Source organism: Ictalurus furcatus, chromosome 15, assembly GCF_023375685.1.
Source record: "Ictalurus furcatus strain D&B chromosome 15, Billie_1.0, whole genome shotgun sequence".
In the NCBI taxonomy this organism is placed as follows: domain Eukaryota; kingdom Metazoa; phylum Chordata; class Actinopteri; order Siluriformes; family Ictaluridae; genus Ictalurus; species Ictalurus furcatus.
Window position 1 is genome coordinate 24,909,488 of NC_071269.1, and position 62,170 is coordinate 24,971,657.

At 40.4% G+C, this 62,170-nt stretch overlaps 3 protein-coding genes and 1 long non-coding RNA gene across 13 annotated transcripts in view; 2 read left to right on the forward strand and 2 right to left on the reverse strand.

Moving 5' to 3' along the window:
• The window catches only part of LOC128618988 (zinc finger protein 135-like), a 14,859-nt gene extending 13,056 nt beyond the window's left edge, over positions 1–1,803 (reverse strand). For 2 of the 7 annotated variants that reach the window (XM_053642755.1, XM_053642754.1), the window contains exons 1-3: positions 1,539–1,803; positions 194–482; positions 7–106 (exon numbers count right to left, since the gene is read on the reverse strand). In XM_053642755.1, the coding sequence (XP_053498730.1) occupies positions 7–106; positions 194–460 (367 nt within the window). In that variant the 5' untranslated portion in view covers positions 461–482; positions 1,539–1,803. Of the gene's footprint in view, positions 1–6; positions 107–193; positions 483–1,538 lie in introns of those variants that run through there. The other 5 variants (XM_053642757.1, XM_053642756.1, XM_053642758.1 and 2 more) reach the window with 4 other exon arrangements.
• Positions 1,804–5,027: 3,224 nt separating this feature from the next.
• Positions 5,028–10,847, forward strand: LOC128619765 (uncharacterized). The gene is made up of 3 exons (XR_008388000.1): positions 5,028–5,113; positions 10,355–10,541; positions 10,626–10,847. It is a non-coding gene; the product is annotated as an uncharacterized LOC128619765 (long non-coding RNA).
• A 14,165-nt stretch (positions 10,848–25,012) lies between these two features.
• On the forward strand, positions 25,013–49,743 carry hmga1a (high mobility group AT-hook 1a). Of its 4 annotated transcripts, none has more exons than XM_053643219.1 (5): positions 25,013–25,125; positions 28,149–28,253; positions 37,982–38,074; positions 40,042–40,101; positions 45,475–49,743. In XM_053643219.1, the coding sequence occupies exons 2-5, from the start codon at positions 28,158–28,160 to the stop codon at positions 45,553–45,555; spliced, it is 330 nt and encodes a 109-aa protein (XP_053499194.1). In that variant the 5' UTR covers positions 25,013–25,125; positions 28,149–28,157; the 3' UTR covers positions 45,556–49,743. The 4 variants fall into 4 exon arrangements, with proteins under 4 accessions (XP_053499194.1, XP_053499193.1, XP_053499191.1 ...); XM_053643216.1 differs by lacking the exon at positions 25,013–25,125 and adding an exon at positions 25,142–26,647; XM_053643217.1 differs by lacking the exon at positions 25,013–25,125 and adding an exon at positions 26,546–28,058.
• A 648-nt stretch (positions 49,744–50,391) lies between these two features.
• Positions 50,392–59,530, reverse strand: smim29 (small integral membrane protein 29). The gene is made up of 5 exons (XM_053643220.1): positions 59,441–59,530; positions 53,573–53,842; positions 52,866–52,891; positions 52,123–52,225; positions 50,392–50,968 (listed from the first exon to the last, which is right to left on the reverse strand). Exons 2-5 carry the CDS (start codon positions 53,792–53,794, stop codon positions 50,909–50,911), a joined length of 411 nt encoding a protein of 136 aa, XP_053499195.1. The 5' UTR covers positions 53,795–53,842; positions 59,441–59,530; the 3' UTR covers positions 50,392–50,908.
• Between the last annotated feature and the right edge of the window lie 2,640 nt (positions 59,531–62,170).

Here is a 62,170-nt window from a genome sequence, read left to right on the forward strand (position 1 = left end):
ATTTACCTTTACTTCGTCTGTAGATCTTCGGCGGATTGACCTGCACGCTTACGTTGGCGGTGTCGCGCACCTTTTCGTACTGGCATCCGATACTCCTGATCGTCGGCTAAAACGCAACGTGGATAAATTAAATCTATAGCAGACCAAATTTAAAATGTGAGTGTATTTTTCTGAATCGATTAAAATGACTTACCGTTGCTGATGTCGGAGCGCCGACGGTGTATAACGAGGGAACTGCGTTCTCGATCAGCCTGAGGTAACAAGTCATCCCGGCGTTAAACAGCCCCAAGTTATTGAAGCAGTCATCCGAAAAGTGTCTGTCACATATCCGGAAACTCGAACGAATACCGCTGTCTTCCAGATGAGCAAACTCCAACCATCTTTTTCGCAACCAAGGGTCGGTCGGGAAAGCAAACAACGTGCGGGGAGAAGAGCAGCCGAAAACACAGCGCCGGACCATGACTGCTGCAAACTAGCCGTTTCTGCAAAACATACACAGCAGTGCTGACGTTTACTGAGGCGGGAAACGTGCATCATTTATTACACACCTCCAATTTATCGTTCTCCCCGAAATGACAAACTGTAAAAGTGAACCTCACTTATCACTACCAACACCCATCAAATACATTAAAGGTGTTTCGAACTTTACGTTTTCACACCTAACCCGAACTCCTCTATCAGCAGAGGACACAGCTACAGCTACGACACAGTGAAACGTTATTTAAAACTGAAATAAAACAGCGTACTCCAAGTTAAATTTAAGAAAAACTACAACTAAGCATGAACTGCAAAATATCTCCCCAGAATGAACTGCAATGAAATTCACATATTAATTCACACTGATGTTTTACAAAATAATAATAATAATAATAATAATAATAATAATAATAATAATAATAATAATAAGGAGAAGAAGAAAATTTTATTTGTAAAGCAGTTAACAATGGGCATTGTCACAAGGCAGATTTACAGGAAGATATTCATAATAATAATAATAATAATAATAATAATAATAATAACAACAACAACAACAGCAATAATACATAAGTCTTAATAGTAATAATACTTGTAAAAGTATTATTAATAAGTAACTTTGTAAAAGAAACACACAAAATACAAAATGATGCTTTTGTTTACATTTAATGAGTATGTTCAATTTCTGTAGTAGTAGTAGTAGTAATAATAATAATAATAATAATAATAATAACAACAACAACAACAATAAATCTAACAGAAATTAACATCCAAGTTCATCCATGGGCAATATTTCTAATTTTTGTTTATAGCTGTAGTTTTATTTTATTTTATTTGAGGCAATCATTTTATTATAATAATAATAATAATAATAATAATAATAATAATAATAATAATTTGTACTGTCTTACTTGTTACCCGTGTATTATTACTGGCCCCGATTAAATGTATTTCCGTTTGAACCCGGAAGTCGGTATTAAAATTACCTACATTTCATTTTTGTAAAGTGGCAACGACTTAAATCTTGCGCTAACATTTAACACTAAAGAGAAATGAATTATTACCGCGCGGTGCCTCACGCCACTGAACAGCGCCTCCACAGCAACAACCGACAAATCATTAAAAAAAAAAAAAAAAACAAATAACCAAAATATTCGAGTTTAGCGAGCAGTATCCGGGACGGAGCGGCGGTGTCGCACAAACCTACACGACAGAGCCATGCTGTGACCACGCCCCTTTGCTTGCGTCATCAGGCTGCGACCTCAGCGTGAGAAAAGCGTCGAGGACAACATTAGCGCCACTGCATAAGTTCGGCAAACCGTGTGTGTGCGTGCGTGCGTGTGCGCGCGCGCGATAGGTGCATCTCATACAATTTTACTATGGTGGAAAAGTTTGTTTTTCCCCGTAATTTAATTCAAAAAGTTGAACTTTAATATATTCTAGATTGATTACACATAAAGTGAAATATTTCAAGCCTTTTTTTGTTTTAATCTCGATGATTACGGCTTACAGCTCATGGAAATGAAAAATCCAGTACCTCGATATTAGAATGAAGAATTTATGATACAAGATAATATATAGTGGGGGCGCACGGTGGCTTAGTGATTAGCACGCTCGCCTCACACCTGGGGTTCGATTCCCGCTGGGCCGTGTGTGTGGAGTTTGCATGTTCTCCCCGTGCTGTGGGGGTTTCCTCCGGGTACTCCGGTTTACTCCCCCAGTCCAAAGACATGCATGGTAGGCTGATTGGCGTGTCTAAAGTGTCCGTAGTGTATGAATGGGTGTGTGAGTGTGTATGTGATTGTGCCCTGCGATGGACTGGCACCCTGTCCAGGGTGTACCCCGCCTTGTGCCCGATGCTCCCTGGGATAGGCTCCAGGCTCCCCCGCGACCCTGAAGAAGGAGTAAGCGGTAGAAGATGGATGGATAATATATAGTGTCCAAAATAATATAAGAAAAGCTTTTAGTAGTCCCTCATGGGGAAATTAATGTCTTACAGCAACACAATAATAATAGGAAAAAATAAGTAAATGTAAACGACAGTAGAGAGGTCTTACTGTAATAAATATGCAGATAGAAAGGTAACAGCCTGATATGTACATACATGATGAATGTAGATGAATGTTCTATAGCAGTGTATAAGTGGATGTATAAGACTTGCAGCCAAAAGTACGTAGACACCTGATCATCAAGTTCCCTTCACTGGAACTAACAGGTCCAAATCTGTTCCAGCATTACAATGCCCCTGTGCACAAAGCGAGCTCCATGAAGACATGGTGTGTTTAGGTTGGAAGAACCCGAGTGTCCTGCACAGAGCCCTGACCTCAACCCCACTGAACATCTTTGGGATGAACTGGAACTGGAGCCTCCTCACGTCAACATCAGCACCTGACCTCAACCTCACTAACACTCTTGTAGCTGAATGAACACAAATCCACACAGCCACGCCCCAAAATCTAGTGGAACGCCTTCAATAAGAGTGGAGCTTATTATAACAGCAAATAATGAGATGTTCATCAAGCACACACAAGTGTGATGGTCTGGTGTCCGCATACTTTTGGCCTTACCGTCAAAACCAGGAGCAATAAACCTGTCCATATGTGGAAAAGTACAACTCAGAGCTGTAATATATATGTATAGGATATCTTCACGTTGTTGATTTTTGCATTAGTGAAAGCGTCCAACCTTACACGCGTCACTTTTCGGTGGTTTCGATACATAATAATACTATACGGAATGTATGTGAGGTTCACCAGAGATTTCCATAACAGCCAAAAGCGTTCAAGCACACATACTGTGCATACACAAGGTTTAATCATCATCCGCTTGTCAGTTTTAGTTAAAACATAGAAAAGTTTACATGCACACACTCGTATTAATCACTATATGGAACATCGTTTTCCCTAGAATACATTTTTCTAGTTATTTTACACTTATATTTATTCATTTAGCAGATGCTTTTATCCAAAGCGACTTACAAATGAGGAAATATGAGCAAAGTGATATATCAAGCGGAGAACAATACAAGTAGTGCTACCATACAAGATCTTTAATCGAGTTCTAGAGAAGCAAAGTGCACAGAGTAGAGGTGTAAGAGCCAGAGTAAGTTTTTGTTTGTTTTTTTAGGATAATGTGGGGTTGGCATTTTAGGGATTAGTTATATGCTCACTGAAGTGGTGGGTCTTTAGCTGTTTTTTGAAAATAGTGACAGATTCTGTGGTCCGGATTGAGGTTGGAAGTTCATTCCACCACTGAGGGACACATAGTGTGAAGGTTCTGGAAAGGGATCTTGAGCCACACTGAGTAGGCACTACTAAGCGTCGGTCGTTAACCGATCGCAGATTGCATAAGGGAACGTAAGCCTCATGGAGAGTGTTGAGGTAGGAGGGTGCTGTTCCAGACAAGGTCTTGTACATGAGCAACAAGGCCTTGAATTTGATACGGGCGTCTACAGGAAGCCAGCGGAGGGAGACGAAGAGGCGTGTGACATGGGTTCTCTTGGGCCGGTTGAAGACGAGGAGTGCTGCTGCATTCTGAGCCGAAATATTTTATCTAGATACAGTAAAATATAGAATTATAGAGGTGCTCATTATATTGTCAATTGCAGTACTGTGTTATTAGTGCAAATTTTATTCTAGATTTTTATTTTGTGATTTCTGCATGGTTATATGTCCTAACAATCCTTTTTTTTAACACTATATATATATATATATATATATATATATATATATATATATATATATATATATGATACCATAATGAAGTCTGCTGGGTTTTGCTGCAAAAAAAAAGCCAAAGTCTCCAGAAAAGCTGTGTCAGATTCTCCAAGACGCTCAGTAATTTCCTAATTACCAGCTAATTTCCTTTTTTAAAGGATTGTCACATCAAATATGCACTTTGTTTACTCTCTTTACAGTATTTTTGACTGATTTCTTTCTGAAGGCTTTCTGATTGCTTTACAGCATTTCTTTGCATGTGCCTAAGACTTTTGCCCAGTATTTGTATATTTAGATCAGTATCGAAAGGGATGATTATATTCTTGGGAAAAGAATTCTAGGTGCACAGTGCATTAATGATGCTGCTTTCTCTGCGTGCATCACCTGGTGATGTGCTTGGAGCCGGAACAGCACAATAATCATGATCTTTGAAAGAGAGAACCTCCACCTGACTTTTTCTCCTGTCACATACTCCTTTTCGTGCTGGAATAACGTAACATTTCCATTCAAAAAGTAATGGCACTGCAAGTCTGCTCTGACTTCTGTCGGTGGTTTGGGTTCTGTCAGCTGTTTAAACAGCTGTTGAACTTTCCAGACGCAGCAGTGCTCGTCACATTTATTCTCTTGTTTCTGAAAGTAGACTGTCTTACATATGTTACAGCGGACAATTCATTGTGTAGGTCAGGGCGTGAAGTAAACTCAGTCCTAAACCTTTACTCGGAGTGCTTTAAAACTAGCGCGGTGCAGAATTTCTGCTGCACACGAGGGATTGTAGAGCACAACTGTGTCGCACAGAATGACGTCACCATCACCAGCCAATCAGAAGCGCGCTCTGACATAAACAGGAAAACCTTCATCCATGTTCGAGTCGCAGGAAAAGCGGTTAATGTTTGTTTTGAAACACTGTTATATATTAAGTAGAGGTATTTCACATTTCTGTTGTTGTTTTAACACTGTTATACATTAAGTAGAGGTATTTCACTTTCTGTTGTTGTTGTTTTAACAGTTATATATTAAGTAGAGGTATTTAAATTTCTTTTGTTGTTGTTTTAACAGTTATATATTAAGTAGAGGTATTTAAATTTCTTTTGTTGTTGTTTTAACAGTTATATATTAAGTAGAGGTATTTAAATTTCTGTTGTTGTTGTTGTTTTAACAGTTATATTTTAAGTAGAGGTATTTAAATTTCTGTTGTTGTTGTTTTAACAGTTATACATGAAGTAGAGGTATTTCACATTTCTGATGTTGTTGTTGTTGTTGTTTTTGTGCATGGTTGTTATTGTGCATTAATTATGCAAATTCGTCTTTGGTATAAAATTTCCCAGCTGGAAAATGATTTCAGGAGTTGAATTGCACGGTTTAGGGACACACGTTTCATGTGTAATATATCTCATATATAATGTGTGGAGATTTAGTAGAAGGTTAAACTGGTGTGAAGAGCTAAATATTTATCTAATGAAAGTCATTTTTTAAAGATTAAACCTTTTGATGCATGAATTATTTATAGTCTACGTATATCCAGATTTTTTTTTAGCTGTTGTCTTGTTTTTAAACTAAAAATCGCATTATGTATCGATTTATTCTGTCTGAATATCAAAAATTAAAAAGTAATTGGATGAGGCTAAAATAGTATGTTTAAAATGATGATGATAATAATAATAATAATAATAATAGATTTATTATGTCTGAAATTAATATTGAAGGTTCATATATATTCACAATATTCAGATCCTTTCCTTTAAAAAAAAAAATGTTGCATCTTTATGCTTAAATGCTTTAAATACTTTTTTTTCCACATTAATCTCCATACCCGGTAATGATGATGCAAAACCAGATTTGTGATCATTTTACTTATTAAAAAGACAAAATTGAAATATGACATTGACGTGCGGTCCTCTCTGAAACTATTGGAACGACAAGCCCAATTCATTAGTTTGTGCTGTACGTAAAGGAACAGATAAATCTTAAAGTAAATAAAGCTGAAATTTTGGTTGTATATCCCTTGCTTGCAATAACTGCATCAAGCCGGTAACCCACAGACATCACCAAACTGTTGCATTTTACTTTTGTGATGCTTTTCCAGGTTTTTCCTGCAGCTTCTTTCTGTAGTTGTTTGTTTCGGGGGGTTTCTCTCTTCAGTCTCCTCTTCAGGAGGTGAGATGCTGATCAGTTGGGTGAAGGTCTGGTGATGGACTTGTCCAGTCTAAAACCTTCCACTTTTCCCCTGATGAAGTCCTGTGTTGAGGTGGAAGTGTGTTTTGGATCGATGTCTCGCTGCATGATGAAGTTCCTCCTGATTCATTCGGATGCATTTCTCTGTAAATTATCAGACAGGATGTTCCTGTAAACTTCTGAATTCATCCTGCTGCTACCATCATGGGTTCATCATCAATAAAGATTAGTGAGAATGTTCCAGAAGCACCCAAGCCATGATGCTACCTCCACCATGTTTCACAGATCAGCTTGTATGTTCTGTATCATGAGCAGATCCTTTCTTTCTGCACACTTTGACCTTTCCATCACTTTGGTAGATGTTCATCTCGGTTCCACAACTGTCGTGGATCATCTCTGTATTTCTTTCGAATTCCAGTCTGGCTTTCTGATTCTTACTGCTGATGAGCGGTTTGCATCTTGTGGTACAGCCTCTATATTTCTGCTCTCGAAGTCTTCTTTGAACGCTGGATTGTGAGACCTTCACCCTGTCCTGTGGCGGTTGTTGGTGATGTCACTGACTGTTGTTTTTGGGTTTTTCTTCACAGCTCTCACAATATTCTGTCGTCAGCTGTTGTTGTTTTCCTTGGCCAACCCGTTCCATGTCTGTTACTCAGTACACCAGTGGGTTCTTTCTTTTTCAGGACAGTCCAAATTGTCGTATTGTCTATGCCTAATGCTTGTGGAACGCCTCTGATTGATTTTCACTCTTTTCTCAGCTTCAAAATGGCTGGCTTTTCTCCCATAGACAGCTCTCGGATCTTCATGTTGGTTTATCCATTTTAACACCAGATGCAGTCTTCACAGGTGAAACTGAAGGCTAAAACCAAGTGTAGATGTTCACAGCTATTTATTGTTTAAACAGTCAATCTAACAGGACACACCTGGGTAACAAGAAACACCTGGCAGTCACATGTTCCAATACGTTTGCTCGCCTACACATTGGGTGGTCTGGTTCAAAATGTGCCATGAAATTCTAAACTCTCTTCTCATATTCATCTTTTGATCTCAAACCCAAATGTCTTCCGTCTACAGGAAAAACAAGTAAATTGTTTTGGAGGGGACTGTTTTCATTAAGGACTTCTCCTTCTTTCTATCGCTTTCCTTCTACCCTGACCAGTACCCCAGTCCCTGCTGCTGAAAAACACCGCCACAGCATGATGCTACCACCACCATGCCTCACCACTGGGATGGTATTGCACAGGTGATGAGCAGTGCCTGGTTTCCTCCAGAGATCTGATGCCAAACAGTTCAGTCTTTGTTTCCTCAGACCAGAACATCTTGTTTCTCACGCTTTTTTGCAAATTCCTGGCAGGCTTTCATGTGTCTTATACTGAGGAGAGGCTTCCATTTGGTCACTCTGCCATAAAGCCCAGATCAGTGGAGTGTTGCCATGATGGTTGACCTTCTGCAAGTTTCTCTCATCTCCACACATGATCTCTGGAGCTCAACCAGAGTAACCATCGGGTTTTTGGTCACCTCTCTCTTACCAAGGCCCTTCTCTCACGATTGCTCATTTTAGACAGGTGGCCAGCTCTAGGTTGTAAGAGTCCTGGTAGTTCCAAACTTCTTCCATTTAAGAATTATGGAGGCCACTGTGCTCTTCAATGCAGCAGAAATTATTTTGTCACCTTCCCCAGATCTGTGCCTTGACACAATCCTGTCTCTGAACTCTGCAGGCAGTTTTCTTTGACCTCATGGTTTGTTTGGTTTTTTTTTTCTGATGTACATTTTCAGCTGTTAGAGATTATATAGACAGGTGTGTGCCTTCACAAATCATGCCCAGTTAATTGAATCTGCCTCAGGTGAACTCCAGTCGAGGTGTAGAAACATCTTGCATGGTGGGGCATCCGTGGATCCGACTACAAGGGAAAAGCAGCCTGAGATGATATGAGGGAGAAAACTTGAGAGGAACCAGACTCAAAAGGGAACCCGTCCTCATCTGGGTGACACCGGATAGTGTGATTATAAATAAATCCCTTCTATAAATGTGTACATGGTCAAAATGTGCAATTGTGTAACCAGGAAATTCGTTACAGTTTACACATTAAGTCTGTTTTGTCGAACTTCTCCACTGGTCACTGATGGAGATTGAATGCAAAACTGTTTGCAGCAATTGTAGTCCTGAGCTACCATAGCACACCTGTTCATATGAATTGTGGTCATGGTTTCATCTTCATGGTTTTCAAGTGGCACCATCCTCCGTAATCTCGATGATCTTTAGGCTGACCATGTGGGGCCATCCTCAGCAGCAGTGAGTGATTTCCAGTTGATAACTCCAACCAGGAGTAGGACATCGGGATGGATCAGGCAGGTTTGGAGAGCAGAAGGGGTCAGGATCGCTGGTGTCTATTCCACATGAATGCCAGGACCCAAGGTTTCCCAGCAGAACATTCCCCAGAGCATCACACTGCCTCCGCCAGCTTGCCTTTTCCCTGTGATAGTCATCGCTTTACACTTGCCCATTTTTCCTGCTTCCAACACATCAACTTCGAGAAGTAACTGTTCACTTGCTGCCTAATAAATATATCCCACCCCTTCACATGTGCCACTGTAATAAGATAATCAATATCATTCACTTCACCTGTCAGTGGTTTTAATGTTATGGCTGATCGGTGTAAATTTCAAGTGTCATAGCAAAAGGTCTGAATACTTATGTCAGTGTGATATTTCGCAAAGTTATCACTAATCTGGTTCTTGCTTTGTCATTATGGGTTTGGAGTCTAGATTGAAGAATAATTTAAAGCATTTTAGCATAAGGCTTCAATCTCAGCAGCGGGCTTCAGTCTTATCCACAAAGAGCCGGTGTGGCTGCAGACAAGAGCCACACCTGATTCCACTTAATCAGTCCATCTTGGTGTCCAATCACCTAGCAAGTGTACCTCCTTTATGGCTGGTATGAAAGCCTGCCGAAACACCTGCCCTATGTGGGTAAGATTGAAGCCCCCTACATTAAAGGGTTTAAACTAGGTTTGGGCAGTATGATAACATACACTCACTGAGCACTTTATTAGGAACATTATGCGAATACTGGTTAGACTCTCAAAATAGTCCATATTCGTCATGGCATGGTTTCCACAAGATGTTGGAGATTCTGGTCCATGTCGAGATGATCGCATCATGCAATTCCTGCCGATTTTTCAGGCGCACTTTCATGCCGCGAATCTCCCGTTCTGCCACGTCCCAATGGCGCTCTATTGGATTCAGATCCGGTGGCTGGGATCTGGCAAGGCCACTGAAAAACAGTGGTTTCATGAACATGACAATAAGTTCAGTTTGAGACAACGTTTGCTTTGAGACGTGGTTAAATCGTGGCCATGAAGGGACGCACACGCTCACTAACAATTCTCAAATAGGGTGTGGCCTTCAAGTGATGATTGATAGGTATTAACGTGCCCAAAGTGCACCAAGAAAACTTTCCCCACACCATTACACTACCTCCACCAGCCTGGACTGTTGACAAAAGGCAAGTTGCGTCCATGGATTCATGTCTCTTGTACCAAATTCTAACCCCACCATCTGTGTGCCTGAGCAGAAATCGAGATTCATCAGACCAGGCTATGTTTTTTCCTGGTTCCGCTTTCTGTTCTTGGCTGGCGGAAGAGGAGCCTGACGTGGTCTTTTGCTGTTGCAGCCCCTCTGGCACCAACAATCATGCCACTGTCACTTTTTTCTCCATTCTGATTCTGACCCGTATCAGCACGATTTTGTGCAGTGTGCTGCTGCTTTATGATTATCTGATTAAATAACTGCATGAATGCACCACCGTTCTTAATAACGTGCTCGTTTAGTGTAATAAAAACATACGCTTGTCTAAGACAAGCATTTTTGCAGATTCCTGGATATTTTTTTTTGTTCCCTTTAGGTGTTAATAAATACGGTGTTTATCGATCAGCCGTAACATTAAAACCACTGACGGGTGAAGTGAATGACATTTGATTATCTCATTACAGTGGCACCAAGTAAAAAGGCGCAGCAAGTAAACAGTCAGATCTCGAAGTCGATGTGTCGGAAGCAGTGAATATGGACGAGCCTAAGGAGCTGAGCGAGTTTGACAAGGGCCAAATTGTGATGGCTGTACGACTGGGTCAGAGCATCTCCGAAACGGCGGGTCTCGTGGGCTGTTCCGAGACTGCAGTGGTTAGTACTTACTGATTCTGGTCTGCACTTTGATTGATTCACATCGATCCTAATCCGTTTCTCGCTCTATTTCCTTTACACTAGCAAGAGACCATGAACGAGATTGGCCAGGACAAGGGTGCCGTCTCTAATGAAGTAAAGGGCGGAGCGGCGAAGAGAGGAAGAGGGAGGGCCCGAAAGAAGCCATAGGTATTGCGAAGGACTTCGAGAGTTCCTGTATGCGCGAGAATTTAATCACGTGATTGTTAACTTGAAAGTTAAACATGCAAACTGAGATTATAAAAATACAGGCGTGTTCAAATGTGATTCTGCCTCGTGTCTGTCAGTCGCCATCGCTGCCCCATAACCGCCAAACAAACCCCTCCTACTTTTACACGTAGAGTAATGTGATGGAAAACGAACACTTGCTTGGTCAATATACGGTTAGGCCTGGGTTTAGATCTCTTGGTGAGACACACACACACACACACACACACTATTTGGTGAAGGATCACCATTTATAAGAGCTTTATGCCATTCAAATCCAGGCCTAATGGTTATTATGGAAAAGATGCTTTATGCCAGGGGTGTCAAACATACGGCATGATCAACTTTCTAATTCAGACCAACAAACCCTTCTCGTCCTGCTCAAATGTTTACACCCCCTTGGCTCTTAATCTATCGTGTTGCCTTCGCGAGCATCAGTGAACGTTTGCACCTTTTGTAATCGTCGTGTGCGAGTCCCTCGGCCGTCCTCAGAGTGAAAAGATGGATCTCAACATCATATCGTCGCTGTTGGAAAGGGCTCAAATATGGAGAAGATGATGGAAAAGCAAAGAATGTGCAGGACCTGGAGGATTTTTCTGAAGAACAGCGGGCAGTTTAACTGCTCAGGACAAACAAGCGACTCGTGAAGAACTCTCACAGAACATAAACACATCATGTCGTGGATCACCCAGGTAACGACACACGGGATTAATAATCGAGCGTGTGTAAACTTTTGAGCAGGTTCATTTGTATAAATTCAGTTATTATTGTGTCTTGTGGACTATATGTAAACATCTGTTATGTGAAATAGATCATTCAGGGCAGGACTAAAGATGTTTTCTGTGACCCTAGTCCTGAAACTCTTCAGCATCTGTTTTGTTTTACGAGTTACAATCTCGTAACGAAACAGAAATAAGTGTTGATATTTGCTTCGAAGAAAGAGATGCTACGATCCATTTCAGCCCCATCGGAAACAACTCAACGAACTATTATATTAACTATTAATATTACCATGTTATTATATACAGAGTGAAATGTTCTGGGATGTAAACGGATTTCCGCAGACTAATTCAAAAAGTAAAAACTTTATGGAGGGAATGCTTGAAATCTGTACAGACTTTTTATATTTGTTGAAACTTTAAAAAAAAAAAAAAACAACAAGTTTTTACCTCTAATGTTGTTTTTTCTTTATATCTACTCTTTATATTTGACATTTTACCCTTTGTTGTTAATAAAAATAGAACATAACTCACAGACTGCATGATTTGAGATTAGTACTTATGAAAGAGACCGTGAAAAATGTAAAAAATTAATATTTTATTTGCAATTTCATTATTTTGTTGGCAAAGTATTATAGTCATAGATGTAAGGAGCTAAATACTAAAACACCTTTGATTTACAAAGCATTGGAAATCATTCGTGTGCAATAAGAGCCGGAGATTTCCGGTGGCTGTTGTGCCATCTGGACAGCTACCGTTTTCTCCATCAGGACATGCACACAAACGACCCATCTGTTAGTCACCCACAATCCCCTGCGTTAAAATCAGGCACATAAAAGATTGCCCCTTGAGCCATCTGTGACTCTAAAAAAAACAAAAAAAAAACAACTCTCAAAAGAATCGGCACATCGAATCGACTCAGGAGATGATTCCTGATGAATTACTAGAAACGCTTCAAACACTACTCATTAGTGCCATCTTCTGACTAAACGGATTAATTTGTGTACTAGATCAAGTCGTGATGCATTTATTTCTGTCTCCAGAAGGACCAGTGGTACAATATAAATATATTTATACAGCAAAAAATGCCATTGATTCCATGATTGGGGTGAAATATAAGTTCACATTTTATAAATCCGTGTAAAGTAAAGCAAAAAGAAAAATCCGCGAATCCGTTTAACATCCCGTGCTCGACGCTCTTTTCGACAAGTCGCCCGTTACGGGTCATGAAAATTGTCCGTTTTGGTTCATTCCCTCAGATTTATTACCTGAACGCCTTCACCCCGAAGAAATATTTCCAACGTTCCACAAGTAAGTTGCGTCATCGGAATGTCCTAGAGACCATGAGAAGAAGAAAAATATGTTCTGGTTGTAGATTAAAAGTAAATTATTCATTTAAAAAATATTGCATTTTAAGTACGTTATTGGAATCTCTTTAGTGTTTATGGAATTGGCGCATGGATGCGAGTTAACCACATTGCGTGTGTTTGTTAATCATCTGCTAAAATCCCTGTTAGATTAGATTCCGCTAAATTTTTTGTTTCTAAATTAAAAATTAATTAAAAAAAAAAAAAAGAGTCATCGTTGCCTGCGGCGGTTTAACACACTTTTTCTTAGATTCAGTGTTGAGAACATGATTAATAAATACATACTTTAAAAAAATATATTTTTTTAATTATTTGTGAAATCCCATCAATGAAAGTAAATGTTCGATATCTTGTATATTTAATATTCACTTTTCTGCACTATTTCTAGGTCCCTAAGCAAATGTGTGATGGCGACCATGTTAACTGCGTTATACAAAAGATCAGATTTTCCTCGTGTCTAATCTCTTACATTTAAGCGTGTGATCAGACGACACTCCGGTGGATTTGATCTGTTCAATTCAATTGTTCGATTCAGTTTTATTTGTGTAGCTCTTTTAACAGCGGACGCTGTCTCAAAGCGGCTTTACAGAAACATATAAACACAGGATGGAGATTTTAAGTGTGTGAATTTATCTCTATTGAGCGAGCCGGTGGTGACGGTGGTGAGGAAAAACCCCCTGAGATGATATGAGGAAGAAACCTTGAGAGGAACCAGACTCAGAAGGGAACCCGTCCTCATCTGGGTAACGACGGATAGTGTGAACGTCAAAGAAAGTTCATTATGGATTTATATGAAGTCTGTGTGTTGAACTAGTCCACTGTTCACTAAAGGAGACCCGAGTGTAAAACTGTACGTGGTAATCGAAGTCCCGAGGCCATCGCAGCAACCACAGCGAGAACGTCCATGTGGAATCGAGGTCCAAAACCATTTCCATGGTTCTTCAAGCTTCACCGTCCTCAACGATCTCCAGGCTGTATCCTCCAGTTGATGAGCGCTCCATCCAGAGGTAGGACCTCATGATGCATTTCCAGAGAGCAGAAATGGTCAGGATCGCTGGCATCTCCATAATATCATGTAAAACGGACCTTTTAAGGAGTCCATGCCAGCTCGACTGCACGCTGTCATTAAAGCGAGAAAAGGGGACATAAAACAAATACGAAGAAAGTCTGAGATTCATGTAAATGTTTTTTAAAGACTCCGCTTTGTACTCAGGCTGTTGCTGATAATATCGTTTGTAATGAAAACTGTTGTATCGAATTAGAAATTTGGACGCTACTGTCTATACAGTCTCATTTTTAAAAAAAAAAAATGTAAATCAGTTGTAGAATCACACATAAAATCAGCTCGCTCTCATTTACAGCATCTAACCCATCCGAGGACGATGGTTAATCAGGACGAAAATCCTCGTTCGATATCATTATTATCTGTCTGAGAAAGTTAAGATCTTTGTGGCATTAATCTCGGTTGCATTTGTTTACGGTTTTATTTATTTTCTCCGTATTTACAGATACAGTCGTACTCGATGAAATCCATGTGCGACTGGAGGAAGTCGGTCGAAGAGGAAGTATTTAATAGTACAAAACCTCACATATTTTTGGTTGATCATTTCATTCTCACTTCCTTATTTACTCTGACTCAGGGGCAAGGAGCTCTCGGTATGTAACTCGAGGTGACTCGTCATCTAGGGCATGTAAATAAAAGAGTCGGAAAGTACCTGACTTTCACTCGCTTCCATTATTCAAAAGCATGTTTCCTATGTTTGTGATGATTGGATTGTTTACGCCGTGTCGTTCGGACATGTTGTTTACGCTCTTTACACTCGTACGCATACTGTAGCTATTGGCCCGCTTCAGGAAACGGTGATGAACAAACATGAGGATGCTCTGTAGTTTCATTTTCTTTTCTTAGATATCGTCGAACCAGTGGTTTCACAGTTATTGCCACCCCTGCTGTTAGTATGTTGTTTGCGTCGAGGGGATGAAAAACAGATTCAATTGAGTTGAGTTACAGCACCGTGCGAGGTCGAAGACACTCGGAGATGATCTCAGACCCTTAGTGTTCTCCATGCCGAACAGTACAAGCTCCCGCGTACAGTATTTTCAAGTTTGTCCTTTCATTATGGCTCTGATTGTACTTAATTGTGCGCTTATCTGATTTCATTCATTCATTTATTTATTTATTTATTTATTTATTTTTTCATATTCTCCTCTTGCTTCTTTGCATCAGCGTTATCTTCACTTACTATTCCTCACAATATGCTCAACACGTTAATATCTATATGTGTGGTGGCCTGGGGAAAACCCTTCACAAGGTCAAAAATGTTAACATTTGACATGCATTTCATGAATCTACAGAAAAACAGCCCGTAATAATGAATCTATATAGACTACATGGTCAGAAGTTTGCGGACGCCAGACCACCATACCCGAGTGTGCTCGCTAAACATCTCATTCCAGATTTATTCCCCCTGTGTTTGCTGTTATAATAACCTCCTCCACTCTTCTAGGAGCGTGGCTGTGGGGATTTGTGATCATTCAGCTACAAGAGCATTAGTGAGGTTGGGATGTCGAGGAGGGTCCAGTTTCAGTTCATCCCAAAGGTGTTCAGTGGGGTTGAGTTCTTCTACTCCACCCTTCTCAAACCGTGTCTTCATGGAGCTCGCTTTGTGCACAGGAGCATTGTCTTGCTGGAACAGGTCTGGGCCTGTTAGTTCCAGTGAAGGGAAATTGTAAATCTCCAGCATACAGAGACATTCTATACAACCGTGTGCTTCGAACTTTGTGGTAACGGTTTGGAGAAGAAGCACTAATGGGTGTGATGGTCAGGTGTCCATAAAGATTTGGCCATGTAGTGTAGTTTGCGAAAATATTTACAAATGAAAACATAAAAGCTGCATAAGTATTTGTCCCTATTGGTGTGAAACCCTAGTAGGGTTGTAGCCATGACCGTCATTGTCGAGTCCAAGACCAGGACTAGCCGAGATCGAGTCAAAACCAAGTCTTAAGCGGGTGGAGACCAAGTGAATATCAAGTTGAATGGAAAGTGAGACTGGGTCGAGATCAAGACCATGAAATGATCCACAGTTACACGGCTTCATTCGTGCACCGCGTCAACGATTAAAAAGACGAAATGACTTCCTGTCGTGAAGACTGCAGGCGAAAAGACAAGACAAACATTTTGTTTTCACAGGACGGGACAAACGCCCAAGACTAAGTACCAACGCTAATAACGTTCAAAAAACGTCTCGTGGTCGAACCCGAGTCGAAGGACCTCTACTGCTGTAGTTCCTGGATAACGAGAAAATTTGTTTTTAAATGAGATATTTTATGTTATTCAAAAATCTCCGGATGAGTCTCGAGTCAAACATTTGAATCATTGTGCATACTTTTTTCCTTAAACAGTGCCAGTAATTTTAGAGTGGGCTTTATGTTTAAATTCACCGAGCGAGCGCTCATCTGGTTCAGTGCAAGACACGTGTTTGGATCATTCACCGGCGGTTATGCAGGAAACCCACGGCCCGTGATGCATCACACAGACATGAGAGCTCTGGTTATATTTACGTGTTTTTTTTTATTTATTTTTTTTATCTCGGCATGAGGCTGCGTGTGCGTGTGTGTGTGTATGAAGTGTGCCGCGTCCACCACTTCCTGTGTCCACTGTTTCCTCTCCGTTTCCTGTGAGTCAGAGTCAACTCACGGCTAATGAGTCAGTCCTCCTCCTACTCCATTTACACACATAAAGGAAACAGAGCCTCTCCATAGCTTCTCCCCCCTGTCTCTCACAACACTATCCCTGGCCACTTCTTTGTGTGTGTGTGTGTGTGTGTGTGTGTGTGTGTGTGTGTAGGTGAGTCACTTCCAGATCTCACACGAGCCAGAAACTACTCTGGGAAATCCCAGGAGTTGAATTGTTGGCGTGTATGGATCCTAAAAATGGACAGAAAGAGAAAAAGAGTGTGTGTGTGTGTGTGTGTGTGTGTGTGTGTGTGTGTGTGTGTGTGTTTATGAACATAGGATCACCATATAGGGAGAGTGGGGGAGGGTTGGAGAATCCACATGGCTAAAGGAACTCAAGACCACCCGAGAGCTATATGTGTGTGTGTGTGTGTGTGTGTGTGTGTGTGTGTGTGTGTCTGCTTCCACACTATAATCCTACATGCATGATAAAGCTTGCCTCTTGCTATTATGAAGCAAATTAGCTTTTGATGGGTGTCTCCTCAGCGTGTTTAGACCAACAGACGATGGCTGTTAACACAATGACACAGTGGAACAAGTACACACACACACACACACACACACACACACACACACACATGAGAATCTGTTTTGTTTATTTTATAATGAAAATGTCATTTCAAACCATTAAATACATTTAAACTCACAGAAAATACCAGGGTGTGTAACTACCCATATTGAAAACGTCCTCCTGCTAGTTCGGGTAGTTAGTCAGCTAGCTAAGTGCTAGTAAGCTAGCTCAAATTTGACACGAGTGGGAGTTCAGTATCATTACTTCATGAGTCTTCGTGAGCCTACTTGAGTCATTTTCTCAGGTTTTTCAGTCAAACCTGTCAAGGAAATACCAAAAAAAACACAGTTATATTTATAAACTGTGGCTAAACTGTCTTGCTAGTTAGCTAGCGTTCAGTTTTTATGGCTAATCCTCCACGGAGGCAAGACAAACTCTTAAAGCTGTTGTATTCTCTGAAAACACAAACAAAGCTCATATCTAACGGAGGTTTTTTTTTTTGCACAGAGAAAGTCTCTTTAGCGCTGTAGTTAAAAATAAAAAATATATTTGACCCAAGCTCAAATCATTTGGCTGTAATCTGAATTAGCCTTGGTATTAGCATGAATTAGCCACAGTAGCCTAGTTCATATTTATCAGTTCCATGTTATGTTAAAGGGATTTTTTTGTTGTTGTTGTTGTTTGAATACGCTGTTAATTATTTTATTTCTCTAAAAGTGTTCGTGGCACTAACATTCCTGATTATTAGTTAGCTACGACGGTGCTTTCACGTGGTATCAGAATGATCCTGGGTGTAAATTCCAGACCCAAAATCGCACGTCAGCTAGGTCAGAAACACAAATAAGAGCTTCAGAAACAACTCGATACCCGCGTTTTGGACTTTGTTGTTTAATAATGTCCATCATGGCAAAAGGGGAAGGGTTAAATAAAGGTTTTTGTTTTTAGACATAGACACAGTTAGGTGTACATTTCCACAGATTGGTGTCATTACACAGGAAAATGGAGGGAAACGTTAATTAAGGTGGATCAGGCTAGCTAAACGGGTATCTAGCTAATGTTTGGGATGCATTTGTGCATCACTACAACTTTGCAAGCGACTAATAGGACCACACAAGGGCACATAACGCCACCAAAATTCTATCTCAAACGCTAACATCTAGAGTTTCACCCTTCAAACCCTTCATTCAACGTATGAACAAATTAGCCTTAGCGAAACGTGCACACGTTAGCGTAAACGCTGAGGAACAGCGATGAGTTGGTTTACCATTGTCATGAATTATATGATTATATAATGACAAAATGTAGAATTAGCTGTTAGCTGCAAGACAGCGGTCGTGTGTGCCCTGTTTCCTCACCAGATTGAATCTTTATACATGCTAACCGCTAAGCAAGTATACTAGCAGGCTTTTAGCTAGCTACTAAATAAGCTGAAAGGCATTCTCTTTCAGCGAATATGTCTTTGTACGCGGTTCCAAATCACACATTCTTCATTTATTTACGAGTTTACCTGTTAAAATATTACTCTGTGAAGTATAACACAACATGCTAGTACCTTCATAACAGGAACATTTATGAATGTGTGTGTGTGTGTGTGTGAGAGGGAAAAAAAAAAAAACCACACCGAATCCACGTTGACCTCATTCAGGTGTCTCTGTCCCGCAGTCTGTCTCTCGGTGTTGTTTTACGTGCATGACTGTATCAGGTATCACTTTACCAAAAGCCAGTGTTTACAAAAGGATTGCTAACGGATAGGAAATTAGCACAGCGGCAATCGAGTTTAATGCATTTCGGTATAATAACCGTAATAAGGTTTAGAAGATGAGTAAGTCGCTTAGGCATTTCATGACAGTGCTGTAGCTTTGATGACTAACCGGGGCGATTCTCATGGCCGTGTTAAACGTGTTTAATCACGCAGCAGCCAATGAGATCCGAGTGCGATGGCTTTCTGCTACATACTTTGCAGCAATTTGTTTTATTGAGTGCTTTCAAATCGATACCAGTTTCATGCTTTAACTTTAACTTTAACTTGAACTGTCTGTTATTTAATATTATTAACTTTTCCCTACTGGGTGTAGTTATACTGTACAAGTACCCCTGGAAGAACCCGGTACAAAGTGGCTATAGCGTATATATATATACACACTAGAATATTTCACTAAATCATGTTCACAAGGCCGGTCTTCCACCGTTACAGCTGTTTTACACAAAAAGCTGTAAGTAGATAAAGAATAAGTTCAACATTTGTCCACACAAGATGTGGTTTTAGAAGTAATGTAAAAATTAAAGCAACATTTCATTAAGGAATCCGACAAAATCTCAAGACCACAGTGTCATAATTTATTAGCAGGGATTATGCTAAATTATTGATTGAATCCACTTTATGTCATGCTGTTATAGGAAAATATTCAATGGTGCAATGAAACCGAGTTACTGTTGCCACCCAATATGCTTCTCCCGAAGTGCTTTATTCCTCTTATAGCACGGCAATTACGATTTGTTTTTATATATTAATGAACAACACGTCGTATTTATTTATTTATTTATTTATAGTAGTTCATTTCCAGCAAGTGAAAAGTTCCTGTTCTCGCTTACGTTATAGCAGCTATAAACAGTCATTCCCTCACCAGCATCTCTCTCTCTCTCTTAAGTTAATAAGACAAAACAACAATAACAACAACAGAAAAACGCAGCTTGTCGCTTGTTTTGTTCCTGAGAAAACTTACTACCAGGATACAAAGCACTGAAACTGGAGACTCCTTCCATCAATGTTAAAGGAACACATTTCTCCTTAGAGAGAACTTCAACAACGATTTTCTGTTGGAAGGTGGTTGTTTTTGTCAATAAAACGAGCTTAAACGAGTGCACGGATAGGCTTATGATATTATGCTTGTGTTATAATAATCTCAAAATGAGGCATATTAGATCAATTCAACTAACATTATTTTACCTGATGAGATATGGGATGTAGCCTAAAATTGAAAACGTGCAGATCTCCACTATTCCGAGGTTCCTTACCGGTTCTACTCATGATGACGAAGACTTAAAAAAAAAACGTCTCTGACTACCTGCATTCAACCTGACCTGAATGACTGAAGACCTTCCCAGACCTCAGGTGTGATATCCCTCATTCCTCACTATGTAAAGTGATAGGCCTACAGGGGTTAACGTTTCATCCTCATTTGCAACACAATCCAAGGCCGCTAACTGCGTCTGAGCCGTCGATGGCTCACATATATCGCCTTTTCCCCCCCGCCACCTTCTTGGAAGAGAAATTTTAATTCCAACAAAGAAAGAAAGAAAGAAAGAAGATGTGAAAAACAACAGAGGGCATCTAGATTTATTTACTTTCAAACCATAGGACAGTTTGCCATCTGATTTGAAGACTATTGGCCGTATGTATACACCTTTAGGTTTAACAACATTATGTGAGGTTTAAAGTCTGAAAATATAAAGCATAAATAAATAAATAAAAACAATTAACAACAATAAGCCAATGATAATATGATAAACGTTATGCATACATACTTAGCCTAAATCCAAAGCTTAAACTGACAAAAAAAAAAATCGACTTACATATAGACTCGACCCCTGAAATTCAAACAGACTGAGGGAGAAATTCTATATAGTGTCTTACATAAATATTCACCCCCTTTGAACTGAAATCTACACATAATATCGAAGTGCAGTTTTGAATAATTATTCATGCGAAAGCTCATCATAATAAATCAATCTGATATTAACAACATATGATGCAGCGTCTACATCTGATTATTATGATCGGTAGAATAACGCTATGGTTCCTTCTGAATGTTTGTAATTGGGGTATTTCCCCATTGATTAAGTTTGGGGGTTTCCACCTTGTATTTGTGTTTTGTTTGCGTCTCATTTTGTTATGCAATATAATTTAGATTTGAAGCATTGTGTGTGAAGTAAATACTCCTCCATCCTCCATGTTCTCCGGTTTCCCCACACCTCCTAAAAACATTCCAGTAGTTGATTGACGATGCTAAATTGCCGGAAGGTGCGAATGAGTGTGTGTATGTATACGTGTGTGTGTGTGTGTGTGTGTGTCTTGCGATGGACTGGCGTCCCCATTCAGGATGTATTCAGGATATATTCCCGCCTATACTCATGCCCAGTATACCAGGGATAAAGCACTTACATACTTACACAAGACGAATGGGTTATTACGAATCTATACAACACGCTGTAATCAGATTATCGGCAGAATAACTTTTCAAATTTCTACATTCTCAGTACCGAGAGTACTGAATTGTCATTTTTTCTCATTGCCGGAGTGGTACTGTCAAGCGTACACCTTTTGAACCGTGTTGTGTAGCATTTAAACGTCACTCTAACATCTTAAGATGGTTCCTTTACTGCATATACTGTACACCTTCAATTCTATTGAAAGGTATACTACAGTATATACACATTTCCAGGTGAAAGATAAGTATTAAAGATGCGAAATATCTTTTTACAAATATGTCACTATCTCATTTTGTTAATGCAAATGATGATAAAGTTGCCTTTTTTTACATTTTTTTTTACTTAAAGCACTGTATGTAAAGTATAAACTCCTCCACCCCTTCACTATATTCTATATCAAAAGTCCTGGAAATCACCACACACCATTATCATCGACTTATCATTTAGTAGCTTATTTACCTTGAATTAACTTGAATGGCTTTAACCCAAACCTCAATAAACAAACAAAAAAAAAACAAAAACAAAAAAAAACAAGTAAATAATGTCAACGTGGAGGATGGATGGGAAGTTCAGGAACAAATCAACCTGAAATATTATAGTACATATTTAAATAATGAGCCCAATACTGAAATAGTAATTATGTATGTTAAACATAAGGCTGCAAAAAGTTTGTGCACCATATTAAAGGTACAGAAGATGTACTCTTGGTGGTACCAACACAACAACAAGGAAAAGTACCTTTCTTTCTGAGAGTATAGGCCTGTTGTGACGATATACGTGCATATGAATGGAATGACTATATGTAAATACCTTTTTTCGACTTGACTGCTCTTGTTAACACACTGGATTTTTAGCAGAATACCACTACTGTATTAGTTTTAAATGTTTGTAGTCTCTTTTTCGCGGTGGTACCATTCACGCCTTCACTGTAAGTCCGGTGAATTTGTACATGCTGAGAAAAAAAAATCGAATGTAACTTCACTCTAAAAGGTAATACGGTCCATTTACATAGCTTAAATGCGTTTTCAAGGTGTACTCTATCCACGTTGACAGGTGAAAGACACATATGAAAGGCACAAACGTTAACCTAACCTACAAGGAAAGGTAGACTACAGGGTTAGACTACTGTAGTGTAGTAATGCTTTACTCTAAAAGGTTACAGATTACAGCCCATTTATACACCTTAAATCATTTTTAAAGTTATACTACGTCCACTATATCCATGTTTAAAGGTGAAAGATATCTATTAAAGGAACAGAAGTTAAGAATATGAACTAAACAACAACAACAAAAAAATACAGTTTTGTTTTGTATTTCTTTTAAGTGTATGTTTAGGTTTTCCATCAAGCATTGTGTCCTATAAATACACTGTATAGCCAAAAATGTATGAACCCCTCCTGACCGTTACACTCATATGTGTTTGTTGAATATCTTGTTGTACTGCGCTCCACTCTTCTGGGAAGGCTTTCCACTAGATTTGTGAGTGTGGCTGTGAGGATTTGTGTTCATTCATCTACAAGAGCGTTAGTGAAGTCGAGGTGAGGCGCTGATGTTGTGATGGTGAGGAGGCTACAGGTCCAGTTCATCCCAAAAAAGTGTTCAGTACGGTTGGGGTCAGGGATCTGTGCAGGACACTCGAGTTCTTCCATCATCTACCAACCTTAACAGACAACGTCTTCAAGGAGCTCGCTTTGTGCGCAGGGGAATCGTCATGCTGGAACAGGTTTGGACCTGTTAGTTCCAGTGAAGGGGAACTGTAATGCTACAGCACAGACAAAGACATTCTATACAAGTGTGTGCTTCTAACTTTGTGTATGTTAAAAACATAACATTTGAATAAGTATCGATGCCTATTTGTGAGATATCCTAGTAGAGTTGTAGTCACGACCGCCCTTATCAAGTCAAAGAACAGACAACACAAGCATTGTTTTCACAGACCAAGACCATACTTAGCGAGACAAATGCCCAAGACTAAGTACAAATGCTAATAAATCTGAGGCGTGTCCAAGTCAAGACAAAAAAAATGTATTTATCCCTATTGTTGAGAAACCCTAGTACACTCTTACAGCACCATACTGCAAAGAACCTTCTTCTTCTTCTTCATCAAGAACCATTTTTCATTGTATAGGGTTCTCGAGTTGAGCTATGTGGTCCTTTATGTTTCATTCTAGGTTCTTCAGAGCAGTGTATTGGTTCTTCAAGGTATAATCCATTAACAGGTTAAAGTGAACCCTATAAGGTTCTTTGTGAGACTGGATTTGTGAGAAGGTTCTCCTGGCATCAGTCTTAAGAACCTTACTTTGTTTCCTTACAGCACTAACTAAGGTTTTTTGGGGTTTTTTTTTTTTTTTTTTTTTTTTACAGAACTTAACCATCATAACATGGTTCCTTGTGGTAATGCTGTGAAGAACCATTTCTGGGTTCTTTAAAGCACCGGTAAATAGATGGTTCTCTAAAGAACTGGAGACTAAAAGGTTCTTTGTGCAGGCTTGAAAGGGTTTTTCTATGGCATCAGGCTAAAAAAAAACAAAAAAAACCCCAAGGTTTTGGTTCTAAGTGGAACTAAGTCAGAACCACCATTCTCAAGTCCAGAACCGAGTTGAGACCAAGTCACAAATCGAGACCTGTTAGTCCCAGTGAAGGGACATTGTAACGCCACAGCGTACAGTCTATATACAATTTATACAACTGTGTGCTTTCAGTTTTTGGGGAAGGATGCCATACAGTACTGTGCAAAAGTCTAGGCACCCTCCACAAACATTAGTTTTCCAGCACAAAATGTTATGAAATGTTACAGAAAAATGTTTGTATGTCGGTAAAGAAAGCAGCGTATTACGTGGTAAGACATGCTTTTCAGACAAAAAATATCATTCCACTTACGGCTGCTGTCGCTCTCCCTCATCAAGAACCGTGACTGGTTCTGCAAGATGCTCAGTAAAACTTACAGCTCATTTCCTTATAAAACTACACAAATTCTACCTGAGACTACTCTTTATATCCGTCCATCCATCTTCTATACCGCTTCATCCTTTTTCAGGGTCACGGGGAAACCTGCAGCCTATCCCCGGGAGCATCGGGCACAAGGCGTTATACACACTGGACAGGGTGCCGATCCATCACATACACACTCACACACCCATTCATACACTACGGACACTTCGGACACGCCAATCGGCCTACCACGCGTGTCTTTGGACTGGGGGAGGAAACCGAAGTACCCAGAGGAAACCCCCGCAGCACGGGGAGAACATGCAAACTCCGTACACACAGGGCCACGGTGGGAATCGAACCCTGGAGGTGTGAGGCGAACGTGTTAACTACTGAGCCACCGTGCGCCCCTGCTCTTTCTAGTATTTTTTTTTTTAAATGCAGAAACATTTAATTTCACGATTTTTGAAGGCATCTTCGCTTTACAGAATTCCAGGAAGACTTTTGCACAGTACTGTATGTGATGTGATGGCCAGGTGTCCATAAACTTTTGGTCATGTAGCGTATGTGAGTTTAGGAAATAGTCTCTATTTCATAAACAATAATATCGAGCATGGCTTAAAAGTAAACACACCCCCCTCCTCCCTTCCTCCCTCCCTCCCTCTAACACAAGGCAGGGCTCATTCCCATCCTCCTTTTTTTGGCTCCCCCCCGCCCCCCCCGAGTGCACTCTGTCTCAGTCGGAAGCCCCTTTAAAATGGCCTGAAGGCGCTTTTCTCTCACTCACTTGAACACTGCACGGTTCCTGCGCGCTATACTATAGGCTGTATATCTTTTAACCAAAAGCCGCACCGCGTTCAGCTCACAAGGTAAATTCCTTTCTATTCATCTTCACCTCTTTTGAATGCCTGTTTTTCTCATTTCCAACGCAATCCTATGTGCTTTGGGATTTTTTTTTAAAACCTTGGGGACTTTTATTGGGGTTAGAGTTTGAGTAATATGACTGATCAGGGTCGAGTCGGGGGGAGAAAAAAAATAAAAAAAAAAAAGCGCGACGACGGGTTTCATTGTAATTTCCGCTCATTGTGATCTATTCTTTATTATGAAACTCCATCCTTATATCCGTAATATAACTCTATCTACTTCTACATTTTTTTTTTAAATATATATTTTTAGTTGGTGATGCTTGGGTTGAGTTTTAAAATCAGTTTCAGGTTAAAGTGATGAGGTCGGACATTGTTGTTGTGGTGGTTGGTGGTGTTGGTGGTGCTGGCGGTTTTTTTGTTTTTTAGGAACTGTTGCTGCTGAGTTTTTTGTTTTGTTTATGTTTTTATTTTTTTTATTTATTTTTTTTAAATGCACAGGAACAAACTGTTTTAGGTTGGAATTAAAGCCTCCTACACTTTGAGACTCGGCACTATTATCGGTGTATATATTTTCGGATACTTTTTAAAGAGCTTGAATTTCCGGTTTATTAGTAACTAATACATTTGTAGCTCACTATTAAACTTTTACACTTTTACTCGGAGGATGTTTTAGTGTATGTGTGTGTATAAGTATAATATTGGCCTAATATAATATAAAACTTCTTCTTTTTTAGTATTTTAGATCACTTTGCATTGGCAAGTTATATTACAGCCTATGTTATTAGAGTATAATTTCTCTTTGAATAGGCTATAAAGCAACATTATTATTATTATTATTATTATTATTATTATTATTATTATTATTATTATTAATAGCAGCAGCCTATTCAATTGGGGAAAAATTAACTTCAGATACAGTGAACTAGCTAACTAATAACCGACAATGGCTGTTTGATGGAGCTTGGAGGGGTTTTAATTTTTTTAATTTTATTATTGTTTTTTAGAGTTTAAAGTTTCTTAAAGTTGGCTGGTTAAGCATTAAGACACTACTCAAGGCTTTAGAAATATTTCTGTTTTTGGAGTATTTTATGTAGCCTTTGTTGAGCTATTGTGCTTGATATAAGTAGCTTGTTTTTGAATATATTTATCCATAGCCTAGATGTATACATTTTAAAAATACTCCACGTTGGAATATTAACTCTAATGTATTATCTTTATAGTTTTGCGTTTTATGTGAGTGATCGATTTGATTGATTTTTTTTTTTGAGTCGTCTTGCTTCGTTAAGTGATTTTATTTCTGGGGTTTTGAGATGTGCTTTGGAGTTATTGTTCTTTGTTTGCGCGCCAGTTTTATTCGCACATGTTGCGTGTTCGAATTTCCGTCTCGCGTTTCCCCCCTTCCTCCTCCTCCTCCTCGTTTATCATGTACCTTCCGGGCTTCCGTAGTAACACGGGGGAGGAGGGGGTTGGGGAGGGGGGATCGCAGATGTACTTAAAACACCTCCAGTTAAAGCCGCGCGCGGAGGTATTTCACATTTCTGTTGTTGTTGTTTGTGTGTAAATTGTGGTGTTCTTCGTTAATTATACAAATTCTTCCTTTGGTATAAATTTCCCCGCTGGGAATTGATCTCAGGAGTTGAATTCCATGGTTTAGGGATTTTTCTCAGCATTTTATTTTGTATTGTAAACAAACACAAGCCCGGCTATTAGCTTAGCAACCGACTCATGCTAGCTCACTCAGCTCACCTTCCTGTATTTTATTTTCTTAAACATTTATTTATTGCGTGTTTTTTGTCATTTAAAAACGTCCAGGTCTGTCTATATTAGTCAGGATTATAAATGTACAACATGCTGCCTTTTTGAGAGCACCGAATTTATACGTTCATTTAAAAAAATTCTTTTTAATAAAATAAAAAAATACGAGTTTAACGTTTAATATATCTCGTATATAATGTGTGGAGATTTAGAAGAAGGTCAAACTGGTGTGAAGAGCTAAATATTTTTTTTTTTATGAAAGTCATATTTTTTTTTTTTTTGAAGATTAAACCTCTTGATGCATGCATTACTTATACATGTATCCAGATTCTTTAGTTATGGTCTTTTTTTCTTTTCTTTTCTTTTTAAAAAAAAAAAAAAAATTTATGACGAAGAAAAAAATTGAATCAAATATTGAAAAGTAAATGAATGAGGCTGAAATACTATGCCTGGAAATAATAATAATAATAATAATAATAATAAATAATAATAATAATAATAATAATTATTATTATTATTATAAATGTCCAAAACATGCAGGTCTAAAATGAGATTTATTTATTTATTTATTTATTTATTTATTTAAAATAGTATTTTTATATAATGTGTGTGTGTGTGTGTGTGTGTATAATATAAAATGTATGCAGTTTAGGACTGATGTATGATGTAAAGAGGTTAAAAATCAAAAAAAAAAAATTTAAGATGTTCTCATTTTTAAAAAATTTTTTTTTTACGTTTTCTTTCACTTTATTTTTTTTTTAAAATAAAACGTTTAAATTTAATGTAGATGGTTGCTAAAACGATAAATAGTCTAGAGAGCTATGGCAGTTTATTTACGTTGATGATGATCTTCCGTTTTATATTTAACTTTTATATCGAAGCAAGCCGTAAACGATCGGCTCGACGTGAACGTTAAGAGGTTTTATCCGTTGCGCCGCTGCTGCTGCGAGGTGATTTTCGAGGATCGCGTAAATGAGGTGGTGTGCAGGTGTTCTTATTAAAGTGGACGGTAAGTGTAATGGGTAGGCAGTGGATGGTCGGTTCTCGAAGTCGATGTGTCGCAAGCAGGAATAACGGCCACGCGTAACGAGTTTGACGAGGGCCGAGTTGAGATGGCTGTACGACTGGGTCCGGGCGTCTCCGAAACGGCGGGTCTCGTGGGGCGTTCGGAGTTTGCGGTGGTTAGTGTATACTGATCTGCACCGCACTGTGATTTTGATTTGATTCACGTTGACCCTGATCCGTTTCTCACTGTATTTTCTTCACACCAGCAAGAGACAATGAGCGAGACTGCCAAGGACAAGGGCGCCGTCTCTACTAAAGAGAAGGGCGGAGCGGAGAAGAGAGGCAGAGGCAGACCTCGAAAGAACCCACAGGTATGGAGAAGGACATCCGGAGTTCCTGTATGCTGAGAATTTAATCACTTGGTTGTTCAGATCTGCGCGATCACTTAATCTAACGATGACAGCGTTAATCCATCGTTTAACGACAATTTAAAGAATCCCCCAGTCTCATGTAAATGATGTTAACGAGAAGGTGAATGGGAGCATGTCGTATGCATGCGGTACACAGATTAAAGGAACAGGTGCACAGGTTCCTGATCTGCGCCAATATAATCCTGAATGCAATTTCAGGAGACGTTCTTGAGTCATTTCTGGTGATTTATACAATCTACGCCAAACTCTGCCTAACAATTCTTTTCCAGATATCATAACGGCATTACTTTTAATCTCTATAATCTATACTATAGACCAGATTTTATTTTGAAACCATTTATTGTTTATCCAAAACAAAATGTTTGGGGAAACAAAGATGTATTTATTTTCCCTTTAGTCCAATGCTGTGTCTGCCCCCAGTGTGTCTGCCCCCAGTGTGTCTGCCCCCCATGATGGGCTTCACTGTGTAACTGATCACGGGATCGTGTTGGATGTGCCCGAGTTCATAAATTTCCTCACTGCGTCTTGATTCTAATTATTTTTATTTATTTTAAAATGGCGGTTGTATGACTCTTCTGATGTTTGCTTTTGGGGTAAAGTGATGTGATACAGATTTCAGATATTGGTGACCTTTTATGTTTTTTATTTATTTATTTATTTTTTACTCTTTAAAAAAAAAAAACAAATTTTATTATAATAGTTATTGGGTTTTTTGTGCTCATTTTGTACTTGATCTTTAAAATTGTAAAATGTAAAAAATAAAATAATAAAAATTCTCCTATATATATCACAATGCATATTGTGTATCATCGAAATTAGTTTTTGTTTTGTTTTTTTGTTTTTTTTGGTTGTATTGCTGATCCCTAGTTGGACTAATTGTTCAGGATTTTTATTTTCATGTCTCTTCTGTTTTGGTTTTTCACTTTTTTTTCGAACCCTGCTGCGTCTCCATCACACTTCAGCCTGACTGCATCCTGTAACACGTACCAGGAGCCACGAGTAACCCGCTTTCTCCAGATCGGCCCCTCGGGGGTGGGTGGGTGGGTGGGTGGGTTGGTTCCCGGGCGACTCTGAGCGCACTGATTGGCTCGTTGAGTCGTCCATCTCGGGCGCTAACACCAGCCTCGGATTAGCGCGCTAACGATTAGTACTATAATCCGAGCCTGTAGATGACAAACTCTCCTGTCGCCAGGATTGCTCTGTGTGTCTGAGGTTAAACTCTAAGCGGTATCGTGTGTGTGTGTGTGTGTGTGTGTGTGTGTGTGTGTGTGTGTGTGTGTGTGTGTGTGTGAAGGTTGGAAGAAGGTAGAAGAACTCGAGTGTCCTGCACAGAACACTGACATAAACCCCACTGAACACCTTTGGGATGAACTGGAGCCTCCTCACCTCAACATCAGCGTCTGATCTCAACCTCACTAACGCTCTTGTAACTGAATGAACACACATACATATAGCCACGCCCCCAAAATCTAGTGGAAAACCTTCCCAGAAGAGTGGCAGTTCAACAAGCACACGAGTGTGATGGTCAGGTGTCTACAAACTTTCGGCTGTAGTAGAGTGCGCGTGTGTGTGTGTGTGTGTGTGTGTGTGTGTGTGTATAAATAAAAGCAATGTCATTTTCTTTAGTTTGCTCCTAAATCCTGTTTTGTTCCGTCTCCGAGGTCCCGTCCACACGTGCACTCATGCACACGATATGTTCTCCGAAACATGTACTCCATTACAAGGAAGAAGAAAATATTTCCTGTGTTCTATCGATGATGTGAGCACTGATTTGTTTAGAGTAACCAAATCACTGTGTGCCCCCCCCCCCCCGCCCCGCCACATACACAAATGCGCCCGGATCTACCAGAAAGGCACGCCTCACTGCTTTATTTACATTTGGCGTGCTTTAAAGTGGCAGGTGGGTGTGACCATGAAGCCACGATAAAACCGCGGCTGAGTAAAACTCTGAACTGCTCCGCTGTGTGTTTTTGAGTTGGCTTCCGTCTCGCCTGTAAAACCGACTCGTATTCAAACCAATCGTTCCTCGATACGAGAGCCATCACGATATAGAATATACGTACAGTCCCCTCCGAAAGTATTGGAACGGCAAGGCCGTCGTCATTGTTTTCGCTATACGTTGAAGACCTTTTGGGTTTGAGATCAAAAGACGAGTACGAGGCGATGGAACGGAATTCCAGCTTTCAAGTCCTCGTTTACGTCTAGACGTGTTAAACGGCTCGACTTGAAACGGTGGATTGTGATGCCTTCGGTACTGCCCTGTACAAGTTGGTTGGTGATGTCACTGACCGTTTTGGGGTTTTTCTTCACAGCTCTCGTAATGTTTTGTCATCAACTGTTTTCCTTGGCCGACCCGTTCCGTGTCTGGTTGTTTAGTTCAATAGTGGTTTCTTTCTTTTTCAGGACATTCCAAATTGTCGTGACGGTCCTGATTAGATTTTTTCCCTCTTTTCTTCAAAGTGGCTTGCGTTCTCCATCACACGGCTCTCTGGTCTTCGTGTTGGTTTATCCTTTTTGTTTCCTTTCTTTCTTTCTTTTTCTTTTGCAGTCTTCACAGGTGAAACCCAGAGCTCAAACCAAGCGTAGACATTCAGAGCTATTAATTCTTTAAACAACCTATTTAACGGGACGCACCCGGGCAGCAAGAAACATCCGTCAGTCACGCGTTCCAATATTTTTGATCACTCGAAAAAAACGGGTGGACGTTTAAACCGACACGCAGGTCAGCTTTTAGTGTGAAGGAACTGGTTTGTCTTAAACGCACCATTTAAAGCCGATGTTTAACGATATGTACTGAATGTTGAATTTACAAATCTGATTGGAATAAAAGGTGTGTGTGTGTGTGTGTGTGTGTGAAGAGAACGGGTCACGGCTCACAACTCGCAACACCGAGAGGGGGAAGAAGAGGAAACCTCGTTATGACTAATCGTTTAAGGAGCTGTTACGTTACCTTTAGTCGTATTATGGTAGTCAAGTTAAAAGTCATAGTTGACGCGTTTACTAAAGAATTATGTTTGCAGTGCAAATCAGCTGGCATTCGTAAACAACCGCTAGGGGGAAAACGTTACTGTGCTCCTGTTTAATATAAATACGTGTTAATAATTCTGACGCGAGATCTGCTAGACCTGTAGGTCTCACTCGGGTGCTATGGCACTGTTTATTTGTGACTATCTTCATCATCATAAATACCCCGCTTATCTGTAATCCCCAAAGATTTAAAAACATCATCTGTCAGATCGCTTAATTATACAAACGACTCAGGATCTCTTGAATAACTGTTATGACCGTGTGATTAGTCACTGCACTCGTATAGCTAGCTGTTCCTGTTTCCGTGTCCACACGTACCGTTTTGTGGGGTTGCGAGCATGTCCGTGCATGTTCATATGCGCTGTAGGTATGTGACTAAGTAGAGGACTGAACCCTTTCTCACACTCCAGACACTGTAGAATCAGAAATAAACACATTTTATTTCCGTGACTCGGAAACCTCCGAGTCTTGGAACAATCGGTAATATTGGATCATTTTGTTCGGACAGACCTCTGATCGCGTGCAGCTAATAACGGATTTTGTTGCGTAATGCTCACGCTAGCAAGCGGTTCCCAAACTAGCGGTCGCAGATGGCGTGATGAAAACAAAACGAGCATGTTATTTATTTTACAAATTAATGAGAGGTTACGCTCTAACCACAAAGCCAGGTTTAACCGAAGAGCGTTCGCTATCCTGACACGCTGTACACGTAGGATAGGATCACCGACAAAAATGGCCCCAGTTCTCCGTCCGTGTACCACTGCTAGTTCCTCAACAGCCTCGAGCGACGCGATAGCACAGGAGTTTAGAAAACGAGCACAAGGTGACGTTTATTAAGTATGATCTCATGAGTGTTGGCGTAAATAAGCGCGAGAAAGCAGAACCAAATCTGTGAAGATTGCAGAAGCGATGTCGTTTACGATCTCCCACGCCTTCGAGCTGCGAAGTTCGTCTTCTGTTAGAAACAAGCTAGCTGGGAGCGAGGAGCGTGGTGTGATGTATGTTTGCCTCGACAGTTTCGAGGAGGCAGCGTTCTAGATTTAACGAGCGAATACGTCTGTATGTTGAATATATCTGGAGTATGAACTAACGCCTGCCGCCGTGTTTTACTGCTCATGCTCGGAGCGGCCATTTTGATTCGACGTCGCTCGCTGAACTCGGGGATGAGGAGACCGTCTTGGTTTCCCAAGCAGGAATTCTGGCACTATTTGTTCAAAACATTTGAACACCTGGTTTAAAGCTTCTCCAGTTCCTTCTGGAACCCCTGGTTTAAAGCTTCTCCACGCAGATCACAATAACTATGGCTAGGAAAATTTATTTATTTATTTATTTATTTATTTAAATTAAAGCTCTTAAGTGTATGATCCTTCTAGAAATGTCGACGGATAATCACATTCCCAGTTCTGGTGAGGGAGATCTCCTCAAATTGCAAGTGTTTTGATTGGAAAAAGAAATCGTATCGTAGTGGATTGCCCGTTGACTGAACTACCTTGCCTGCGTTGCTTCATGGATACGCATTCATGTTTCAGTTTATAAATTCTCACGAATGCTTAAGTACAGAGCGAAAAAGCTGGGAAATTGGGAGACGTAGGGGTGGGCGATGTGATGAAAATATCGTATCGTGACCCTTATACTGTATATCGTGCATCAGAAATGTGTTCATCATGAAATAATGGTTTGCCAATCAGCTGCTAGCAAAAAAATCAGTCCGTACAGGACTTCATGGCTTTTGTGGGGGGGTTTTTTTTGTTGGTTTTTTTTTTAAAAAAAAAATTATTTTTTTTTAAAATTATTTTTTGCTGGTTGTTGCAGCCAAAAACGCTTGATTTTGCTGTGACCTTTTTCTAAATGAGTTTTTTTTTTTTTTTGCGTGCGGAAATTGAATTGGCGAAATCGCGATCGTAGAAAATAGTTTTCGCGGTGATGTCTGTCGGTAAATGAGATTTCCTGTACTCACGTTTGACGCACGTGAACTCTTCGGAATATTGCGGCGTTTCCTTGGTTTTTTTTTTTTTTTTTTTTTTTTTTTTTTTTTTTTTTTTTTTTTTTTTTTGCAGTCTTTAATTTCTGCGATCGCAAAATCAAGAAATCCTGGAGGGACTGATGAATGAATAAATATATTAGTTTCTTCGCAAACTGCAAGCAAAAGTGTAGCATGTTGAAGGAAGCCTTTGAAAGATCAGCTTTACTTGGATTTAACGTGTACAAAAACAAATTAATACTGGAAAAAAAGAAGGAAAAATCGGAAGATGCGTATATATTTATTTAAAAAAAAAAAAAGTTAGTTTCAGACAGTAGAAAATTTGAGCAAATTTTGCGTACTTTGTTGACGGTATTTCCCCAGAACGCCTCTTCCCCTCGTCTCGGCCCCGTTGACCTTGCCCGAATCAGGTCTCCGCTTTCCTCCGACGTGCCTGATGCACTTGGAGGAATTTGGCAGCCGAGAGCTCTGTGCCACCTGTTGGTCTTAAAGTAGCAGCCGGTGTCAGTTGCGCTGACCTTGAACACTGCTTTCTTTGTGTTGTAACAAAGTCTTCCTGTTAAAAGATTACGTACAGCAAAACACACGCAATCGATTCTTCAAACCTGGACGCGAAGACGTGTTTGCATGCTTATCGCTCCGTTTAAACGGTGTAGACGGTTCCTGCTGTCTACAGAGCGAACGCTAAAACAAGTACCTTGTGCAGTTTAACCCACTTTCAATTACATCGGCTGTAAATGCTACATTCGATACCTTGAGACTGCACCGACCCGATAGCCAGTATAATAAAATTGTGGATCGGATATCGGAAAAAACATCCCATATCTGATTCTGTAACATAACTGTCACCTTCGAAACTATTGGAACGGCAAGGTTAAATTCATATCTCATTATTATTGTTATTATTATTATTATTATTATTATTATTATTATTGCTGTAGACTGGAGACACTTTGGTTTGAGATCAAAAGATGAATACAAGGAGAAAGTTTAGTTTTTATTCCGTGGTATTTATACGTAGGTGTGTACGATGACTGCCAGGTGTTTCTTGTTACCCAGGTGTATCCCGCTAGATTGACTGTTTAGACAATAAACATCTACTCTTGAATTTAGGCTTCAGTTTCACCTGTGAAGACTACGTTTGGTGTTAAAAAGGATAAACCAACATGATGATCAGAGAGCTGTCTACGGGAGAAAAGCAGGCTAGTTTGAAGCTATGAAAAGAGGGGAAGATAAATCTGAGGCATTTAAAAAATAATAATAATAAATTTGTTTTTTTAAAAACGTTACGCTTACTAGTGTAAGGGGTTTCATCGGCTAGATCTCGCGATCAGGAAATGGAATAGTGGTAGCGGACCATCTCTAAGTATGCATATTGTGTGGTGGTTTTTTCCTAGATGCAGGAAATATCCCAATGTTCAGGTTTTCCGCGGTAGTTTATGTATAAAGCTATACAACGATATATTTTGATCATCTTTCACACGATCTTCTTGTCTACGCAAATCGAACGCCGCAAAGATTTTTAATTTAGCTTCTAGTTACTATAGTAACGATGTATCGTGTATATCGATATCGCAATGAATTACATCACAATAGATCAGCCAGCCTTAGTTTACTAAGAAGATGGGGGGAAATTTTTTTTTTTTAGTTACAGGTGAGCGATATGACCGAGATATCTGATGTTTCTGATAAACAGTTTCGAGCACGATACGTAAGCTTGCTACGAAACTGCCAGAGAAGCAGTCGTTCTGTGTTTGGAGTTTGATGAATTTTATTCAATGATGGGCAACAGGGACCCTAAGAAGGAAGACGTAAGGCTTTCGGTTTAAGAATTTATTTTAAGGTTACGTACATTTCCATTCTTAATGATATAATAATAATAATAATAATAATAATAATAATAATGCGATTGAGAGAAATTGACACGATGCATTTGATATGGGGGGGGGGCAAGATATTAAGATAAAATTGATATCGTGATAAATTGTGTATTTTTCTAAGATATTATGGTATATTTAAGGGTTTTAGTAAATTTTTAAAAAAGGAAAAAGACAAACCAACTGAAAGCAGCTTTGCTTTTTTAAAAAAAAAAAACAACTTTTTTTAATAGTTGTAATTTTTTTATTAAAATGCAAAACTGTTCATGATAAATTGGTTAATATGCTTCTGTATTGCTGGCAGTGATGTGTATCGATGCCTTCAAGAAGCGCAATACGATTTTTTTAAAATTAATTTATTTATTTCAACAAATTTTCGACACCCCTACTAGCACGTTAGACACTAAGTTGCGGTAAACTAAAACTTGGACCATAAAGACACCCAAATTTCTCAGCAGCTTGTGCCGGTATTCTGGTTTCTAGAATTTAGTATCTAACGCCAACGCTGGGACACGCCGTGCGTTCATCTTAAAACGAACCCTAAGACAGACGAGAGGTTAATTTGAGAAATCGAAGACAGGAAACCGACTTCGACCAACACAAAGAGAGCTGAAGCATGATGGTAGGAGTTTCGCAGATTACTCATGCCACACGTCTTCCTGTTTACTCTGCAACGCTTCTCTATGGTAACTCGAAACAAAATAAGAGGCAGAAAAACACCGCCTCGAAGGAGCGTGAATGTTGTTTAGGGTTTTTTTTTTTTTTTTTTTACACTGACAAGGTGATAACATAATAAACATTAAAGTGCGTCAGTATCTGACGGGGTTAACCGCGTGTTTTCACTCTGTTTCATGACGACGCTTTGATCGTAAACAGAAGCTCAAACCGCAGGTCTTGTCTGACACGATTTTAAAGTGCTCATATTCTACGAGAGCTGTGTGTGAGGCAGGATTGGACGTGGACGTCACGGGCGGCGATTGAGTAAGGGCCGTATGATTCCTGAAGGAATCTTTACAATATATCGCAATCCGTATCGTGTAGGAGTTTTACAGAACGTAAAAAAAACGACACAGTAGTTGCATTTTTAATTAGGGAAAAAACCTGTTTGATGCTTTCATACTTTTATAATGTCTACAAAAAGAAATGTTACTTTTTTTTTTTTTTTTTTGTATTTTAGAAAAGTTTGGTTAAACTTCGTAAATAATTAACACTGAAAAAATTAATCTTGGAAAATACATTTGAAGTACGTTTGGTGCAAGTTGGTGGGAATAAAGATCTCTCCCTCTCCACAGCTGCAATCAAAATGATTCCACCCCCGGTGCAAATCAGGTTTATGGTCAAAAGGTACAGACTTTCAGATGTTTGCGATGAACAAATCGAACAAATCAAACAAAAGCGATCGAAATAGTTCGACACGACGAATGCTTCAAGTGGTTTCCCCCAAATTCAACTGAAAATACAACTTCTCCAGTTTCAAAATGATTCACCCCCCTGAAGAGAATCCCTCACAACAGCACAAATATGTAAAACAGGTGTTGTCTCGAGCACACCTGATACTAAACTAATCAAGGGCTTCATTAGTTGCAGCAGATGTGCTTGAGCTGGAACACGTGGAATACCGGAACTGGCTGGGGTAGAAAATTATGAAATACCCGGACGGGGCAGAGAAAAAGGAAGCTATCGACGGCTCCAAGCAGATTTGTGAGAAGGCAGGTTGTGAAAAACCCTCGAGTGACTGTAAAAGACCTGCAGCGAGACTCGGTGTAACAGGCACTGAGGTTTCGGTGAGCACAGTAAGGCGTGTACTAAACGCAGAAGGTTTCCATGCCAGAAGTCCAAGACGTTCACCGCTACTGACCCAAAAGCACAAGAAAAGGTGCTCAGAATCATATAAATAATCCACAGAAGTTTTGGGATTCTGTTCTGTGGAGCGATGAAACAAAACTGGAACTTTTCGGCACGATGGATCAGTGGTACGTCTGGAGGAAGAAGAATGAAGAAAGAACACTGTCCACAGTCGAGCATGGTGGAGGCTCGGTGATGCTCTGCGGCTGCTTTGCATCCTCCGGCACTGGAAACCTGCAGCGTGTGGAAGGAGAGACGGATTCAGTGAAGTATCAGTAAATCCTAGGAGAAAACATCATGCCGTCTGTGAGGAAGCTGAAACTTGGGCGTCATCGGACCTTCCAACAGGACGACGATCCCAAGCGTACCTCAAATTCTACGAAGGCATGTTTACAGAAGTTCTGGAAGATTCTACAGGGCCATCACAGTCACCTGACTTGAACCTCATAGAAAATCTCTGGTGGGATGTGAAGAAGGCGGTTGCAGCACGCAAACCCATGAATATTACTGAACTGGAGGCCGTTGCTCATGAGGAACGGGAGAAGATTCCTCAGGAACGCTGCAGAAGATCTGCATCTCGTGCATTCGTCGTGTCGAACTATTTCAGTCGCTTGTGTTTGATTTGTTCATCGCAAACAGCTGAAAGTCTGTACATTTTGACCATAAACCTGATTTTCACTGATCGTTTTGTGATAGTTTTGATTGCCACTGTGTATGTATATGGACCTTGTTCTACTTTATGGTGTTAAATTGATGCGACAGTTTTCTGAGATTTAATGGAAAACATTTCTGAATATCTGAAGTGTTCTTTGGAAGTTATTTGGAAACTTCGGAGCATCTATGTGGTAGATTTGGTTTTATACTAAAACTTGTGTAAAAGTCTTAAATCTCAATCAATTCCCTTTTTTGTTCTTTTTCTTTTTTGTTTTCGTCTGCAGCAGGAGCCCAGTGGTTCCCCGACGCCGAAGAGGCCCCGAGGACGACCAAAGGGAAGCAAAAACAAGTCGAGCTCTTCAGCATCTAAAGGCAAAGTGAGTTGTTTGTTTGTTTGTTTTTTAGCATCGTCACAGAAAAGAATGCTCATCTCTTCACTTTTAGGTTTTTTTCGGGTTTTTATCCCTCACCTCAGAGTTGTTTGTGGCGCTAGTCCGTGTCGCTAGTAACCATGGCTAGTTCTCGATGCAGAACACGCTCCCGTGTTTGACAGATTTCTAGCCGCCAAGTTGTAAACATTAAAACGAAACCAAGATGGTCGGTTCTCCCCACTTCCTTTCTCACCGTGGCTTCCTGTAGCGTTTTGCATGATGCAGGTGCACCCGATAGAGGTGCCGTCTCCATGACAACACTCTCCACCTCTAACAAACACATGCGTATACAAACGCACACGTGCGTTGCATGTACGCATACATTCGGTTTGCTTCTTTCCATCTACTGTTGTCATGACAACCGCTGTCCCCATTCACTTCTCTGCACAATACACATGTACGCCCTCGCTCGGGGGGTGTGTGTGTGTGTGTGTGTGTGTGTGTGTGTGTGTGTGTGCCAGCTGTCTCAGAGCTTCAAACCAGGTGGCCAATGAACTGGAGTGGCCTGTGTGCAGTTCATGTCCGTTTCCAACATAATGGCCAACGAACCCACTGCCCTCTGGCCGAGTACACACACACACACACACACACACACACACGGACGAACACCCTCTAGTGGTTAGATTTGTTTTTCTTCAGAAGCACTTCAGAGAAGCTTTATTCACATGATTAATGCAGTATTATGACGGTAACAATATAACTTGCAGGGTTTTTTTTTTCGTGGTTCATGTTTTAATTAGATTTTTCTTTTCGTTCCGCTGAAGATTTCGAAGCAGTAATTTCGCTCGCGTGTCGTGGAAGCTTCTAGCCTCCAGTTTAGCATGGTGTGAATTGCATGTTTGACTCCTCACACCCTCACCCACACGAGTCAGCATTCGGCGCGGCGATAGTTTAATAAAAATGTCAGAATTATATCCTCCGAATCATTTCTAACGTACGATTCCGGCCTCGTGATTCGGAGACCGCTGCGGCGTCGTGACTCCAAGCTACGTAGGAACGGGAGGAATCTCCTGCCTGTGACGGACGAGCGTGATTGAGCTTCAGCACGGTGGCGGTCTGTGACGTCGTCCTGTCTGTGCTTATAGATACTAGTGTGGCGTACCGCGTCGGAAACTACATCACCAACTCTAAACTGCTGGTTATCGGCTTCCGTTACCGGTTAGCCGCGTTAGCGTCGTACTTCAGACCCGTTTGTTTCAGAGTGTTTTGGTTGTTCTTGTCTCTGATCTCAGTGCAGTGACGTGTTTAACTGCAGCTCCTTACAGGAACCTTTTGTGCTGATTTTTTTTTTTATAGTTTGATTGCATGATTAGAAGAACAGATTATTGCAGCATGTACACAAACGGCACTGTAGTGGTGGTTTCTATATCCTGACCTTGTATGTTCAACAGTGATGGTCACTTCCTGTTTCAAGGATGCAGAAGATCCAATGCAATTGAGTTCACTGTAAAGCATAGTGTGTTTTTTAAATCCACTAACCCGTCTTTTTCTCTCTCTCCCTCTCTCTATCTGTCTCTCCCTCTCTCTGTCTGTGTGTCTCCCCCTCTCTCTCTGTCTGTGTGTCTCCCCCTCTCTCTCTGTCTGTGTGTCTCCCCCTCTCTGACTGTGTCTCTCTCTCACTCTCTCTCTGACTGTCTGTTTGTGTGTGTATCTCTCTCTGACTGTGTCTCTCTCTCGCTCTCTCTCTCTGACTGTCTCTGTCTGTGTGTATCTCTCTCTGACTGTGTCTCGCTCTCTGACTGTGTCTCTCTCTGACTGTCTGTGTGTCTCTCTCGCGCTCTCTCTCTCTGTCTCTCTCTCTGTGTGTGTCTCTCTCTGACTGTGTGTGTCTCTCTCTCTCTCTCTGTCTGTCTCTGTCCGTGTGTATCTCTCTCTCTCTGTGTGTGTGTTTCTCTTATCTGTCTCGCTCTCAGAAAGCAGCTGCTGCGACGGCGTCTGCAGGGGGAAAACGCAGAGGAAGACCCAAGAAAGCAGTAAGTCATCCCTCTGTTCCTCACAAAACACCCTGCCTGCTAATCACGTAGCCGCTAATCGCTTCGCCCGTCTCTCACGCCCAGTTCACACAGAGTTCACACACTTTATGGAAGGGTATAGGTGTGTGGTTTTAGCACTTTACAAGGGTCAAAGGTCTCCATAGTGATCAAAGTACTTGATATTTACAGCCTCAATTCATGAAAGGTCGGGTCGCTGTGTGAAATGTTGATGATAAAAACGGAATGAAATGACTTGCAAATCTCGTAAACCCGTACGTTATTCACAATAGAACATGGAAAAGATATTAAATATCCAAACTGAGGAAATGTACCGTTTTAAAGGAAGGAAGGAAAGAAAAAAAAAAGGTCACTTTGAATTGAATTGAAAATTGAATTTGCTTGTATTTTCTCATTTGTAAGTCGCTTTGGATAAAAGCGTCCGCTAAATAAAGAAATAAATGTAAATAATATCAAAAGATTCCAAGAGTCTGGAGAAATCTCTGTGCCTAAGGGACGAGGGTGAAAATCAGTACTGCATGCCCGTGATCTTCGGGTCCTCAGGAGCCACTGTGTTAAAAACAGGCGGGATTCTGTAATGGAAATCACTGCATGGGCTCAGAAACACCACCAGAACTCATCGTCTGTGAACATGCACAAACGCTGGTTAAAGCTCCATCATGCACAGAAGAAGCCGTACGTGAACATGATCCAGAAACGCCACCAGTCTTCTCTCAGCCAAAGCTCATTTAAAATGGACCGAGGCGACGTGGAAAACTGTCCTGTGGTCAGACGAATCGAAATGTGAAGTTCTTTTTGGAAACCATGGACGCCGTGTCCTCTAAACTAAAGAGGACTAAAGAGGAGAGGGACCGTCTTTTTATCAGCGCTCAGTTCAAAAACCTGCATCTCTGGTATGGAGGTGCATTAGTGCCTATGGAATGGGCAGCTTGCACATCTGGAAAGGCACCATCAATGCTGAAAGGTGTATATACAGCTTTTAGAGCATCATCCGCTTCCATCCAGATTCCATCCCATCTTTACTTCTGAGAGACTCCGCCTCTCTAAGATACTCTCTTTATACCCAATCATCTTACTGACCTGTTCCCACTGAACATAATTAGTTGCGAAATCTTCCTCCAGCTGTTTCTTTTTACTAACATTTACTTTTCCAGCCTTTTCTTGCCTCCGTCCCAACTTTTTTGAGACGTGTTGCAGCCATCAAATTCAAAATGACGTTTTTTTTTTCTTCCTTAAAATGGTACGTTCTCCTCAGTTTAAACATTTGATATGTTTTCTATGTTCTATTGTGAAGAACATCTGGCTTTATGAGATTTGCAAATCATCGCGTTGTGTTTTTAGTCACATTTCGCACAGCGTCCCAACGTTTTTGGAAACGGGGTTGTAATTATGAACTTGTTAGGACACGCAGAGCAATGCTAGTGTTCTCCACGTACTCCTTTGGAGAAATACAAGGGGGGGTGTGTGTGTGTGTGTGTGTGTGTGTGTGTGTGTGTGTGTGTCCTGCATGACTTTCCTTCCCGTTCAATAAAAATGAAAGAGAAACCTACATCCTCAGTTTCACCTTCTCCTGGGGGTTTATTCCTGACTTTATAGAACAAGGCTGATCACATGACCTCGGTACGACGATCTGATTGGTCGGAGGCTGAAGGCGCCTGTGCGTGTCCTGAGTAAAGTAAAGAATAAAACACTTGGCCGTGCGCTGTATTGGGCAGTGAATCAACGGCACGTTGATGTGACGCAGCCTGACATTTCCGTTCCTCTTGTACTACAGAAGGACGCGTCATACTTCTTATCCATTTGTAGTTGTATTTAATGCCGTAGAGCGTCTGAAACAAGTTCTCACGTACGTCATAGCCGCTCTAAACAGGCTTTCCGTCTGTCCGTCTCTCTCTCTCTCTCTCTCTCTCGATGTTAGTAAGACAGGAAAACACGCCAACTCGGTGGTGGGCGGGGTCGGGGGGACTTGTAGCTTTACCTCCGACACTGGAGACTCCTTCCATAAATCTTTTAAATACACGTCTCTTTACAGAAAACCCTCAACAAAACGAGTTCTACTTATTATATTTATTCCCCCAGATAATACTAAAGTTTTAGTTTTTCGCTAGGATCTCCACCATTATAATGGATGTCGACGATCCTCCAGAGGTTCTGCACACATCTGGCACAAAGCATCATGGGACACGCGTGTGTTATGGATTAACGTGTAGCGTATCGTGACGTTATGCAGTAGACGTTGTGTACGGCTCGGATACGCGGAACGATCACCCATTTAGGTGAATTTGAAACGTTATGTAGGTACAGCAGTGGAAATAACCCACAGGTAATAAAACCGAACGTGTGTGTGTGTGCGTGTGCGAGAAAGAGATCGTTGGCACAGGTGTGGAGTGGAAACATTTGCATTTAGCTTCTTATCAGAAAAGGGGATTTCATGCGGCGGCTTTGTTTTTACTCTGCTTTGTTTATCTGTTACTTTTGCCCGGTTTCTTTCTCTCTATCCTTTATTCTCTCTCTCTCTCTCACTCACACACTCGCACACTCACACACACGGTTTGTGCTGACCATCTGAACCCAGAGTTCTTGTCCCGTGAGTGATTACACACACACACACACACACACACACACACACACACACACACACACACACACACACACTCATTTCTTTAGTCACCGCCATTCCTAAAGGCCCGTTTTATCTGCGAGTACACCACAAGCTCCGCCCCCTTCCTCCCTCTCTCTCTTTCTCTTAACAGCACACTCTTTTGTCACTCTTCTTTCTTTTTTTTTTTTTTTCTTCCCCCCGCTCCACACATTCCTCTGACATGAGGCACGGCCCTGGCACAGCGGTTTGGGTCTGTTCCACGGCGAATCATTTAAACGTGCCTCCAGAAAGTCCACGCGCCTGAGTCACGCGCAGATATTTAGCGCGTGAGTCCGAGTCCAACACTCATCTGATCTCAAGCCGCAAGTTTGATCAACATTTCCTTCCGAACCGTTGATTCATAAAAGGCCGTTGCGCAATGACTCGTCTCCCGGGTTCAGATTCGCTTCACGTGTCGTAACTGAAAGGAAACCCAGTGGCGGCTTTAAAGGATCTCTTTATTTTAGGAGGTTTTTTTTTTTTCTTTCTTTCTTTTCTCTCCTCCTTCTCCATACAGGTCTCTTCGCTCGGCGTTGAAGATTTGCATGCGTCCGTTTTTGCCTGAACTTTTCCAGAGAACAGGGCGGTTGTCGTTTTATTTTATGAATGAAAGATAAACAAAAGGCAAACGGTAGAGCTTCAGCGCGACCGCGTGCTCACCTGCTCTTTTACGATATCGTCTTATTTTCATAATCCTTCTGTTTGTTTTTGTTTTTTTTTTAGGCTCCGCTTAGATCCGGGTTTTCCCAGGAATCACTGCAGCTGTAACGTCAATTCCACAAACTGTTCATTCGTGATCTTTACGCTTGAAGAACAAATCTGATTTGTTTTTACATTATTTACATACTGACTTTGAATCCAGACCTCGTTAACTCCCCCCCCCCCCCCCCCCCAAAAAAAATAAATAAATCAAATGACACTTCGAGCATCTATAAAATAATGTCTATAAAATATATAATTTTTGTTGCTAAACATCCACCACTTCAGTTCATGGCATTATTTTATTCACTATAAACTACAGATATATAAACTTTGGAATAAAAATCGGACCAGTGTGCCTTTTAAGTGGGCTTTAAAAGTCCTACTTTGAGCATCGTGCGTCTTCGTGAAATTAAATCGCGCTCGAGATCACCGGACCAGACGTGATGCGTTTTCTCTGGACTTGTGACGTGAGAAGAGCGCTCTGCTGTGGCTTTACGTAAACGTGAGCTTTTCACTGCATCGCCTTGTACTTTTCAGTGAGAGGTACGCTCTAGATTGGTCTCCGCTCAGCTTTTTCATTCCTCCACAGGATGGCGCTGTTCAGTCTGGTGGTTGATTTTTTTTTTTTTTTTTTTTTTTTTTTTTTTTTGTCTTTGTCTTTTTTTTAAATTATTATTATTATTATTATTATTATTATTTTTTAAATTTCTCCGATCGCACTTTTTTGTTTTTGTTCTTCTCTAAACACGGATACACCGGCTTACACCTGAACACGATTCCAGTGGTCACTCGTGATCCGATTTCACGCTGGAGGAAAGGTGGCACGCGTTTATTAAGTAGCCGTGAAGTAGGCAGAAATGTCCCGTGAATCCTCTCTGGTGTGCACGTTTCAAACATTTCCAATTACATGGTCCGTCCTTCGTCGCTCCAGCGTTCACGCCGCGAGCGTCGTCATGTGCGCGATTTCTGAGACGCCTTCGACCCCCGTTCACACCTCGTCCTAGGCGCCGTCCCCTTACGGTCCCGTCACTCGGGACGCACGTCCGCACTTATGTGTCTTCCGTATACGAGATCACATCCAGATCACCGGAGAACATTACTTACCTTCATTTAACGTCAGTTTTACCTAAACGTACATTTCCACTGACTTATTAGTTCATCCCCAGGGCCTCTGGTATGTCTAAGAACTTTCAACACGCGTTCCATTTAGTGACCTTTTCCTGCCAGACTTTTCAAAAACTATATTTTTATTTATTTTTTTCAGTCAAGGTTTTTTTTTTTTTGTTTAATTTTGACAATCATACTTAAATATTTTTGACCTGAAGGAATTTATTTTTTTTGTATATTCTCTTTTTATGTATATTCTCTTATTTATTTATTTATTTATTTATTTATTTATTTATTTATTTATTAGGAAATAAATAACATTGTGTGTAATATTTGTATGCCTTTTTATAAAAAGTCTTGTTTTTTTTTTTGTTTTGTTTTTTTTTTTTTAAAACCTCATGGTATTCCTACACATTTTTATGATCCATTTAGTTTTTAATGGCGGTCGTATATTTAGAAAAAGCCAAAATGCATTCAACAGAATTTGCGACTGCAGAAATGAACGCTGACTCTGTAATATTGGTTGGAGCTTGCGATTTTATTTATTTTATTTTTTAAAAAAATTCCCTCAGATTTGGGCCAAGACGTGTCTTCGATTCCCGTGCGTCGAACACGAGTACAGCTAGACGCTCTCGTTTACCGACTAAACGTCACCGCGAAAGACCATTCCGTACGATTTTGCGATCGGAGCTGGGCGACGCGACAAAAATATCCTATCGCGATACTTGAGAACGTTTCTACGATACGTGTGTATCACGATGTATATGATTTAACCGCAAGACGATAGTAAAATAAACACCAAAAAAAAAAAAAAACCTTTTAAATATTTAAAATTGGGTATGTGAACGTGTATTGTTGATCCTGTACTCGAGTTGCTCAACGTCTCTGTTTTCTCGTCCGCGCAGGAGAAGGAAGAGCAGCCATCCAAGTCGTCTGAGGAGGAGGAGGACGAGGAGGAGGAGGAGGAAGAAGAGGAGGAACAGTAGATCAGCAAATCAGCGCTACCTCATAACTCGATCTCGTCACTTCCCGTTTAAACAAACAAAACAGCTGGACTTTTTTTTTTTTTTTTTGCAACCTCGCAAAAAAAAAATACACAAAACCCAAAAACTCTCGCTCATCCTCCATCAGCACAGCCCACTACAGTGCATCTCTCTCTCTCTCTCTCTCTCTCTCACCCACCCACCACTGGAAAACAAACAGACTCTCAAATACTGTATGTGTGTGTGTACATGCGTTGTAGTCTGTGCATATCTGCTCTCCGGTCACGTGTCATTATACTGGACAAAGATTTCCTCTGATGCAGGTTTCAGGTCTTTTTTTTTTTTTTTTTTTTTTTTTCCCTTCTTCTCTCGTCTTGCTTTTAACGCAGACTTTCAGATGTTCACACGTTCTCTGGACAAAGGTGAATCAACCTACTTTTATTGTTTGTGTGTGTTTGTAAAGGGAGGGGTCAGTACTTTACTTTTGGCTTCCAGGTTTTTTTTTTTTTTTTTTTATAAAGCTATACATTGGTGGAGAGGGTCGGTGTAGGGGTGTGTGTGTGTGTGTGTGTGTAGGTGTGTGAGCGTAATAGACAGCAATTCACCGTGACACCTCGTCAATCCGTTTTTATCTCTTCTTAAATCTGCGACTTTTACTCCTGACTCGGTTCGTTTTCAGAAAGATTTTAAATGTTTTGAAGAGGACAAAAAAAACAAAACAGGTGTGGCGTTAGACTGTGCTTCTCGATCACTGTTTAAAAAAAAAAAAAAAATTATGAAAAGATACGTTTGTTTTTTTTTTGTTATCCCGTCGTCTGGAGATCGCAAGATCTTATGAAAACATGCCGTGGAGCTAAACCGTCGTCTAGGAAGTGCAGGTTCTGTGCGATTTTCCATCCCAGAATATTCCCAAAATTCCTTAATTATTGAGACGGTTAGTACGGATGCACAATCCTTTTTTTTTTTTTTCTTACATTAGTTGAAAATTAAAATTAACGGCCAACCAGCTTCGGTTTTGGAAAATGAAATAAAATAAAACGAACCGTGGGAAATGGTTTCTGTGCATGTTTCGTACTCTGGTGTTGCATCTACATTTAAAAAAAACGAATGGCTTTCTCTGGACTTGTGTAGAATACAGACGTGAGACGAGTGGATTGGTTTTATTCCGTTTTTTCTCTTCTCCACAGGATGGCGCTGTTTGCTACTGTTCAGCCTGGTTTATGATTTCAGTTTTTTTTTTCTCTCTCTTTCTCTCTTCTGGTTCTGTTTTTCATGTGGGATTTTTATTTTATTTTATTTTAATTTTTTTTTGTGATGTTGTATTTTATTTTTTACAAAACTCCGAGTCAGGGAACGCCGATCGGTCCAGCGACTGAGTTTCTCAGAACTGTAATGCTGCTACAAACACGGTTTAAAAAACAAAAAAAAAAACAACAAAAAAAAAAAACCACAAACCCAGAATACTGCAAAGTCACACTCGTACCTCACTCTGTATCAGTTTAGGACAGGTTACTGTTTAAAATAAAAACCCACAACCTTCAGCTGCTCCCGGTGCAGCCTCTGTCTGGCAAGAGTGTGAGCAAACTTCTATTTTTATTATTTTTTTTTTTTTGGATTTATCAATGTTTTCCTTTCTTTCTTTCTTTCTTTTTTTTTTTTTTTTTTTTTTTTTTTGCAGTTCGGTTTGTCTTTGAGTTAGGTTTGTTTTGTGTGTGAGACTAACAGAACTTTTTTTCTAGGTTTTTAGAGAACCGTTCATAACGGTGTACACTTCAGTGCAAAGCATTAAATGTTTTCAAGGTGTTTATTTCCTTTCTTCTTTTTTTTTTTTTTTTTTTTTTTCTTTTTCTTCTCTCTTTTTCCTCATACGTGAGACTGTAGACGCGCCATAGAAACGACTGCGTTGGGACAGAGAGAGGAAATGCTGTCGGGTTTTTTTTTTTTTTTTCTTGCAAAATGTTCACCCACTGTGGTATGTGTGTGCAGGGGTGTGTGTGTGTGTGTGTGTGTGTGTGTGTGTGTGTGGACAGACAGAATAGTTCCCCAACATGAAAATAATTCACAACTCAGTCCTAACCCTGCTGATTTGTTCACCAAATTAATAAATAAAACGAATTGGAATTGTGGGAAAAGATCTATTTAGATGTCAGTGTATCATTTTACTGTCCATATCAAATCTTTTTATTTATTTTATTATTATTTTTTTTTTTTAATATATATATGAATCCTCAGATTTGATGAGGATCTGTACAAGTTTCAGTACATCGTATCGTCAGTTCATCACCAACATCCTGCTTTAACCTCAGCGTCCTCCTCGGTTCCATTTCCTCATTTAAACTTTGGTACTTTTGGTTTATAAATACTGACGTTTTTCAGTGTGTGTGTGTGTGTGAGAGAGAGAGAGAAGAGTGAGTGTTGTGCCTGCACACAGTTAACTGGTTTGGGATCAGTCTTTAAAATGTACAAACTTTTTTTTTTTTTTTCTTTTTTTTAATTGTGGCCTGCAAGTATTCGTATTCAGACTGGTAATAAAGGTAATGATTCCTACACTTTCCTCCGCTCTGAAGTCTGTCTTTTAAAGCCGTTCTTTCCACAACCTTCGTGATGGGATGATCTAGAACTTTTTTGGTTCTAAATTTGGTCCATCAAGCTTTTTACACCATTTTCCTTTCCTTTATTCTTTCAGAACCGTTTGTTATACCTGCAGCCATCAGCCAGAACATCGTGACCACTGACGGCTGGGAGCAGACAGGAGCTCTTTTTCGCTGGCAGGAAAAGATGAGTAAGTTGAGGAGTAGTGCAGGGAGTACATGATAGTGTTTTAAGGTCTTCGTGGAGCTGGCACGTAGAGCTGAACAGCATTGTATGGATTTATAGCATTTAAAGTGTTGCACACATCATCTGCGTTACACAAACTGCCTCATCTGGGCAAAGTGAGACACCACACCCCACCACACCCTTCCTGAAATTCGATGTATAATTCGAACACTGGTTAGTACCTACTCAGAGTGCTCCAAGGAAGGAGAACCGGAGACAGGGTCATGGGCGTACAAGGCTCAGTGACGTGTGCGTGAGGAGAGAAGGCCCGAGCGTCTGGTCCGATCCCACAGAAGATCTACTGTAGCACAAATTTCTGATAAAGTTCATGCTGGTTCTGATGGAAAGGAGTCAGAACACAGAGCGTCACAGCTTGCTGTGCCCATGCTGACCCCCGGTACACCACTGAAACTCCTACAGTGGGCGTCAGAACCGGACCATGGAGCAACGGAAGATGGTGGACTGGTCTGATGAATCAGGTTTTCTTTTACATCACGTGGACTTACCTGGAAAAGCGATGACACCCAGGATGCACTATGGGAAGAAGGCGAGCTGGTGGAGGAAGTCTGATGCTTTGGGAAACCTTGGATCCTGGCATTCATGTGGAAGTTACTTTTGAGACGTACCACCTACCTAAACGCTGTTTCAGACCGAGTACACACCTTCCTGGGAACGGTGTTCCCTAACGGCGGTGTCCTCTTTCAGCAGGATGACGCTCCCTGACACACTACACCTGGTCAGGAACGGTTTGAGGAACATTCGACATCGACCTCCAAATTCCCCAGACCTCAATCCGCTCGAGCGTCTGTGGGATGTCCCGGACCAACGAGTCCGAAGAACCCCCGGAGACCCGCCGTTACAGGACTTAAAGGATCTGCTGCTAACGTCTTCGTGCCCGCCTCTTTAATATAATTACACAGAATTGAACTCTTCAGTACATTTTTTTTAAAGCACACGTTTGTTTCCTCACACTGTCTTCAGGTCTGTTTAGAGAAGAAAACCCCGGGCTGAGTTTAGTTCCAGGATTGTCTTCCGTTCCTTTTTAGGCAAATTTCCGTGAAACAGGAGTTAAAGGGGCGGAGCTTACTTCACTAAACCTCACCGGTTTGTCTGTAGAAACCTGTTTCGCCAACAAGAGCTCACTAAAAGCGTGTGTATCGTTTACGGAGGTGTGGCATGACTGGAAAAGCGGAACGCGTTATGCTACGCTTTTGTTTTTATCCGAGTGAAAAGTCAGAAATGTGGCGGGGGTGTGTTTTGCACACACACACAGACACTTCTAACTTCTGATCAGAGGTCTGTGAGTCCCAGGACTGTCAGAGAAAGTCTCTTAACCCTCATCTGCTCTCTTGTGCGCTTTGGTTTCGGGCACGTGTCCGATACCGTGCTCATTTATTCATACCTTTTTTAAAATAAAAAAAAAACCCCACAACAAGAAAACAACCTTCGCTACCAGCTGGTATTCAGTTACATGAACATCATGTCCATTATTATTATTTGCCCTAATGTACAGGTGATGCAAAATGACCCGATTTGAATATACAATACAATACAATACAATACAAGCGACCTGATAAAACATCTGGCATTCAAACAGTATATTTTACAGAGCGTGTGAGGAGGACGGCCGACCTGGAAAAAGCGCGCAAAGATATGACCGAGCGTGCGGTGATTGAGCCGGCGGAACGTTCCAGCGCTTCCTGTCTGCGAGCACTGATCACCGCGCGTCTCCTCTCTCGCTCGCCGACGTCTACGGTTTGCGCTCTGCTTTCTCTGTACGAATTAAACTCGGCACGAGGACGTCCTCTGTAGCACCGCACGGCAGCAGCCGCCATAAACGGAGCGACGTGAAAGGTTCCGTGATGATTAATACTAGCAGGTTAATCGTGTCAGTATCCGCATCCAAGGATTATTCCTACTAATAATAAACGATTCTGATTATTATACGTAACGCACGTGTACGCCGCTTAAAATTCCCGCCGCTCCAAATGGACTCTTAGGATCATGTGTCTTTGGATAAAAGCGTTTACAGGGAAATAAATATAAAATGAAAACTAAACCGATGCATCGAATACAATACTTTTAAATGCTTTACATGATCAGAACTTGCACTAACGTCGTGGTTGACGATTACTGGACTTCACGTCATTGCTCATTTTCGGTATTTGTTTCTACGCCACTGTTTAAGGAATTCGGCGATCCTGAAATAAGCTGTAGATTAGCCTACACTAAAAATAAACACAGACTTCTGTTAAGACTTCCAGCGCTCATCATGGATTTCCTACATTAACGTGTGTGTGTGTGTGTGTGTGTGTGTGTGTGTGTGTTGTGGAACAAATGAATCACAACATGTCTGTCGTGGAAAAGGGCAGCGTCCTCCGTTTTCCTCTCCCGTTCCCTGGCGTTTTTCTTTTTCCGAGGTCGAGACTGGAGTGATCGTGTATACATCGGCCTTCCAATCCCGCGTGGAGTGCAGAGATATCGTAACTTCAGTCTATTAGTCAGCTATAACGCCTCAGAGTGTGAATCGGTTCTTCTGTCATGCGTTCGGGTCCTTCCGGAGCAGAGGCCAGCGCTGTTGGTACGTCGTCGTCCAGCCCTGCGACACAGTCGTTTATTTATTTATTTATTTATTTATTTTACAAATCTCGAATGAGCATTTTCTTTAAGCATTACACATGAGAATGAACAATTCAAAGCTACAGTACGTAGCCCAGACTGCATTCGGAGCAATAGCAGTTCATCGTCGGCTCAACTTTAGGCACGAAAGAAGTCTGGCTACATGGTGACCGGCAGGAGTCACAGCCAATCAGAGGAGAGAGACAGAATAAAAGACTGATACGATATTAAGTAGAAAAGCGACCCACGGCAACCTGCTACCGTTATCCTTGGTATTATCTTGGTATTGTCTATCATCTCCTGCCAAAACCCAGAACCATAAAATACTGTAGAGGCGAAGTTTATATCAGAGAAGTGACACTTACAAAGGTTTTAGCTAAGTTAATGAGTTCCTAGTACGGCGACGTCCTACGGACGTTATGGTCATGTGACCTACTTGCGTGGCCACGCCCCTACAACAAGATTAAAGTGCACCTATTATGGTTTTGAAACGTGCTTAATTTTGTTTGAAAGCTCTCATAATAGATTTACACGAATCTGAGGTAAAAGAACACTTTAACTCGCTCATAATTTAAACTGCAGCGTTACCTTGTGTTCCCCCCTCAGTGTCACAAACGACTCGTCAAATGATTCGTTCTAAACTCCTCCTTTCAGAGAGCATACTCTGCTCTGATTGGTCAGACGTCCCAGTCTGTCGTGATTGGTCTAGCGCTGTCAGCGAGCAGCCGATGAAGACCGGAGGCGGGGTTTTTTGTTACAGACCTATGTAGGTTAGTACAGGAAGTAAAGTCTGGAATCACTAACGAGTCGATTCGGCTGTTCAGAATCGGTTCATTCTTTTGGGAGTCGATAACTCCGTTTGTCGTGCGCTTTGATTTTTGAAACTTTGCAGACGTTTTACGTTCACAGACAGCTACGTATATCACACGCTACACGGAAGGTCATATTTGAAAAACCATAATAGGTGCACTTTAAGCAATCAGTCTGTATTAAAATGTGTCGTGCGTAGTACGCACGGAACCTTCGGTGTGAAGAGGACGCGTAGACCCGCCCACCTCTGTGATTTATATCAAACGCTTCAACACTTAAATCAACGTCCATGTAACTTCCAGTAACATTATCCTGAGTAGTGACCTTAGCGTCGTCTTCTTTCCACAGCTCCTGTTCGGCTTCGTTCAGCTCCTCAGTCGGGTCGTACGTGTACACCGGGAGCAGCTGGTGCCGTAACCGGTCAATCCTATAAAAAATAATTAAAAATAAAAAAGGGGGCAGGGTTATAATATATATAAAATTCACCAGTGAGTCTTTAATGGTTATTTTTTCAACGTTTTACGTTGAATTTGGACGCGTTTACTTGCGGAACGATGTTAAACTGACCGTTACACGTCCTCTTTACTCACCCGACGACAAATCATGAATTACCTGAACACAGTACACGTGTTTCTATGTTTAATAATAAATGGCTTGAGGATTAAAAAGATAGCAAGCGCCAAAACTTTGACCTCTGTGCAGCAGTCCAAGAAACTGTACGAATATGCAAATGATCCCAATCCTAACCGCACCCCCTTTCTCTGTCCTTGGTAAACTGTTGGGTTTTTTTTTTGCATGGCCTGGCACTGCATTTGCATACTACAGTCTGATTGGCTGTTCTATTCGATACTGTATATTGGATACGCCTCCACGCGCTAGTGGCGGAAAGAGAACGGAAATAATTTGACGTAAACTTCAGACACCACACACGTCTTGATAGATCGACGACGTCCGGGGTAAAGGAGACGTTTCGCATATCGTGTACATTTTTGGCTCGACGAAGCGTGAGTGCGTCTGTTATTCCAGCCAATCAGATGTTAGCGTTCTTGGGTGTGGTGAAAATTTACCTTTGCCTCCTCTTCACGTACATCACCTGCAAGACAGGACACACGAAACACTGTATTATTATTATTATTATTCCTCAAACTTCTTCATTTTCTTCTAAGTTTTCTACTAAAAAGCTTTTCTGAGTGTCAATTAAAGAATCTGGGGATTTTATTCACATTTGAAAACCTCTCTCTGTCTTATTCGGTCAGTCCTTTATTCTTTCTTTCCCCTTTTCCGTTTTTCTCTCTCTACCTTTCGTTCTCTCTTTCTCCCACCTTGCTTTATCTCTCCCACCACTTCCTTGTTCTTTCCCTTTCCCTCTTCTCTCACTTTCTCTTTCTCACTCTTTCCCTTCTCTTTTTCCCTCCTCTTATTCCTTGTTATCTTTGCCTCGCTTACACCCCCCCCCCCCCCCCCCCCCCCCCCCCATATCTGTTCTTCTCATTCGATCTCTTCTTATCGAACGTAACGACACGACGAAACGGCGAAACCGTGAAACCATTCGCCGAGCTGAACTCTTCCTGCGTGAAGTCACGTTCACGTCTGAAATAAAAGCTTCATTGTCTTCCTTCCTCCACTTATTAAACTTGAGTCGATCATGTGATGGTGCGTTCTTCAGCTTAACCCCTGCATCCACACTCTCACACTCTCACACACACTTCAAGAGAGATAAACACTAGAAAATACGTTGTACGAGAACGAATCCGGCCTTTGTTTAGTTACATACCGCCGCTACGATAATCCCGGCGAAGGTGACGATGAAAAACGGGAGCAGCACGTAGGTCAGGGCCACGTCTCCTCCGGCCGGGTGCGGAGGCCCAGTGGTCGTGTTCATTTCAGGGACAAATGAAGCGTCTCCCAACGTGGTGTGTTTCCGCCCTCTCTCTCTCTCTCTCTCTCTCTCTCGCTCTCTCTCTCTATTTGTTTGTGCCTTGTCTTCGGCGTTCATATGACTCCCACATGGTCCCTCAGTCTCCTGGTCTGGGCTGGCTCAAGCCTACATGGAAGAACAAGACAACGAGGGCGTTACATACTTCAACTCGAATACAGTACAGAACGTGTGCTGTGTGATCACAGGAAACGTTTAGAATCAAATTGAACTCCAAAAACATGTTTTTTCTGTAAATACAGCGCATACCCCAAATCTTTATGTCGTTGCTCTGAGCAAGTACTGGGAAACTTTCTCAAGAGTGGAGCAATCTGTAAACTCCCCCGCTTACTACATGCCCAACACGTCACCTCAGGGTTAAACGCACCGAGGGAAAATTAAATACTAGCGAGCCAGACTGCGATGCACGGACAGGACACCTCAGATCATGGCCAAAACGTTCGCCAACGATTCGCTGACTTTTTGTATTGCAAAAGCGATATTACATTACTTTACATTACATTAGCTAGCCTTGTCAGTTATGTTTCCCGGGCAACCAAGACATGGGACTGGACGACACACCGGAGCGTGGCCTTGCTGATGAATTTGTCATTTATCCACCATTGATTTAACTCTGAGAAGATAAATGAGACTCCAGTTGTCCAAGATGGCGGCTTCCATAACGTGTTCAGCCATTACTTGTCGTTACATTAGCATAGCTCCCGTGCTAAACTGTCTTGGTGAACTACAGTTGGGGTAAGAGGGAAATTGTGTAAATGTGTGTGTGTGTGTGTGTGTGTGTGTGTGTGTGTTGTTTTTGTGCCAAACTGTTGCATTAAAAATGTCAGGAAATGTTGCATAAAGTTCCTTCTCATGATTATATGCAATCTTAGTCCTTGCTTACGGCTGGATTTCATACCGTATTTGTAAATGTTTATACTGTCAAATCTACCGTACTGTACTTGTATATCACACACTGTTTCATAACGGGCTTCTCGGTAGCAACATCTCATTATATTTACATCTCATTTCATCCTAAGCGAATTACTGTCCGGTATCTAATACACGGGTGGAACTTGACCGAGAAACTGTACTTAAGTAAAAGTACCCGTTACTTTGTCGTAATCTTAAAGTATTCGAATTAAATTAAACGCATGGAGGCAAAAATCTACATGAGTGAAAGTCAATGGGTGTCTACGTTTAATCACAGCCAAGTAAAAGATTTTAACTGATGAAAATAGCTGACCACAAGCTCGTCATTCCCGATCCTGCAGGACGAGCTGGTTTGCAAAGCATAAGGAAAATATTCTGCTAACTCGGACAAACCTACAATTTACCTTTAAGGTTAGTTAACAAAAACAACATAACTAGCTAGCTCATTTAATTAGCTAATCAAAAAAAAAAACTAGCTCTCTCACATAACAGGCCAATTTACGACATGTGACCAGCTTTTTAAGAGAATACTTTACAAAATGTCACTTAGCTATATCATTTAACAAGCTAATTTAGAAACCTTAACTACTATCAAATTGACAAAATGTAACTAGCTAGCTTTTATAGCAAACTAATTTACAAAATTATCCAGACTAACGTACAAAAAACGTAACTAGTTATCAAATTAACCAGACTAATGTACAATACTTAACTAGCTAGCTAATTAACCAGTCTAATGTACTAAACGTAACTAGCTATCGTATTAACCAGACTAATGTACAAAACTTAACTAGCTATCTAATTAACCAGACTAATGTACTAAACGTAACTAGCTATCTAATTAACCAGACTAATGTACTAAACGTAACTAGCTATCTAATTAACCAGACTAATGTACTAAACTTAACTAGCTATCTAATTAACCAGACTAATGTACTAAACTTAACTAGCTATCTAATTAACCAGACTAATGTACTAAACTTAACTAGCTATCTAATTAACCAGACTAATGTACTAAACGTAACTAGCTATCTAATTAACCAGACTAATGTACTAAACGTAACTAGCTATCTAATTAACCAGACTAATGTACTAAACTTAACTAGCTATGTACAAAACTTAACTAGCTATCTAATTAACCAGACACATGTACAAAAAGTAACTAGCTATCTAATTAACCAGTCTAATGTACTAAACGTAACTAGCTATCTTATTAACCAGACTAATGTACAAAACATAACTAGCTATCTAATTAACCAGTCTAATGTACTCAATGTACCTAGCTATATAATTAACCAGACACATGTACAAAAAGTAACTAGCTATCCAAATTAACCAGACTAATGTACTAAACGTAACTAGCTATGTACAAAACTTAACTAGCTATCTAATTAACCAGACTAATATACTTAACGTAACTAGCTATCTAATTAACCAGTCTAATGTACAAAACGTAATTTCCTATCTAATTAACCAGACTAATGTTCTTAACGTAACTAGCTATCTAATTAACCAGACTAATGTACTTAATGTAACTAGCTATCTAATTAACCAGACTAATGAACTAAACGTAATTTCCTATCTAATTAACCAGACTAATGTACTTCATGTAACTAGCTATCTAATTAACCAGACTATTATACTTAACGTAACTAGCTATCTAATTAACCAGACTAATGAACTAAACGTAACTAGCTATCTAATTAACCAGACTAATGTACTAAACGTAACTAGCTATGTACAAAACTTAACTAGCTATCTAATTAACCAGACTAATATACTTAACGTAACTAGCTATCTAATTAACCAGTCTAATGTACAAAATGTAATTTCCTATCTAATTAACCAGACTAATGTACAAAAAACGTAATTTCCTATCTAATTAACCAGACTAATTGAACTAAATGTAACTAGCTATGGTATTAACCAGACTAATGAACTAAATGTAACTAGCTAGCTTTTTCAACTGACTAATTTAAAAACTCAACTACTTTTCTAATTAAACAGACACAACGTACAAGGCTTAACCAGTTCGCTTTTTTTTTTTTTTTTTTAAACAGGCTAATTTACAAATTTAGCCAGCTAGCTAAATTAACAAGCTAATTTACAGAACCTGACTAGCTCATTTCCCGAACGTAAAGTTAACCCGGCGCACTCTGTAAGTAAAAACTCATCTTACTAAGAAAAAGGAGAAATCTCATGCCATTTGAGATCTGTCAGCAGCACTTTGAAGGTTAAAACGTCAACGTAAGAAGTAAAAATGATGGCGCTTTTTTTTTTTCCTCTTGGAAATTTACTCGAGTAACAATACATTTACTGGATTGAAAAAATAGTTGAATGAAGTATAAATCTGGCAACATAACACTTAAGTATAGGACCAAAGCACTACACTCCCTGAAGTATTTTCCAGCCCGCTAATTTGTCACGTCACATGTTCTCCTCTCTGGTCCAGATTCCTGTACATTATCTAATTATCCAGCTCCAACCCACCTCATTAAACCAATAACTGAGTTTACTGAGTGTGAACTGGACTCTGGACATACAGGACATTTATTCAGTTCGATTCCATTTTGCAGCAATTTAATCAACAGACATTAAGCCTCGTTTATCAGACTTTCCGTAAAGTTTTAGTGTGTAAATGTTTGCGTAAAACTAAAAATGTCCGCCGGATTTATGAATGAAACACTGATGTTCTGCGTACTCGTGCCTAGGTTGATCACCCGTGAAGTGCAGAGCGTGTTCCTGACACGGCTCATTTGCATGTAGCGACGCCCACAAACTTCCATAAAAGGTAAAAGCACCCAGACACCTGAGGGCATGAAACGAACACTCAGGGTGAAGACCGAAAAACGGAAATGGACGTTATTTTGACTCAATTCTACGCCAATAAAATTTTAATAATAGATATTATTATCATCATTATTATTATTAATAATAATAATAATAATAATAATATCGTCCTCTGTTTATACAGCACCATTTCTTTCTGCATAGCCGAATGATTGATTTTATTTGTCTTAATTTATGGCTGCGTGTTGGTTTGTCGTCTTTGTTTTTTTATATTCTTTAATTAATGCCGATAATATAAAACGATTGTTTTTCACATAAGGTTCTGGATGGTACTTTTAGTCCCTGACCCAGTGAACTAGCACGAGGATGTGTTTTTCATCGAGACTCCAAAGCCGTTCTACACGTCGCTCTGGATGAGGGCTTCTGCTAAATAAAAATAAACGTAATATCCATCCATCCATCCATCTTCTATACCGCTTATCCTACAGGGTCACGGGGGACCTGGAGACTGTCCCAGGGAGCATCGGGCACGAGGCGGGGTACACCCTGGACAGGGTGCCAATCCATCGCAGGACACAATCACATACACACTCACACACCCATTCATACACTACGGACACTTTAGACACGCCGATCAGCCTACCATGCATGTCTTTGGACTGGGGGAGGAAACCGGAGTACCCGGAGGAAACCCCCGCAGCACGGGGAGAACATGCAAACTCCGCACACACATGGTAACGGTGGGTAAACGTAATATAAATAAGCAATTTAAAGTGCAGTAATCCGTGCAGATGATACGATTTGAAGACGATCGAGGCGAGGTTTACATCAGTTAGTCTTCTTGTGCGGAAATTTACACGCACTCGGGAGCACGAGTAGGATACGAGCGTTTTTTTCCCCCCGAACATGAGTACCAAATTTCTTGTGTGAACGCCCGTACGAACGATTTATGAATCAAATCTGTTGGTGTACAGCTTGATAAACGAGGCCCGTTGTTACAAAGCAGATTTAGATTGGCTTACGCTCTGTGAATCACTAGTAGACGGCTTGCGGTTTGAACCGAAAAACAACCTACGCACCGTTTTAAGTAAATATATTCAAGACTCCAGATGTTTAACACATTTAACACATTAAACATGTTCATACTGCAGTATTTATGATGTGTTTATTGATTCTGGTGCTAATTTGTTATTTGTTATTTGATTTGTTTTCATTATTTCCGTGTTGTGTTCGCCGTGACGTCACAGGATTAACACGCCGATGCTGTTAGCGTCGTTACAGTGGCGATCAATAGGAGGAACCGATTAGCTCCGAAAAACAAATCTCCTTCTCTAACTCGTCATATTAATGAGAAGGAGGAGACGTTGGTGCAAAGGCTGCACTCAAAGTCCCAGAATGCAATGCAGCGCTATGAGCGCTACGAGCGGCTAGTTTGCGATCTACGTCTGAGACAAGGTGTGCGTGTGAAAGTTAAAGCTTTGGAAGCCGATCTGTTTGTGCAGAGTGTACAGATGAGGAACGTGAGTGAGCTGGATGGACTAAAAGACTAAAGCGCTGCCGCATCACTCTCTTCGTGTAGAGATAACGCGAGGGATAGATCGCCCTGCGCCACTAAAGCATTGTGGGTAACGTATGAACCTGTTATCCCAAGTGGATTTCTTCGATGATCGATGACATATGGACAAAAGGAAATTGTGTAAATTTAGATTCAACACACACACACACACACACACACACCCCCTCCCCCCACTGCTGAACTGCTCCTTTAATTTGGAAATGAGTATGCTAATTAATTTACTGATGCTGCGTAATTCCCCACCACTGCTGAGTTCAGGGTTACTTTAGGTCATCACAAGCTTACATCAGCGTGTTAATTGCTGTCATGTCTCACTAACACAGTAACAGTGCACAGTGCAAGGAAATCTAAACGGAAGTGTTTCAGAGTCGCAAAAACAATTCAGTATGCAATGCAATACCTATAAATAAAAAGGTCACGTGACTCACATGAAATACAGAGCTGTAAATAGGGAGCTGGTTCTGAAGATGCGCGCGCGCGCGCACACACACGAAACAGAAGTCGGAGTGAAAGCAGAAGGGTCAGTGGGATCAGTTTGTTCCTGAACGCAGATTAAACGCAGGTCTTCCTCCTGACAGCAGTCGCAGATCGCGGAAGTGCTGGTTGCCAGATTGCGCTCTTTAAATCCCCGGATGTAACTCAGAGAGAGATTTTGGCAACCCGGTGGATATCCCATAGGCCTGAGTCACATGGTGTGCACGAGCGCACTGTTTACACCCAAACCTCCATTCCTGTTTATTTCTCTTTCTTTCATTTCAGTTTGTGTTCACTTTCTTTTCTTTCAGAAGTCAACCTTTCTTTTTTTTCACCTTTTTTTCTCTATCTATCTATCTATCTATCAATCTATTTTTGTTCTTTATAACAACAACAACAATAATAATAACAATAATAAACATATAAACATAAACAGCAGTGCCAATAATAATAATAGAAAATAAATAGGAAAGAAAGAAAGAAAACATTTAGCAAATAACAATAATAATAATAATAATAATAATAGATCATAAACAGCAAAAATAATAATAGTAGATAATAAATAGGCTTGAATGAAAGAGGAAAGACAGAACGAAACAAATTCAAGTTGTAGTAAATAACAGCAATAACAACAACAACAATAATAATAATAATAAATCATAAAAAGTAACAATAATAGTAGTAGATAAATAAAAGAAGAAAGAAACAGAAAGAAACAAATAATACTTGTAGTAAATAACAACAGCAACAACAACAATAACTATTATTATTATTATTATTATTATTATTATTATAGAATTAAAATTGCAGTTGCTACAGCACATTCAAATCTCAACACTGAAATGATTCATTGACGTCTTTAAATGAATATTTATTAAAATACTAAGTAAAAGAAATAAAGCAAGATTTTCTAAGGGATTTAATTAGTGCTGGTTCCAGTATAAAATATAAAATATAAAATGTAAAATGTAAAATATAAAATGGTAAAAGTACAAACAGAGTCACAGAGCAGATGATGTGATCTGATTGGTCGACACTGACACCAAGGGGTCGAGCTGTGAGTTACACATCACCAACATTACTGCACACATGAAACCACACACACACACGCGCGCGCGCGCGCACACACACACACACGCACACACACGCACACACACCTTCATCAGATTTACACATGATGAGTAAAATAATACAGGTTTTGTCCCATTCTATAATAATAAGCTCATAAACAGTATACAATTGCAGTATGATCCACACGACTGAAGTATTTAGTATTTTCCCAGAACACAACACACACTGGATCAAACTCTGGATTTGTATTTTATTGTAGAATTCATGTGGAAATAATTCTGCTTTTATTCACTTAGCAAATGGAAATTGATGAGAGGAAAACAAATACAAATTATATTGTAACTCAAATGTCTTCATTTCTTTTACATTTTACAGTTAAACATAGATCGTGTGTGTGTGTGTGTGTGTGTGTGTGTCTGTGTTGAACTTTCGAGCAGAGCTCTTATTTCTCAGAAGTTGGATTCCTGGTGTCACTCTACCTCATTACCACTTCAAGGCTCTTTAGGAAAAATGACACACACACACACACACACACACACACACACACACACACACAGAGAGAGAGAGAGAGAGAGAGAGAGAGAGAGAGAGAGAGAGAGAAACAGAAAGAGAAACAGAGAAAGAGAGAGAGAGAGAGAGAGAGAGACAGTGAGAGAGAGAAACAGAAAGAGAGAGAGAGAAGGAGAGAGAGAGTGTGTGAAGGAGAGAGAAACAGAGAGAGAGAGAGAAGGAGAGAGAAACAGAGAGAGAGTGGGAGGGAGAGAGAGAGAGAGAAACAGAGAGGGAGAGAGAGAGAGAGGGAGAAGGAGAGAGAGAGAGAGAGTGTGAAGGAGAGAGAAACACACAGAGAGAGAGTGAAGGAGAGAAACAGAGAGAGAGAGAGAGAAGGAGAGAGAAACAGAGAGAGAGAGGGAGGGAGAGAGAAACAGAGAGGGAGAGAGAGAGAGAGAGAGAGAGAGAGGGAGAAGGAGAGAGAGAGAGAGAGAGAGAGAGTGTGAAGGAGAGAGAAACACACAGAGAGAGAGTGAAGGAGAGAAACAGAGAGAGAGAGAGAGAAGGAGAGAGAAACAGAGAGAGAGAGAGAGAAACAGAGAGGGAGAGAGAGAGAGAAGGAGAGAGACAGAAAGAGCACGATACAGTCTCAGACTCCAAAAGAGAAATAGGTGAAAAGAAACAAAAAAAAAAAAAACTGAAGAAATGAAGGAAGGATGAAAGATTTAGAGAAAGATTGACAGAAAATTGGGTGAAAGAAAAACAAAAAGAAAGTAATAAAGAAAAACAGAAAGAAAATAAAGTACAAATTTAAATAAAAAGACAGAAGGAAGAAAGGATGTACAGATGCAAGAAAGATGGAGAGAAAGAAACAGGAAAAGTAAGAAAGACAAAAAAGAAATAAGAATTGTAAGAAAAGGAAAGGAAAGAGAGGAAAAGAAAAAATAAATAAAGACAAGAGATGCAATGAAGAAATTTTGAGCTCTGAGTAATTTGTGTGCGTGTGTGTGTTTATGTGTGTGTGTGTGTGTGTGTGTATTCTCTCTCTCTCTCTCGCTCTCTCTCTGAGAAATTCACATTAAGGATGTTCAGGAATCTTCATTCCAGGAAACTGATTCTGT

Coding starts and splice junctions, on each gene's coding strand:
- hmga1a (XM_053643216.1), top strand. CDS start 26,483: ATGTTGCGTGTTCGAATTTCCGTCTCGCGTTTCCCCCCTTCCTCCTCC. Junction 28,254..37,981: donor GACCTCGAAAGAACCCACAG/GTATGGAGAAGG, acceptor TTTCGTCTGCAG/CAGGAGCCCAGTGGTTCCCC. Junction 38,075..40,041: donor CTTCAGCATCTAAAGGCAAA/GTGAGTTGTTTG, acceptor TCTCGCTCTCAG/AAAGCAGCTGCTGCGACGGC.
- smim29 (XM_053643220.1), bottom strand. CDS start 53,794: ATGAACGCCGAAGACAAGGCACAAACAAATAGAGAGAGAGAGCGAGAG. Junction 52,892..53,572: donor CCGGGATTATCGTAGCGGCG/GTATGTAACTAA, acceptor CCTGTCTTGCAG/GTGATGTACGTGAAGAGGAG. Junction 52,226..52,865: donor TACGTGAAGAGGAGGCAAAG/GTAAATTTTCAC, acceptor TATTTTTTATAG/GATTGACCGGTTACGGCACC.